The sequence below is a fragment of the Ictalurus punctatus genome, chromosome 10 (genome assembly GCF_001660625.3).
Source record: "Ictalurus punctatus breed USDA103 chromosome 10, Coco_2.0, whole genome shotgun sequence".
Classification (NCBI taxonomy): domain Eukaryota; kingdom Metazoa; phylum Chordata; class Actinopteri; order Siluriformes; family Ictaluridae; genus Ictalurus; species Ictalurus punctatus.
Genome location: NC_030425.2, coordinates 25,898,299 through 25,970,387, shown reverse-complemented (window position 1 = coordinate 25,970,387; position 72,089 = coordinate 25,898,299). Strand labels below are relative to the sequence as shown.

Genomic DNA, 72,089 nt, shown 5'->3' with positions numbered 1-72,089 from the left:
TTCATATTCAATATTCCTAAAAACACAATATTGTGCTTGAAGAATAAAGAATGATTTGAACAATTACTCTAAGTGGCTAAACAAAAGGGTGGTTTGACACATCGCAGAGGACACTACATAATAAGGTGTAATAAATTACAATGTCATATAATCAAGCATTTGAGAAAATGTGGGTTTGCAAAACTAGACACTCTTCCAATGTAGGTTTTTTTTTTTAGTATTTTTTAAATATATTTTGTCATTTTGTCATAAAATTACAAAACATCAAATATACAATATATACAATTTTCTCGGTTTATACTCCATTGTTTGTCTGGAGGAGCTGCACATTTGACATGTGTAGACAGTTTATTGAGGGGGGCCAGGGTCATATGTTAGAAATTTCCATGAGCTTTCTGTCCATGACTTGCCTGTCACTGTTCATTTTTAAAGGGATCTCTACTTCCAATCTCTTCTTTTTATGATGTTTTTGCCTCTTACAGCATATGTATGCAGTCAGTGACACCACTATAAGGAGAAGCCCCAGACAGGTGGTGCTAAGGGCAATAAGTAATAGCTTGCAGGGGAAGAGTTCGCTATACTCTGGCCCCTGGGCAAGCCTATTTGGTGGTCTGACCTCCTCAATCCCGATATCTGCCTCTCTGGTCAGGAGGCTCTGAATGTATGTCTCGTTGCTGATGGTCTCATTGACGAACAAGTTGACCAAAACAGTGGAGTGGAGTGGTTCAGGTTGGCCATGGTCACTGACTTTGACCAGCAGGCTGTACAGGCCGCGGTCACTCAAGACTTTCCTGAGGGTGATGTTTCCCGTATCTGGGTCTATGTCAAATGAGCCTGGTTCACCACCCCTACGCTTGATGATGCTGTACGCAATGACAGCGTTCATGCCAGTGTCCCGGTCCACGGCGTAGACCTCTGTAATGGATGTTCCTGGGAGTGTACTGGGAAGAACCAGCAAGTAAGACTGGTTTGATTGGGGAAACAGCACCACTGGTGGGTTGTCGTTGACGTCCAGGAGCAAAACAGTAACCATGGTGACAGAGGAGAGTGCAGGCTTACCTCCATCCACAGCTTCAACCCAGAGATAGTATGTTCCTTGTTGCTCCCTGTCCAGTGGGGTCTTCGCTCTCAAAGCCCCACGTCCTGTGTCGATGACAAATATGTCACTTCCATTGATGATTGACAGTGCCACCCAGCCATTTTCCCCAGCATCTGCATCTGTGACGGACAGCACGCCAATCTCCCCAAATCCTGGGAAGTTCTCTGGGATGAAGAAGGTGAAATCTTTGTTGATGAAACGAGGACTATTGTCGTTGCGATCCAGCACGGTGATTGAAACTGTGGCAATTGACTCCTTCCTTGGTGTGCCACAGTCAACTGCTCGGACTATAAAACGGTAGGTCTCTTTCTCCTCTCTGTCAAGAGATGTGGTCACGGTCAAGACCCCAGTCAACCGTTCAAGGTGGAAGATTGGGGGAACATCTGACCCAAGAAGATAGAGTACCTCACCCCTGTTACCGCTGTCCTCATCAGTGGCCTGGAGTTTAGTGAGAAATGTGTCAGGAGCGTTGTTCTCCTCAATTTTGATGTCAATAACTGACTGCTTAAATATGGGCGCGTTGTCATTATCATCCAACATTTGCACTTTCACCTGTTTCTCAACACCTACACCATCTGTGTTTCTGACCACCACAGTGAGTTCATAATATTTCTGTTTTTCATAATCCAACTGATCAGTAGTCTCCAGCAAGTACTCATTTTTCACATTTTTATATGGCAAAATCCTGAAGGGTCCAAACCCTTGCAAAAAGCACGTCACCTTCTTCTTTGGGTCTACATTCTTTATGGTGAAGAAAGCAATTGGTGTAAAGGGTGGCTCTGATTCACTCAGAGAAACCACACCATCTTTCTCTGAAGCAATGTAACGGGGTATGACAGCTGGTGGTCCCGAAACCTGTTTAACAACCTTCACAGTGACAGTAGCAATATCTGGTATGCAAGCTGGCCCATTAGCCAGCACAACCAGCTTGTACAACTTTCCAGTGTCAGAATCAATCTTTTCAGCTAGCTTGATGACCCCTGTGATTTCATCCAAATGAAACAGGTTCCTAGTTTCTCGGGTGACCCTTTTACTGAAAGCGTAAGCAATTTGAGCATTGGTACCCTGATCTGGGTCAAAGGCATAGAGACGGGCCAACTGTGAGCCCTTTGTGGTGTTTTCAGAAAGTGTCACATTCACCTGAGTCTCGATGAATTTGGGGCAATTGTCGTTTACATCTGCGATGATAATTCTAAGAGTGGCAGTGCCCAAAAATGGCGGGGAGCCTCCATCCTCAGCGATTAATTCAGTTAAATATTCCGCTTTCGTTTCCCTGTCCAGCGGCCCAGTAACGATCAGGAAAGGCGTCAACTCTCCCCCTTCATTTTGCTCAACGTCCAGTGTGAAAACTCCAAAGTCGTTAGCCAGCCAGTAAGTCTGAACCCCATAAATTCCTATATCTGGGTCTACAGCAGATTGCTCTACCACAAACCGAGCATTGACTGGTGCATTTTCCGGCACAGACACCCTGATCTCGTCCACTGGGAAATGTGGCGTGTTGTCATTAACATCTTCAATGACGATTTTGATCTTAACTAGCTGGAAGTACTGCTGTGGCAGAATGATCACATCCAGAGAGATAGTGCATCCTTGACCCTCATGGGAATCTGCGCATAGAGCCTCTCGGTCAATCTCCAAAGCAGACGTGTATAGCTCCCCGGCTGTATCACTTAGATTAACATACTGAGAGCCACTCTGCCTTAACTCCAGATGGAACAGCCGAGGGGGGTCGACAGAGAAATCCAACTTTAAATCTTCTCCAATAGACCCGATGAGAATCCCCTTGGGTAAGCCTTCCTTTATTTTATAAACAAGATGGCTGAACTTTGAAAAGCAGGAAAGAGGACTTGTGTACAGCAGGAGAATCCAAAAACCCTAAAACCAACAGAAAAAGGCACAATTTAAGAGGTTCACAAATAATATTAATAAAAAAGATGAGGTTTATATGAATTGTAAGAGGTGTATAGTCCAGAGGAGGTGCAGGACAAAAGGTAGTAGTAATAGTAAAACGTCCTACTCTCTTGACTGACAGGTAAACAACTCAGATATATAAGAAGTCACTCAGCTAGGTTGGCTATCCAATGCTTCTTAAAGTCATAAGGCTAAAAATGTACAGTCATGCATTTCTGTCACTGAGACTTAAAATAATGATTATACAGTAGGTACTATGATACGCACTGTAATAAACCGGCTGCTCAAGTTGTTAAAATACAATTAAAAGGATGTAGGCTACACCTCAGTGGTTCCACCCTGTACAAAAACCTAAAAGTGATAGGAAAGAATGACACATATGGAATATATGTAGAAAAGCATAATAACATTATAAAATTTAAATTAATAACAAAAATCAATGTAGACTTCAAATGATTTTTGCTTATGGGTAGAATCCCAAACCCTAAAATGCTGAATTCCTTGACAACTTTTTTGCATAACTATAGGCTACAAAAATCTTTGAAACCTGTTTAACAGACACGTGCCTGTTTTAGGTTCAAGTTCATTTCTAAATCATGCCACAAAGCATTCCTTTAGAAATAATAATAATAATAATAAAAAAACTTACCCAGAACTTTCCTTTCCTAACAAAGCAGGAACCTTTGCGTACGTTGCACATGTTTCCCGGCCAGTGGTTTAGTCCAGAGGGATTATTTTAACACCGTGGCGCATGTTGAGCGCAAAGGAGATCCGTCACCTTCAGCGCTTCACGCGCGTCTGAGCAGCCCCGGCCATTCATCTCGTTCACAGAACCGCGGAGAAGACACGCCCACTTGTATGTTAATCAGGCTCTGGCTCTGACCAATGAGGTCGCAATCCAGCCCTGCGTTTGCATATTTAAACGAGCCAATCAGGACGTTGTGCGCGCGCCAGTCGAGTGTAAAAACGTGCTAAGCTAACTCACTGAGGGAAGCAAGATGGAGATTATTATGCCGTTTGATATTATATTCACAAAAGATTTATTCTGAAAAGAGATATATTTAACATGTTTTATGACAGTTTTAATCAGTCATGGCAGGCTGTGATATTAGTTGGGAGGATAAATCTATTAAAGAAACTCAATAATGAAACTTCAGAGTTTCCCAAAAGTCTCATAGTGGAAATTAGCACTTTCCAAAATGTTTTCCAAAACATTTCACACGTAGTTCATATATTATATTATATTTTATATATATATATATATATATATATATATATATATATATATATATATATATATATATATATATATATATGTGTGTGTGTGTGTGTGTGTGTGTGTGTGTGTGTGTATGTATATATATATATATATATATATATATATATATATATATATATATATATATATATATATATATATATATGAACTAATGTGAAATTATGAGAGAAAAGTCCAGTGCACACACACATTTGCACCTTTGGGCAATTTAGCATAGCCAGTCCATCTACTGATATGTTCCTGGAGGAGACCCACATAGCCACATAGAGAACTTGTCAAACTCCATGTGCCAATGCTTCCTCCTGCACCATCGTGTTCCCTGTATACCAAAAGACGGAATACAGAAAAGTTGCAATCATTTCTGTCCTATTGGTAATGTGTACTTTGATTCGGACAGTGCGTGCTTTAGTCTGTCTACTTTTATTTTCTCCTTCTCTTCTAAAAGCATTTTGGGAATCTATAAGGATGAAAATGTAAATAATCCACCACTGTCATGTTCATTACACCCACAAATGTACTGCGTGTGCACCTTCTCAGTTGCTGCTGCTCATGTGTTGTGGAAGTGCATGAAAACTGTAGCCCTGCTAGCACATTTATACCTGTCATCTCTAGTTTTAATAATCTAGTATACTGTAAACTGGAAGAAACATCAGAATTTAGGAAATGTTCTAATTAGAAGTATTAATAGTCTAATATTTTGCTATTGCAAGCATAAATATATTGCTAAAATCAGATTTTGTTAATTGGACAGATTTGCCTGCAGTGTGAATGGAGTCATTGAGACACAGATACAGAGATACAGATTTTTAAAAAAGCATTGTGCATTCGCGACACATCACATGATGATCACAAGACCGACCTTATCGCTTATTCCACTTTTTTTTCCCTCAGATTTAATCCTTCATTCTTGCTTGTAAGTGACCTTTTATCTGTTATTTGTGTGAATGTCCTTCAACCCTGACACATGCCACATGTACACTATCATGGCACATGCATGACTTACATGGGGAATATTATGAACAACAGCAAACAACTTCATATTTGTGAGACAATCCATTATTGCACTAGTGATAACGTAATATTAATATAAAAAATTATGCCTAAAACACCGAAGATCATTTTCTCTGATTTGTTTGTCAGCTTGTCAGAATTTGGACGAGAAGAACATATTAGAACATATTAGATTAAGCTGTAACCAGAAAGATCAGGTTCCCTTGCAAAGGGAGCTCAATGTTGCGTGAGCTTCATGCTGTGAGAAGAGCCCTCATGCGTGACCGGTATCTGAAGTTTGTGTGAAATCACGCCTATTTATAGTCCAGCAGTGGTCAGATGATTTTGCATGTCATGTTATTATAAATATAATAAGGCACCGATGTTTCAGTGAGCACAGAATGGTGCATACTAAATGCAGAAGGTTTCCATGCCAGAACTGCAAGACGTACACCACTACTGACTGAAGGAAAAAAGAACACTCTGTCCACAGTCAAGCATGGTGGTGGCTCTGTGATGCTCTGGGACTGCGTTGCATCCTCTGGTATTGGAAACCTGTAGCGTGTTGAAGGCATGATGGATTCATTGACATATCAGGAAATCCTAGGAGAAAACGTCATACCGTCTGTGAGGAAGCTGAAGCTTGGGCGTCATTGAACCTTCCAACAGGATAATGATCCCAAGAATACCTCAAATTCCACGATGGCTTGGTTGCAGAAGAAGTCTTGGAAGATTCTACAGGGCCATCACAGTCACCTGACTTGAACCCCATAGAAAATCTCTGGTGCAATTTGAAGAAGGTGGTTACAACATGGATGCATGGATTGCATGGATGCCGCTCTGGCTCCCTTGCGACTCCAGGGCATCCGTGTACTAAACTACCTGGACTATTGGCTAATTCTAATCCGATCCAGGGAGTTGACGATTCAACATTGAGATGTCGTTCTCAACCACATGAGACATGAGTATGCTTTCTCCAGTGCAGAGGACAACTTTACTAGGGGTTATATGGGATTCTACTACAATACTACAATCTATCCTGAACATACGTAGGGTCAATCCTATCCAGATTGCGCAAGATAATGCTGGGTCTGGGCATCCTCTCCAGTCTCTATGAGAGACTGTTGGGGCTTATGGCAGCAGCAGCCAACATCATACCAGTGAGCCTATTGCACGAGACCATTTCAGTGGTCGCTGAAAAGTCGAGGGTTTCTTCCGAGGACCAAACCCCTGAGAGTAATCAGTGTCAGGCAGCGATGCCTACGTGCTCTGAGAATTTAAAGGTGTTCCCGGTTTCAAGCCTTGGGTCACACTCTCGGTGCTCCTCCTTATAACAAGACGGTAATGACAGATGCCTCCCTCACAGTCTGGGGTGCGGTCTTACACGGCCGTGCAGCTCACAGTCTCTGGAGCGTGCCTCATCTGGAGTGGCATATAAACATTGCAGCTTTATTAATGCAGTAGATTGTGGCTAAAGGACATCACTAAGTGTGAACAATGCTGAAGATCCACAGTCAGAGGTGTGGCGATTCAGTCAGTGAAGGGTCATCCACAGGTATATGATTCCTGGTATAATTACTGGCATCGATGCACTGCTCCAACTCAGGATTCATTTTATCAGCTTTTACACCTCAGCAGTTTTTGGAGAAGGGCTCTCTGGTAACCCTTAAAATCCAAGTCATCTGCCTTCCACCATGTTCTCATGGACATTTTCTCAGCATGTTGATGGAAAGTGTATGACCGTAAGCCTTATGAGCATAATCCTTATCAGTCTACCCCCAGGAAATTGTAGAAGTCTGTTATGATGTTAGTGAAATTTTGGGCTAGGCTTGAAAGTGAACTGCTGAAAAGTTGAGCTCCAGGTCCTTTTAGCCAGAGAAAAAAAAATCAGCTGTGATGAAAACCAAAGACAGACAGGATCAGGATCTTGTTTTGTGCTCAGCTTCACTCTAAATTTACAGCAAGTGAGTCATGTGGATTTATTTAATTTTGGGGGGGAAATGTAAGTTTTGTTGCAACAAGGATAATTTCTTAAAACAAAATGCATGTATTCCCTACTTGGGTGTTCTGTTTAATGGGAGATTTTCTTTTAATCAATAGAGTCAAATGTAGGAGTTTGGATCCTCCATGATGTTTGGATGGAAGATTCCAGAAAATGTTATACCAGAATTTAAATATTACTGTATCCTGACAAAAGAACAACATTCTCATGAGCCTCATGGTCTCTAGAGCTGATCTGAAAAGGCAGTGTACTGTATATAATGACATCTGGGAAAGTTTTGAAGGACAGAATGTCAACGTCAATGTCAAGTTTATTATATAGCACTATTAAAATCAGAAGCCGGAGCTGACAGGAGGAATGGGCAGTTGCAGGAAGTTGAATATTACAAAAGGGAAAATTAAAAATCAGCTCAGTGGATATGAGAAACATAACATGTCTTGTTTCTATAAATTAAATTTCTTTCTCTTCTCAGTTTCGTCCTAAGGATATGCAAACTCTTGCATTTGCTTTCAAATATTAGTGTTAAAAAGCACGAGTTAAACATTAATATTGTAATGGTGCCTTGTGGCAGTTGGACATGTGAGGTGTTTGTGTGTGTGTGTGTGTGTGTGTGTGTGTGTGTGTGTGTGTGTGTGTGTGTGTGTGTGTCAGGGGCAGGAAAAATACACTATATGGTCATAAATATGTGGACACTCGACCATTACACCCATATGTACTTATTGAACTTTCTGTTCAAAAACCATGGACATTAATATGGAGTTATTTCACCTTTGCTCTTATAATAAGCTCCACTCTTCCGGGGAAAAGATTGGCTATGCCCAATGTTTGTGCAATTCTTCTGATTGATTTTCCCTCTTTTCTCAGCTTCAAAATGGCTTGCCTTTCTTCCATAGACAGCTCCCTGATCTTCATGTTGGCTTATCCTTTTTCACAATGCAGACTTCATAGTTGAAAGTGTCAGTCACAAGTTCCAATATTTTTTGCTCGTCTACAAATTGGGTGGCCTGATACAAAATGATATGTTCTATGTCGTTAAATACATCTATATATACAGTGGATCTAAAAAGTCTACACACCCTTGTTCAACTGGCAGGTTTTTGTGATGTAAAAAAAAAAAATGAAACCAACATAAATCATGTCAGAACCTTTTCTACTTTTAGTGTAAAATTCTAATCTATTAATTAAAGTGAAAAACAATAAGAATCCTACAGGATTTTCCTTGGATCTTCTTGGTAACATCCAACTGGAAAAACCATTGGCTGCAAAGAGCTTATAAAGCAGGTCTCACTGTTGAAAAATATCAATCGGGGAGGATTACAATAAAATAAAAGAGAGGGGTGAGAGGAGGAGAGGAGGAGAGATGAGAGGAGAGAGGGATGACAGCAGAAAGAAGAGAGGGATGAGGGAGGAGAGGAGAGATGGGTGAGAGGGGTGAGAGGTTGAGCTCTCTGTATAACCTTCACTATATCAAAGTCCTTCTTAATCTCCATGCGTTTTAACCATGGCAGCTGCCAGCTGAGATTGGAACATATTGCCTATGTGATTTTCTGAGAGAAGTTGTTTGTGCCGACACACACACACACACACACACACACACACACACACACACACACACACACACACACACACACACACACTTACTGAGTGGCTGAGCCTGATTGAATTTGATACAGACCTTTGAAATCACAGTCCACAAGTCCTTCAATTACTCTTTGTAGCTTGTGCACTTTCTGCCATTATGACGTACACACAGCCAGTTTGTGTGTCTGTTTTTTCATCTGAAATCTCCATACATACATTTCATTTGTTTAAATGAGTCAAGGATGAAAGAAACAAAGAAAGAAAGAAAGTTGCACTCTTTGTGTCACTGCGTCAGTTTGTGCGCTTGTGCTGTTTGAAATCTTCATGTTCTTATGAATGTTTAAATGAGACAAGGAAAAGGGTAGGAAGAAAGAAAGACCAACAATGAAAGACTTTAAAGAAGAAAGGGAGAAGAAAGAATGAAACAAAGAAAAAAAGAAGTATTCTATGTCATTATCTCAAACATGAAGTCAGTTTGTGTGTTCATCTGAAATCCATCCAGCCATCCATTTTCTGTACCACTTATCCTACACAGGGTCACAGAGGAGCTTGGAGCCTATCCCAGGGAACTTGTGGGCACAAGGCAGGGTACACCCTGCATGGGGTTGCCAACCCATTGCAGGGCACAACTGCACACACATTCAGACATTACGGACAATTTTGAAATGCTGAACAGCCTACAACACATGTCTTTGGACTGGCTGAGGAAACCGGAGAACCTGGAGGAAACCCCCGAAGCATGTGGAGATGAGGCAATCTCCATGCACTCAGGGCGGAGGCAGGAATCAAACCCCCAACCCCAGAGGTGTTAAGCACACGTGCTAACCACTAAGCCACCATTCATTTGAAATCTTCATCTACAATACTTTTGTTTAAATGAGTCAAAAAAGAAAGAAAGTTGTACTCTTCGCGTCATTGTGTCATATATAAAGTCACTTTGTGCGTTTGTGTTTTCATTTGAAGTCTTCACCTGCATTTCATTTGTTCACTTGTTTTGTGCGTTCACTTTCACCCCGGATGATTAACTACATGTGTCATCTAATTACACACAGCATAATATCCTGCCTTTTGGCACAGATAGAGCAGCTATTCAGAATGGGTATGAACAATGAGCTGGAATAATCGTCACAGAAGGGAGTTAGTTCGAGCAAGTTTTGTAGTGAACGCTACGTGAACTCTGTATCCAGAGCCAAGGTTTATAGCTGGGTCTTAAAGTCCCTATGAAGTGCCTTGAAATGCACATCTACATTTCATTTATTTAAACGTGTAATAACGCCTCATTGGTTTTCTGTCAACGATTATCTGCTCCTGCGCTTTCTACATTCTTCTTCTCACCAAGAGCTGATAAGAGCAGCTTTAAAAGCTTCACATGACCATGACAGACACTCTGCTTACAGTTAAATGCATTTTTTTGTCCTACTAGAATTCCTGCCATATCAGTAGGCTGTCATGTGCTGACTTTTTGTTGGCCTTTCCTTTCTTTGATGATACATAAACAAACACACACACACGCACACACACACAGGCACACAGTGGCATTTCCAGTGGGGGCATATACACTCCCCTCCGAAATTATTGGAACGGCAAGGCCAATTAATTTTTTTCGCTGTAGACTGAAGGCATTTGGGTTTGGGATCAAAAGATGAATATGAGAAGAGAGTTTAGAATTTCAGCTTTTATTACCTGGTATTTATATGTAGGCGTGTTAGACAACATAGAACATAGCACATTTTGTATCAGACGACCTGATTTGTAGGTGAGCAGACATATTGGAACATGCAGCTAACAGGTGTTTCTTGTTAGATTGATTTTTTTAAACAATAAATATCCGTGAGCGTCTACTCTCGGTTTTAGCCTTCAGTTTCCTGCGAAGACCGCATTTGATGTTAAAAAGGATAAACCAACATGATGACCAGAGAGATGTCTATGGGAGCAAAGCACGCCATTTTGAATCTGAGAAAAGAGGGAAAATCAATCAGAGGTATTGCACAAACATTGGGCATAGCCAATACAACAGTTTAGAATGTGCATTCTGTGCCAGCCATGTAGCTGACAATTCAATGCAATTAATTTTTTGCAAAATCAAAATTAAGAGCTATGGTTTTATTAAAACGTTTGAAGTGGTAGATGAAACCTCTGGCTAAAGTGCACTAATTATCATGTCAGTGGTTATTAGCTCTTATAGTGAACAGACAGGTGCTTTTATAGGATGGATTTTAGCAGTAAATCATATCTACAGCCTGTCAATCAAACCTGTTGTGCCACCTCAAACTAATTTAAAGCCTAATCTCACGTGTGGCTAACTAATGGCATGATTCATGCATTTAATTTACACATTTATTTTTCAGAAATGCTGCATTTATATTACATTATATATGACATATTTTCCCATGTGGATAAATGTTTTAACGCATGTTTTTTCGGGTTTTTTTTTTTTTGCACGTGATTCATTTTCAGATTATTTTTGAGTGATTTTTTCCCCCTGCATGATTCATTTATTTTCGTGTCTTATTTTTCCATTTATTTTTACGTTTGTTTTTTAATCAAATGAATGAATTTAATTCTGCATCTGATTTTCCACAATTCAATTATTTGACATGATTTCCTTACTTTTACATCATGTTTTTACATGATTCCTTTATTTCTCATTATGATTCATGTATTTTTTCCATAAGGGAGGTTTCCCTTTCGTGATTTCCAAGCAATTTACAAAAGTATTATGTTGATAATGCAATTATGAGGCATGAGGCTTAATGAAACGCATTCTCAGTATCGCCCCATGATGTGTGTTTGTGTCTGTGACTTCAATAAGACTAAGACTATTTCCTGCACATGAATAGGGCACTCAGACATTGTCCTACACAAGTCTTAACCGAACTTCCTACCTTAGTCACATTCTTAAAAAAATTTAAAAAAGAAAAAGTATGTGAACCTTTTGGAATTTCATGGTTTTCTGTGTGATCTGATCTTCATCTAAGTCAAGGGTATTGATAAATATAATGTGCCTAAAATAATAACTAAAAATAAATTCTGATCCCTCATGTCTTTATTGAACACGTTCATTCAACATTCAAAATGGCAGTGGAAAAAGTAAGTGAACCCTTAGAATTAATAAGTGGTTGACCCCCCCTTGGCAGCAATAACCTCAACCAGGCGCTTCCTGTAGCTGTGGATCAGACCTGCACATCATTCAGGAGGAATTTTAGCCCATTCTTCCTGGCAGAACTGCTTTTGCTCTGTCATATTCTTTGGATGTCTCATGTGTATGGCTCTCTTCAAGTCATTCCATAGCATCTCTATTGGGCTGAGGTCTGGGTTCTGACTTGGCCCCTCCAAAAGGCGGATTTTGTTTTTCTGAAGCTATTCTGTTGTGGACTTCAACTGACGTATAGACATTCTCACATTATCCTGAAAAATTGTCTGATATAATTTGGTTATTCATCTTCCCCTCAATGATTGCAAGCTGGCCAGGCCCTGATGCAGCAAAGCAGGCCCAAATCATGATGTTTCCTCCACCATACTTCATGGTTGGGATGATGTTTTCATGATGATATGCCGTGCCCCTTCTATGCCAGATGTAGTTCTGTGTGGTTTTTCCAAATAGTTCAATGTTAGATTCATCAGTCCACAAAACATTTTGCCAATACCGCTGTGGATCGTCAGTTTGCTCTTTTGCAAACTTCAGGCGTGCAGCAATGTTCTTTTTAGTAACCAGTGGCTTCCTTCGTGGTGTCCTGCCGTAGATACCCTGCTTGTTCAATGTTCTATGTGTTGTAGACTCATGAACAGAGATGTTAGCCAGTTCCAATGATGCCTTCAAATCTTTGGCTGTCATTCAGGGTTGTTTCTTTACCTCATTGATGAGTCTTCGATGTGCTCTTGGTGTCATTTTGACTGAGCGCCCACTTCTTGGTAGAGTAGAAACAGTCCCAATGTGTCTCCATTTGTAGAATCTTTGCCTAACTGTAGACTGGTGAATTTCTAACGTCTTTGAAATCACTTTGTAACCCTTGCCAGTTTTATGTAAATTAACAATTCTTGATCGTAAATCTTCTGAAAGCTCATTTTGGTGAGACATGGCTCACATAAGCGTGTGCTTCTTGTGCAGAGCAAGCTCCAAAAGTTTGAGGGGTTCTTATCAGTCAAAGTAGCTGTAGTCCACACCTCCACCTCTTCATTTTCTTAACGAGACTCCAGGTGTGCAAAAAGAAGAAGAAAAAAAGAGAATCTTTTTTGAGGTCATTAACTCATGGGCACACATACTTTTTCCAGAAGCACTATGAGTTTTTTTTTTGGTTGTTTTCAATAAAGACATGAAAGATCAGAAATTTTTTTTTTGTGTTATTATTTTAGACACATTATATTTGTCAATACCCTTGACTTAGATGAAGACCAGATCACATTTCATGACATATTTATGCAGAAAACCATGACATTCCAAAAGGTTCACATACTTTTTCTTGCCACTGTATTATATTATCAGACGTGTATAATCTGCCATGCATACAAGCACATATTTTCCCTCAGGGCCTTCACAGTTCTATTCCACCTACTTCCTGTAGTACATAAAGAGACATGCCTGAGTGGAGCAGCACATTAGAGAAACAGGGCTATAGTTTAGGAATGCTAACACGCTGAAGTGGAACAGCTCGTTCGGACAGTATCGCACACTTCCTATGTATTTTTTCCCACCAGGTCTTGGCTGTATGCCCACTGTTTTCTAAGTACACAATCAAATACATAGTATTTTTTAATATGGAAGCATCAGTTAAACCTTATTCAAATGTATTCATATAATGCATTAAAAAATTTGAACCTAATAAGCCTTGTCACAAAAGGAGCTTTACAGAAACACACCAGAGGTCACAGTTGTTAAGAAAAACTAATTGAGACGACATGAAAAAGTAAGATTAAGAGGAAGCAAGTCAAAACACGTCCTCTTTCGGAAAATTGGGATTATAAGTGAAGTGTGTCACTTGACTGAAAATCAGCTTCTGTCTTTGGCTCATGAGTTGCTCAGTTCTGTTTTCCAAGTATGTTAAAGATGGTTGACCCAACCTGTGTATCTGATGGTTGTGGTTAGCCACATAGACACCATTTTACCATGAATCAAATGTATTGTTCAAAATCCATTAAGTACGAGATGGCACTTTGCTCTTATATCACAGCAATTTGCGACGATGACATTTTTTTTACATTTATTAATGAATAATGAACACATCATACTTTTTATCCGTTTATTGTTACAATTATTAATGAATGTTGTCAGTTAGTTGCTGTTATCCCTTATATTATAGCAGCTCTAAACAGTCGTTCCCTCACCAGTCTATTTTTTCTCTCTTTTGAAGTTAAAAAGACAAAAAAAAAAAATGCCCATAAAAAGCTGTCTTGAAGAATCTTTCTAAAAAAAAAAAAAAAAAAAAGCTACAGTTTTACCTCTGACTATTACAAAGTGCTAACAATAAATGGTAAATAAACATCTCTTCGCAGAACATATCATGTTTTTAAAAAAAAATCTGTTTATGTGGAGCATCTGGCATGTAAGTCCCTGGGGATGAGCTGTTACTATAGAAACGATAAGCCATTAGAATGAATGCATTAATATAAACCGCTGATCTGCTTTGTAGCTGACACTAGTGTCAGAGCTGGTGTAGCAGTGGCAAATCCCTCCACATCGAAGACTGGTAATTAATCAATTATAATTATTATAGCTAGATATTATTATAAAACTATCATTGTTTTAGATGGTGAATTGTATTGGAAGGACACATTTAAGTAGTTAACATTTATGGAAGGAGTCTCCAATGTCAGCACTGTGACCCTATAGTTGATGTTTTCCTATAAATGTACACCCAGTGTGTTTGGATTTAAGAGGAGTGTGGAATTTTCTTCTTCTTCTTCTTCTTTTTTTTTAAGGTTGGGATGTATCCACTGCTGCTAGGCAGCAGGAAAAGTGGGTTACTAATAAATAACCACAAGAGGAAATGACTGAATAAAAGTTTAAAATGTACTTGTGTCGGATGAATAATTTAAACGTGATCTTAGCAGATATGCTGCATGACGACCCACAGCCTCGACCCCCCTTACCCCCGCAGACCATCAGACTAATTAGATCACTGGGTTCAGGTAACAGGGAGACAGGGCAGAAAAGTCCTCCTCTCCTCCACCCCCCCTCCCCTCTCTCTCTCTCTCTCTCTCTCTCTCTCTCTCTCTCTCTCTCTCTCTCTCTCTCTCTCTCTCTCTCTGTGTCTCTCTGTACAGTGAATTTCAGCTTCATAATTTCAGTTTTTTGAAGCAGATCTTTTTCGAAGCCACTTTTTCATGCAAATCACAAAGGGTGGATAAAAGGATAGAACGTTCCCGATCAGTGTTTCTGGCATGTACAGTAACTGCACTCACATCTAATATGCTGAAAGAACCTACGTGTTTTGTATGGTATATGATTCTACAGGAATCTAAAATTAAAACTTGCTTTTTTTTCTTTTCTACTGTTAGTCCATGGTTCTGTCATATTGTGCATAATTTATCCACAAATTCTTGTTTTTTCCATAATATGATGAATTGTTATGATAAATAATGTAAAGTTATGGTCAAATCACTAGCTCATCTGACTATTAGCTTGCATTATAATCTGATTTCACCAAACACACCTGTGCCAGATCCATGATTCATGAATGGCAAAAGAAAGCCATATCAGCACTAGATAATAAAACCCCACAGCAGCTTCACGGTGAGATGGAGCCAGAAAACGGAGTTAGCTTGAATGCTAGTGGTTGCTGATTACAGTTTGAACAGGTGCTCTACAGCCACATATTTATTTGCGGAACTGTCTGGCTGTGTTTTGGGCTTTTCTCAGCTCTGTAGAAGGCGAGCTTGCTGCGAAGACGTGAGGAGAATTCATTATGTGGTAGCAATTTCACGACACTGGAGCCTGCAGTAATTTCACTGCACAGATCTGAGACCATATGTCCCATCACTCCGGGCAGAGGTTTTAATCAAAGGACCACTAAGCCATGATGAGAGCTGGACATGAGAGGGGAGTGTGTGAGGAGCATGAGGAACAAGAAAGAATAAGCAAAGAAAAGAAGAATGACTGGGTTTATTTATTTATTTATTTATTTTATTAAAGCAAGCAAAAACTGGCTAACGAGATTAAACTCAAAACTCACTAGATGGAAAAAAAAAAAGAGAGATGATTTGTCATATTTGCAAACTGTAGAGGCACTTTTCTCAAAGAAAAGCAGAGCTAGTGTGATGGTGATCTTCTAATTTTGTTGCAGTGGTGGAAATTATACCTAAAACAGGGGACGATCTAAAACAATTAAAGTAAAGAAAACAACATGGCTCAATGTACCAAATCAATGACAGGGCAACAAGCTCAGTGAAACCTGGCAGTTAATGATTAAAAAAAAAAAAAAGACCAGGCACTGTTTATCCAATCTTCAACTATCCAATTTTGGTGAACCTGTGCCCACTGTAGCTGACAGGAATGGAACCTGATGTGGTCTTCTATTGTTATAGCCCATCCTCCTCAAGGTTTTGCAAGTCGTGAGCTGCTTTTCTGCTCACCATAGTTGTAAAGAGTTTATATATTTGTAAGGTTACAATAACCTTCCTCTCTGCAAGAACCAGTCTTGATATTCTCGTTTGACCTGCCGTCAAGAGGCTGTTTTTTGTTGTTGTTGTTTGCACCATTCTGTGTAAACTCAAACCAGTGTGTCTGGCACCACCCACCATGACACGTTCAAAGTCACTCCGATCACATTTCCTACCACATTCTGATGTTTGTTTTGAACATTACCTGAAGCTCTTGACTTGTATTTTCGTGTTTTTATACGTTGTGCTTCTGCCACATGAGTGGCTGACTGGATACTTGCAGCGGCAACCCCTGTCTCAGATAATACTCATTCCTCCGAATCCATTAATAGCATTTATTAGGAATTAAGCTATAAGACAAATGTCAAACATTTACCAGCACTGTTTGGATAAATACTTCTGAGAAAAAACATTGACATGCTCACTCCTTCACACTCACACAATTCAAGTTTCTCTCTTTTTCTTTTTTCTTGTTCCAATAATTTCAGACACAGCTGTTCAGCTTGTACATTGACAAATATCAGAGCAGAAATTTCTGTTTGCTGAATAAATATCCCAGAAATCTTTCATGCATCTAAAGCAGGTAGAGGCAGGTGGGCGAGAAGCACTTGATCACCCCGGTCCTTGGAAACCGTGTTCCATATACACCTCTCTCAGCATTTTCACTTTGATTGGCCAGATGGGCCTTGAACTCTAAGCACAGGGTTAAGTAATGGATGGGAGTTTATTTACATTTTTATTTTCATAAATAAGGCTGCGTTGTTTTCGTGTAGAAAAATAGCCCAAATATAAGCATAATGTTGCTCCATGAAAGGAAAATTCCACCCTGAAACACATTAAATATGTTTATATTGAAATATGTTGTGATGTGATTCTGTTGCTAATTTATTGGTTGGTGCTGTACTTTCCATGAGACTTTAGCAGACGTGTGCTGCACTGATGCCGTTTAACAGGAGACAAAAAGGAAACATAAGGGATAGCGGTTAGGTTTAGTATTCAGGTTAGCTCCTAAAAAACAAAAGAGCAAGAGTTTCTTCAATCACACACCATTTTCCAGCAAAGTTCATCAGAACATTATTGAGAAATTTAAATAGTTGAGAAGTCAGAATCAGAATTATAATCAGTGGCAATCAGCACCACCTGTACCTGGGTCGATTTAATGAGAGATCTCCACCTACTCAATGCGCAGACTTGACGTATCCTTGCGATATGCTGGTTGTAATTCTCAGCCGGTAAGCTCTGGTAATGGTCTTCTGGGTACATCCTGGGAATTGCTCTGGGCTTGTGTCCATCACTGTCTCTGGAGAGGCCCACTGGGTTAAGTTCTTACCTCTTATCCCTGAAGACCAGGGATCAAACCCAGCATGTGGTGACCTTCTCATTATAGCAAGATTAAGCCAAAACATAGACCCAGCAGAGCTTGAGCAGTTAAAGTGCCCTAACTACTATGGGCATTATAGGCAGCCATGAGTGGTTCCTGCAGCAGATCCTGTTACAACAGCAGTTGCTTACAGAGGGAGGCAGAACCTACTCAGCCTGTTGCAGCCATGGCTGCAAAGCTGCCACAGCCTGCTGCCCTCAAGAACACAAATCAAGCATTTTCTTATTCATCTGTTCCTGAGGGATATGATGGGAGCCCTGGCTCCCTTTTGCAGTGCAAGGCAGCTGTCTTGTTCCCCATCAAATTGTGCCAAGTTAGCTTATATTATTTTTCTGCTCACTGGCTGAAAACATACCTGGGCCATTGTCTTGGAGTATCAGCCCAGAGAATGGCATATATCCAAAACTCCCAACATCTCAATCCTTGTCAGGCCAGATGGGCCCTTTTTTTTATTTTAACAGGTTCGATTTTATTCTTTTCTACCAGCCTGGATCCAAGAACTTAAAGCCTGATGCCCTCTCCAGACAGTGGGATCCTCCTATTCCTAAGTCAGAAGCCAAACTCATACTCCCAAGCTCCCAGGGTCTTGCAGTGTTCCAGAAGCCTGGATTTTTTTTGCTGCTGATTCTGTTGGCCAGGCATTGATCAGTACATGCACACTTGTTGCAGCCTGCCATGTTAGAGTCCAGATTAAAGATCCTAGGACACAATAAGGCTTGCTATAATCACTCCCTGTTCCCTCTTCCCCTGCATGGGCCCACCTATCCCTGGACATTGTGACAGGGTTGCCAGCCTCTCAGGGCAACACTGTAGTTCTGCTCAAGGTCAACCTTTGAAACCATTTGAGTGTCAGTTTGGGTTTGTTTAAGGAGAGATCTCCAATTACTCAGTGCTCAGTCTTGAGTCACCCTTTTAGAATAAATCTTGGCCCAGACTTTTAGTGGGCATGAACTTTTAATGAATCCTTGGGCTTGCTCTACAGTTGAGTCCTTTCCTGTCTCTGTTGGTGGCTTGCTGGGTAGAGTCCTTGTTTCTGATTTCTGGAGACCATGGTTCAAAGCCATCATGGGGTGACCTTCCATTACCATCTCGCAGAATGATGATAGTGTTGTATTTGCATAAAAGATGAAGTTATGTTTGAGCAGAGTGTACAAATGAGGCCAGTGCTTAAGTGCCACTGCCTCATGCTCTTTCGGTAGAGATGAAGCCAAGGATATATCCCACTGCACCACTGTCAACAGGTAGTCGAACAGTATTGTGGGTAGTATAGAACAACTTTCACCAAACTGAAACTAGGCCAGCATATCAATGAAAGAATTTCATCCATTAAAATATCATATCTTGATGAAAGATTTGCTCTGTAAACCATTCAGGGTGTGGTCCACCCTCCCCTTACCGTAACAGTACTAGAGAATGTGGAATGCTGGTAATTCCACACACAAGGGTTTGTACAGGATTGTTGAGTGTGGTGTAGTGTGGTGTGGTGTAATCCCCACTCTTTGTGCAGTGTATCACATGCCACTAGAACAGGATGTGATGGACATGTTCAAATTGACCTTCCATCTTTATTGTGTGAGCTTGTGCAGCAGCGAAATGTCACGCAAGGTTCAGTAGTTGCTTCTGTACATATGCACCTGCTGCTTCTGTGAACCTTTACACAGTGCTTTGGATTTGAGCCACATACCAAGTGATTATATTTAACATCTTGAATTCATATTGTTACCCTGTTTCACCTGCATGAAGTGGAAAAACCACTCCACTGATTTACAGAAAGTAATTGAGATGTTTCTCACGTGGGAGTTTTACACAATTTCTTTCTTTATTTCATTCTTCCACATGATTCACCCCCCACCCCCTATTGGATTCATTTATTTTTCGTGTGATTACTTCCACACTTTATTCTTTCTTTTTTCTCTCTCTCTTTTGTGATTTTTACATGATTAATATTTTCAAATGTGAATTTTCTCCCCATGATTCATTTCCACATGATTCCCCTCCCCATGATTCACTTATCGTCATGAACTTTTCACAAATGACTGATTTATATAAATTTTTTGGTGCACCTTCACGTGTAAAAAAAATAAATAAATAAAAAATAAAAAATTTAACCCGTTCACAGTCAAACGCAAATGTGAAAAGTCCAAGTATTAATTTGTAGTTACACTCAGTAAACTACATATGACAGGATGTAATAAAGGCTCCTAGTAAGTAAAGCTTATAAAAGGGAGACTTCCAGGGGAAGTCATCAAGGATGTGTTAAAAACAGAAATAAAACAGGCCCAAGACAAAATCCCGGTGATCAAATAAAGCTTTTTATATACACCTCCATCTACAGGTAGCACATGGAGCTGCACATATCTGCCTTTTTGACTGGCCTCTAATGCAATAAAACGACACATTATATGGTTTCGTAAATCTTTTTCATTTAATTGTATAATAAATATATATATTTTTTTGTTTCCGTTAATACCATTCACTCATCTATAACGTTAGAACATGACACAATGTCAAAATCATGCATTTTATAGCTTTCAGGTACATATAGCTCTATCTTGACATACAATACAAAAACATAGACACATTACAGATATTATTTTGGATATCTGTACACAAGAGACACATTTGCCATCACACCATTGGCTACGAACTGCGCATCGCAACACACACAACGTCGCTACACCAATTTCCTACTATGTTTGGAGTTTTTTGCTTTTTTTTTTTTGTTTGTTTGTTTTTAAATGACCAATCGAGTTGCATACTTCATACGTTAATACGTCCACACGTAAAAATAAATCTGATCTTTTAACAAAAATAGCACACGTCGAAAACATCTACAAATATTCTGTTACAGTGCTTATGCCATAACAGGCTCCTGAGTCCCAGAGGGGTTTTCTTTTCTTTTCTTTTCTTTTCTTTTCTTTTCTTTTCTTTATTTTATTTTTTGGATAAATATTACATAAGAGGAAGAGCTAGAGAGTGTAAGTAGATACAATAATGTACAAAATATTAAGTAAATTAAAAAAAATGAACAGTTTGCATAATGTGATGAAGTTTTACAGACCATTCAAAGCCCTAAAATCGAACATGTCCCATATAGCACCAGATATGCATCATTAAATCATGTAAGTGGGTGAAACTCAGCAACAGTGTGTTTAAGGCACTCGATGTCAAAAACAAAAAAATAATACATTTATCTATTTTAAATATTGGCATGATTATTCTGGTTTTTTTTTTCTAACTCCATGTTTATGAAAGTACATGAGCACGTAAACATTGCACTTTTTTAGATATATATATATATTTTGTTTTTTTTTCTTTACACAGAATGGTGACAAAACATTATTTCTGGTTCAGAACGACAGTGAGATCAGCTGAAGTTCCAGTCCGAGTTCATAATCTTCATCGATCAGATGCAGCATTAGAAGGTGTGCAGCATTATTTAGTAGAGGTACAGAGGAGGAGATGCTCTGGAAAAGTTTCCCCTCTGCTGTTGGTCAGATCTCATCACAGGCATCGCCATACAAACACACTGAGAAAGAGAGAGAGAGAGAGAGAGAGAGAGAGAGAGAGGAAAAACAGGTACAGAGAAACCAAAAAGCATAAAAAGTCCTCTGACACTGGAGACTCCTTCCATAAATGTTAAATAAATGCCTCCTTACAGAAAACTTCATTATATCTACAATTATACCGTTTTCCTTTGTTACATGAGTTTTCAAAATCCATTCATCATTAGCCTTAGATTATGTGGAGTCCCTTTGAATGAACTGTTACTGTAGAAATATGAGCACATTAACACATTACTATAGAATAATGCGCACATTAACATAAACCTGTGGTTTGACTAATGTCAGAGCTGCTGTGATAGAAAATTAATCAACACCTTCTGACTAATCAGAATCAGGAATTCAACAGCGTTATGGTATAAGATATACCATAATTGTATGAGGCTAATGTAGCAGATTTGGGGGCGTTTTCTGTTGTCTATTCACATTTGTTTTTGTTGTAAAGCAAGTTTGGGAATATTACAATTTCCTTTGCAATTACAAAGCCCTTGTCATTGTATACACATCAGACTTGGATAATAAATCGCTTACCCAATCCGTCTAGATCAGCTCCTTTCCTCATATTTTACTCCGCTTAATCGTACGCTATTATCTCATTTATGATAGAATTCATTTCTAGTTCTAGTACTAGTACTCGAGTCGCTGTAGTGACAGTTTGTGGATCAGACTCAGACTCGGTTAGCTTCAGCTCACCTGCAGTCGTTGCCTCCGACGCTTATCACGTATTTGTCGTCGTAGGAGAAGCGAATGTTGGTCACGTGAGCCGAGTGGCCAAAGTAGCGTTTGTGTTTGGCCTGGGAATCAAAGACAGAAAAGAATCAACAATAGTTTGTCGGTCCTGAGGTACACAGTGTTAATTAACGTTGTGTAACCTTTTTAGTGTAATGTATTTATTCACATGGTTACATTACACGATTAAATCACTGGCTCAAATAATTAGATAAGTTGAATAACTTTGTAAGCGTAATCATGTACAGAAGACACACACACGCACATATACTGTCTGTATATGTGTGTTTGTATATATATATATCAGAGATGCACCAATACTACATTTCTCAGCCAATACCGATAACCGATACCGATAGTTCTGCCTTTTATGCCTACTTTTAAATTAATAATGATTAATTCCACAATTCTGAAGGAAATGTAAAATAAAAACTTTCTCCATTTCAACACGTTGTTTGACAGTAACTGGTCTCATCAACAGAACACACATTACTCTAATGAACATGAACACATGAACTCAATTCTGAAGATTAAAGTAAGATTATTAACTTATTGAATGTTATTCATTCATATTAACATTGACTGAATTGTAAAAACCCTCCTGTTAGTCTCACATTCACTCTCCACAAACACAAGCATTTCTACTTCATCACTGAACATCACACTGGTCATATATAATATACACTTTTTATATATTAACATTAACTTGATATGAAATATGCTACTCTACAAATATATTTTTCTGTGCTATATATACTTTTTTGTCAACTCGTTTTCATTTAAATCTTTCAACGGTGTACTGGCGCTTTAATTCAGCGTGAACAGCTCGGCAAAAAAATTACAATTTAGACTTGCGCTTCACTGCGACTCACTTCCGGTGTAAATTTTTATCGGTGCAGAGCTTACAGAGATTACAAACTGCAGTTTAGTCCTCCTTCCACACAAGAGACATCATCTTTACACACAGCACGAAATCGATGTGTTTTCCCCACCCTCTTTTGATTGACAGGAGATTATCGGCCCTGATCATCGGATGTTTTTAAACTATCGGTCGATGACCCATAGCGTGAGAAATAGCCTTTACATCAGTGCATCTATATATATATATATATATATATATATATATATATATATATATATATATATATATATATATATATATGTGTGTGTGTGTGTAGTCTGGTCATAGTTCATCATTTTAATTTAATTACTATATTTAAACATGAGTATTACATGTGATTTGATTCCTGTTTTTATTCAGTTCACTTTATTCCGACCAGATTGTTATGTTCTTTTAATTGTGATTCATATTTTTTATTTAATTTAAATAAATGTTATTTACACGCTTGCTGTAACTTATTTATGCTTTATTTATTCTTACTAAATTATTACCTTTTTATTTCCGCATCTCGTGTCTAACATTAAATGAAAGTAAACAATGATATGATCTGTTCAGTGCTACAGCAGCAAAAGTCCCAGTGAGCCAAGCCACATTTTAATATAGCTGTACACACCAAGAATTAACAAATTGTGGAAAATGGAAAATTATTATTTTAAAATTATATATATATATATAATTTTGTATATATGTATATATTTAAGTACAAAATATTTAACTGGCCACTTTGATCTGAACAGGACAAAAGGTTTGTATCCATAATTGTACTTACAAATTTCTCGGAGCAGGGGAAGTCAAAGAGCTTGACGAGGCCGAAGTCGTCTCCGGTGACCACGTTGAGTCCAGCATGAGACACACTGGCACAGTTCACATCGGCCTTGTCAGCATTTCGTGGCCAAACACCCAACACCTCATCACCGAGAACACTGAGGGACAAACACGGTGAAGATCAAACAGCAGTTCATTTGGATACATCTAAATCTAAGGAAACACGGCCAGGCGTTCTTTTACACTGGCGTTGAGTTGCAAGAAAGACAGAGATCAAAACGTAATACGCGAATCCTCTGCTTACACTAGCAAGTGAGAATGTTTGTACCCCCTATGGTTTTTAAATAGAAAAAAAAAGGAAAAGGTACCTCTATTTTACAATTCACCCATCTACAACAAGATAACACAAAATGAAGGTGTCTTGAGTGTTGTATATTTCCCCAGCCAGAATGAATATGATACACACACCACACACAGTGTGTTCTGAGGAGTGTATTACCTGGTCCAGGTGGCCCAGGTGATTCTGTCAGCAATGGCCTGCTCGGTCACTATCTTCCCACTCGGGACCTCATGCACCTGACGCTTATAGCTTCCTGTAGAAACCTGGAAAGGAACAATAGCGCAGTTCAAATCAATCAATCAATTAATCAATCAAACATCATGCTGCATGACAGGGCAGCGTAACACACTTGGAGGAAAGTGCTATCTACCCTCTTCCGCATACATGACCTCACAGACCCCCATGATAGTCCAGTGTTGATGTAAATGACAGGGAAGAGACAGTAATGCCATTCCTCCCACTCAGAGATCACGGCTAATGACAAGGGCCACGGAAAGCTCAGGGTATTGCATCCTTGGCATTCGAACTAGCAATCTAACAAGGATATTTTCTTATGTGCCACTTGGGAAGCCCACGTTTATTAGTTCAGCTGCTGCCAACAAATTTACACATGCGGTACAGGACAAATAAAGAGTGCTTTAAACCACAAAGAAACGCTATTAAACAGAACACTGTCTAACGCCACATTTGAGACGTACATTAATAAGTTGGTGCCTCTTGAAAAGTTGAAGGTTAACATGCACCTCCACGGCAGTGGAATGAGGAAAGAAAACGGAGTGTGGATCCCAAGCATAACATCTATCGTTGTTGACGTTTGGCTGACAGCAATAGCAGAATAAAATGTCAAGTATCTAAACAGCTCAAGTTACCACACGCCTCAAAATTTCAGCTTGCACCATGATCATGACCCCTACCCTACTGTTATGCTCCTGTTGAGTGCAGAATTATGCATCACCATCATTTTTGAATGGAAAATGTGGGGAAAAAACTCTATCACTAAACTCTATTTACAAATTGAAATGAGCATAAATCCTATAACAAGGAGAAATGGTTCACCCAATAAAGATGGAAGTTCCATTAAAATTAAATGTGACATTTTGCAATTGAATCCCACTGTGTTTATTTTATTTTATTTATTTAAACTTTCTCTGAAACATGTAGCATTAATAACTGCAGGATCTGTTGGGTTTTTTTTTTTTTCTCATTTGAGTTAAACCACTGATTCAGATTAAAAACCTTCATCCTTCATGTCCTAATCTCCCACAGGATTATATAGGATCACGAGCTAACCCTAAAGTTATTTGACCTTTTCTCACTACTCAAGTGCTGTGTGCTCACAAAAATACGAATTTGTGTAAAGAAGGTTGACCTGGGGGAAAAAAAGAGCAATTAGGAATTATTATTAAGTTACGTAAGTTACACTGTCACGGACCGCTATGAACTTGCTGTCGGCGGAGAAGTCGAGCTGGATGACGAAGCCGGGGATGTCTTTGCAGTAGCCGATGCGGTTGAGGGCGGGGCCGAGCGTCAGGTCGTAGAAATCTACAGCGCTCTCCACAGAGCCCACAGCCAAGAGCCGGTTATCAGGACTGAATCTGCAAACACACACACAGGACATAAATTGGACCAAAACATGGAAAAGAACTAGAAAATGACTGACACTGATTATTTTCTTTCTTTCTCTGTTAGATTTTCCCTCTTTTCTTTTCTCAGCTTCAAAAATAATAGATTGCTTTTCTCCCGTAGACAGCTCTCCGGTCTTCATGTTGGTTTATCCTTTTTAACAGCAAATGCAGACGTCACAGGCAAAACCCAGGGCTCAAACCAAGCGTAGACATTTAAAGTTATTAATCATTTAAACAGTCATTCTAACAGGGCAGACTTTGGCTACAAGAAACACTTGTTTAGTCGTATGTTCCAATATTTTTGATCACTGGAAAAATGGTGGGGTTAATCCGAAGGTGACATGTTCTAAGGTTTTTTTTTAACCCATCTAGATGTAAATTTCAGGAAATTAAAACTGAAATTCTGATCTATTTTCTCATTTATCTTTAGATCTCAAACCTAAATGTCATCAGTGTATAGGAGAGAAAAAAAAAAAATAAAAATAATTGGCCTTGCTGTTCCAATACTTTTGTTCCCCTCACCAGCCTCTCTTTTTTCTCTGAAGTTAACAAGACCAAAAAAAACAAAAACAAACAAGAAGTTACTGAGAAACCAGGAAGTGAAAAATCCTAGATGGAAAATGTACAAAGCACTAACACTGGAGACTCCTTACATAAACATTGAATAAATACCTCCTTTTGGAGATGTACATATTGTGGTTTTGTGTGAGTGTGTGTGTCCTAACCGTATATCCTGAATGGCCACACTGCGGTCTCTTTTCTTGCCCCACACAGTGAGCGCGTTGACGAGCAGGACGATGAACTCGCCGTTCTCCATGCCGATGGACACCATCTCCCCGTTAGGACTGAACGCTGTGCACTTGGCCGGGTGACCCAGGCTCACCTTGTTCAGAAGTTTCTGGAAAAAAAATAGGTGTTGTCAGAAAAATTGTGCTTAATAGAAAAATCCCATATGTTCCCTGAGCTGCATTACCTTGTCTGCTAAATCCCAGATGCGGATAGTTCCGTCATCGCTGGCTGAGATGAAGAGATCTTTGCAGGGGTGTGTGGCCAGACCCCAGATGCGCCCCTGTGTGTGTCCGTTTATCAGTGTGTTGGACGCGGCGTTCTTCTCTCCCACCTCTATGATCTCTCCATCCTTTGTTCCTACCAAGATTTTCCCCTTTAAACAAAAATCAAGATCTAATTCTTCAACTTCAGAATGATACAAGCCTCGCTTTTAGTACATCTCTAAATGATTTCTTTGACTGTTTGGTTAAAAGAAAAAAGAAAAAGAAAAATACTCGCACCTTGGTTTAAAAAGATCCGAAATAAACAGCACTGTTGGGTAATAATAATTAACGTAAACGTGGGAAAAACTAAATGTAAATCAGCCTATATAAGCTGTGTGTTAAACTTTCTCGATAGCTGTGGCAGGTTCAGATCTAAATCCTGATGAATTTAACCTTAGACATTTTAGTTAAAGATACAAAAGTGTATCAATAAATGCACAAAAAAAGGACATGTTACAGAAAGATTCACGAGGACGTCGATGTTGCGAGAACACCACCGGGGACAGAACTGAGCAGGTTAGATGACGTAATTAGATGACGTAATAATAATTAGCATCTAATAAGATACATTTTATTATACTAGTTTACTCTAAAAATAAAAGCACTTACATGAGAACCACCTGACCACGAATAAAACATTTTTCTAATACATTTTCAGCTCCGCCCCTTCCCACATGCTCATCAGGAAATGTTTTTTTTTGGTTCGTTTAATTGTGCGAATGAACCAAAAAAAACATGAATTTTGCTATGACTAATAGGTGTGAAAGTGCAAAAAGCCATAACGACAAGAATGTCTGTCAAAACTTTGACCCAAAATAATGATAATGAGGTATCTCGACACATTTGTCATTTTAGTATCCATCACATTTGCGTAGTTGGACTTGAAGATGTAAACATATCTCAAATGTCTAATACGAAAGCCGCGTAATACTCAATAATAATTATGATAAACCTTCTCGTTGTTTAAACTTGAGTCGTAAATGCATAAGTTTGTCTTCAAATGGCGGAAACGGACTTCTGCAAATTTAATACTTGCTCTTCATTTATATATATATATATATATATATATATATATATATATATATATATATATATATATATATATATATTTAAACGAGATTTTTTTCTATTCTATTTCTATTAAATGTGTTTTCTTTCTAATCTGTTTTTTGTGTAATTGAGCTGCTGTAACGAGGGAATTTCCCCAGTGTGCGATCAATAAAGTTTTATCTTATCTTATCTTATCATGGATAGAAACGCCCCAAAAAGCACATTTGTCCTAAAAATGCTAATTTGACCTTATGAAAGACAAAAAATCAGCGCCTTAGGGTTTTAAGAGCGTTAATGAAATGTGTTCGAACAAAGAAGGTCTTTGCCTTCCGATTGTTCCCCAAGCGTGTCTCTCTCTCTCTCTCACTCTTTTTCCCCCTCTCTCTAACCTTTCCTCTGCAAACGGATCTGACGCTTTCGACAGGGAGACCCGTTTCCAGTTGAAATGCCCGACATCTCTTCATCTCCTGATCCCACAGCTTCACCGCTCCGCCCTCTTTAGTCCTGCAGAACACACACATTACCCCTCACCCATCAAACACACACAATTCCCAGTACATATCGATCTTGATTTACTTAGCACTAAATGCTCTATTAAGCCAGACTATTACTATAAAATAACAGTGAAATAAAGTAAACACGAATAAACAAACAGCAAGTGTTACTGTACGACAAATGATAGTTTTCCAAAATGATTCGATCTCAGTGAAATCATATCTCGGTCCTGATATAAAATACACACACACACACACACACACACACACACACACACACACACACGGTTGTACTCACGGTCTCTCCTTGCCCCCGGTGACTATAAGTCCATCTCTGAGGGTTGTGTACATGGTGAAGACGGGTCCAGTGTGAGCTTTGGCCACCACACGCACCAGGAAGTGATCCCTCCAGACATACACGTCGCCGTTGATGGCGCCAGTAAAGGTCAGGTTATTCTACATCACACACACACACACACACACACACACACGCACACACACATCCACTGTTTGTGTCATATCAATAAATCTTTCCGCATGCAAAAACTGATTCACTGCATCCCACAAATGTACTGAATCAGCTGAGACATGTTTGTTGTCTGAAATTTGATTGGTTAATGTACTAACGTTTACTGACGGCTCATAGCTACTAATACGGCATAGTGCCTACACAATGTGTGTGTGTGTCATTGATATGGTGAAGTTTTCTCTAAGGATATGGCTATTAAACATTTTTTGGAAGTAGTCTCCTTTTAGTTTTATGCAGACTTTAATTTACTTTAAGTTTTTCGTCCCGGGACGAAAGTCTTCAGGTCAGAGGATATTGTGTTTTTTGGAAAAGAGAACGCGACGGAATAGAATGGGGGGAAAAATCGAACTGAATTTAACATTAAATGCAACTAAAAATGGATAAAATGTATGACCTGACATCTTTTTAATAAACGATTTTTTTTATATTGCTGCCAATGACAGCAATAAGACAGCATAAGACGAATAAAACACTTCAGGATGTGCTGTTATCGGGACGTGATCCACTTCGGACTGGTAAAAGTAACTCGGCTTCATCACAACAGACCGTCGTTGATTTCCTATTTTCCTATAACGGACCACCATATTGTTCTTCTTTATTCCTTAATTTATTGGTCAAACTCGCTCTTCATTTAATGGTATTGTAGGTAATGTCTCCTTCACAGCGATTATTCTTCTGTAACGTGTGTGTCATCAGTGTTGCGTGTCACTCACAGCACCGAAAGCCACGGACAGCATCGTCTGCATCCTGCCCTCCTCCACTACTCCAATCACACCCTTCTTATACAGCAGCGAGCCTCCCACCAGCGTCCAGAACTTGATGTGTTTGATCCCGACAGACACAAATTGCGTGTCCGAATCTGGCCTGAACTCCACCACGAAGATGCGGTCCGAGTGTCCGGCCTTACTGCTCACTTTAGTTCCTGCAGGATCAGCAGAAAACACCGCGAATTCATCAGCAAACACATGCAAGTCAGGAGAAAACAGGAAGCTGTTTGCTAAACCCAACTGCTATACAGAGATACTGAGGGTTTAGTCCTGATGGTCTTATCTTCCATCTTTTTACTTCCACAACGTGAAAAGAACTCGACAATTACAAATACTCTTTTTATACTTCAAGGAAAAAATGATAATTCATTCTCTCCATATTGAATTATATATCAATCATCGAGAAACTTAAGCCCTATAATATAATACTGAATGTTCATTTTAAATGACATGATGATTAATGTTTAAATATTCAATGTTGTCTGCAAATCAGTTGATTACTGATTAGTCATGCAGTGAAATGAAAATTCTTCCTGAAACCGAAAGCAAAATTCAGGACACAAAGCTAATCTTATGTATTTTCTTCATTTATCTGAATAAAATTTTATTAAAAAAAAAAAAAAAAAAAAAAAACCTGAGAGAAATTTTAGGAAAAAACAGGACAAACTGAGCTGCCAATAAATAAATAAAACATGCTAAATAAACATTCTAGAATGATTACACTATGTAATACTAATCTACTAACATGACATTAATAGCATAGTTTCCATTACATTTCTCTTTTAAACAAAACCTTTTTAATCACTTTCTTATTTTCTTTACCATTAAAATGATTTGTAAACTGTTAAATTCGCCCCTTAGTTGTTTTTATTATTTAATTTTTCAAACTTTTTATTTATTTATTTATTTATTTATTTATTTTTTAAGTTGAAATATTTTGCCTTTTCATTTCGGACTGAAAACCAACAGGAGTCCAACAGAACGTGGCCAAAATTTTGGCGCCTCCCTGTTAGCGATCACTGACCTGTTTCCAAGTTTTCTCTTGCGTTCTAAAGAGGAACGGCAATATTTTTTCACCCTCTGGTTCATACTGTATGTCTTAAAGCCTAACTTTAGAATCGGGGTTTTTTTTTTTTAAATTAATATTCGGATTCATTTCAGATTAATTTTAAATGACAGTGCATCCATAAACCATGTAAAATAGACACTTTAATTCCATAACATCATCATTTTTTTTTTTTGATAAACTGTTATGTTAAAGTCTGAACATTGGGTTGTGACATCGCAAATAAAAAAAAATAGACAACAACACGAAGAAAAGTGAAACGTGAAATCCATTTGTTAAAAAAAAAAACAACAACTGAAAATGGAGGGAAAATAAAAGGAAAATGTATTCAAGTATACTTTCAGGTAAAATTCCAGTTAAGTTTCTCATTTGAGTAAAGAGGAAAAATATACTTCTTAATAAAAATGACGGCCAGTGATTTTTATGTCCTCTTGTCAGAATAATTTTTCATGCTTGTTTATATAATTTGCCAAATGCCGCTGCATTGGATGGCATTGAGATGAAATTATTGGTGTTTATTATTAGCGGGTCTTTCTACCTTCGATAAAGAGGATCGGTGTAAATTATGAACGTAATCCGGCGCCATCCAATGAGGTTTGTGTCCGCAGTTTTATACGGCTAATTACAGAAACTTGAAACGTGAAATGATGCGTGTTTAATCCGTATTCTTTCTTCTAGAGCACGTTTGATTTAGTTTACCCCTACGTGTTAATTAATACAATAAGTAACAAGTACTGACATGTACTGACATGTACTTCAGGTGGTCGTTATTGAGGCATGAATTCTCCCGTCGTAGTAAAGGTTAGTTTGTGATTAGTACGTGCCGTAACTCATCATTAGTTCATATTTAAGTACGTATTAATTAAAGTATTAGTGCATGATTATTCATGTACTGTTATTGTAAAGGGTTACCAAAATGTACTTTATTGTGTTGCTGTTATTGCAATATCACATAACAACCCAAACGCACACCCACACACACACACACACACACACACACACACACACCTTCCTGCCAACGCCACACAGTGATGGTGTGCTCTGGATCCACTCCTAGAGACAACAGCAGCTTGCCGGTGGCACTGAAGTTGACATAGCCGACTCCTTTAGCATGAGAGCAGCGGAGCACTGATAGGGTCTGTTTACTCATCGCATCCCACACGTGGATGGAGGGGGCTAGGCCTACACACACACACACACACACGCACACACACACAGGCACATACAGGAAAACATTATTTTCCTATATCGGCACAACCCCTAGTATTTGATTCCTTAATTATTTACTAATTAAAGTCCCTGTGAATTTCATAACGCTTCTTTGGAGGTACCTCAATCATGAGTTGAATGAGCTGTAAAAACAACATACAAATTACTCAGGAATGGATACAGGACAGTTAAGTTAGGTAAAAACTGAGCTATAGCACAAACGTGGAACACAGAACGACTCATTGCAGCGGGCTAAAAGATGAGACGATATAATCCCAGCCTGTTATGAACAGCTGGAAGACACATGACCTTCCCTTTGTTACAGTTTAGAAATACCAGCAGAGATTCCTGATCAAGATTAGAAAACAGATACAGCAGAGACAGGATGGACATACACAAGAAGCACAACGGTACACAAGGGAGCTTTTTTTTATTATTATGACGGACAGCTGTGGTGCATTATGGGAGCTGCACGTGCCAGTTCCAGTGCCTTACCTGCCAGATCAGTGATCTCGCCTGAGTGGTGAGGTGTAGGTGAGCGAATGAGAATGCGGCCAAAGAAAAAGAAAAGCAATGAGAACGTGCTTCAAGGATGAGGCAGGTCAAGTGATTAAACAAAATTAGCAAAAGTATAAAAGCATACTTGTGCACGCTTCAACGAAAGCGAATGACAGTGACTCAAACAGCAGCCATACGCATCCATGAGTGAGTTTTGTTTATGAATCTCGTTAAGACAAAACGTACCGATCTGGCCCGTGGCAATGACGTTTTGATATTTGGGGTGTTGATTGACAGTGAGGCACAGGATATCATCTGTGTGCTCGAGGTAAAAACTCTGCGTGCCTGTTGGAGAAGCAGGGAGAATGGAACATGGGTTATTAGCAAGATTTATAATGCTAATAATGCAATTTTACTGACAGTCATTCCTCACTCTAATTTCCTGTTAAGTTTGTTATAAGATTAGTCAGGACACTGTTGGGTTTCTGTGTGTAGAGTATCGTGACTCTTGTGCTTAGCTGCTGGTGAGCAGGGTGATGGGAAAGGTGGGGGAGGGGTGTGAGCCCCCTGCTGGGCACAGAGATACACTGGTGCTGAAATAAAACGTACAGCACAAACTAAAGCTTTTTCGGTAATAAAACACCGTATACACCGGCCACAATAAATTTATTACATTTAAACCAAGTAGACTAGATAATAAAAACAAATGGAATTAGTGTTCAATTTCCTGAGTGTTTAATATTATATGAGCTATTAACCACAGCTGTGGAGAGTGACATCACAAATAAATTCAATACCGAACACAGGCACCGCCAAAACTTCATTTTTTTGGCTTCTGGTAAAAAGAATGAATTAAATGAGTATTTAACCGTTGTTTACCTGCAGCTATTTGTGGAGGAATCTGGCAACCAACGGTGCAGTGTTCCAAAGAATATCAATTCAACTGAATTTTATTTGTACAGCGGTTTTTATAACGGACATTGTCTCAAAGCAGCTTTTTCAGAACCATATAAATACGGGATACAGATTTGAAGTGTGTTGATTTATCCCTAATGAACAAGCCGGTGGTGATGGTGGTGAGGAAAAAACGATGTTAAGAGAAAGAAACCTTGAGAGGAACCAGACTCAGAAGGGAACCCATCCTCATCTGGGTAACAACGGATAGTGTAAAAGTAAAGCAAAGTTCATTATGGTTTAATATGAAGTCTACTAAAGAGCGCTAACAAGCGCCCTCTTTGACCCATAATCCTTTACAATACTGCCTAAGAACAGGTTTGTTGATAGCAGACAGCAACAACAATCCAAATATTAAATATAAAAAAATGAGTTTGTCATTAATTAAACGTTGCAGAATAGCATTAAGGTCACAATCAGGGTTGGAAAAAGGATAAAAAGTCTTACTTAGCGAACGAGTTAAGGTTAAAACGCCTTCAGATGTAAATGTTTTTAACTAAAAGTAGAAGTTTTCTAATGATTTCTAATGATTAAAAAAAACAAATAAATCCAACCAGATTGTGGTCACTGAGATTAAGTAGACAGACTTTGAGCAATCTAGAATAAATCTGAGTCAATGTTTTAATTATAGTAAATAAATGCATCTACACAGAAACTGAAATAGCTATGAAAAGTCTAAGTATTTTGGTTGTAAGCTTAGATTTGTTAAGGAAATAATAATAATTTAAAAAGTGTAGGTTTTTATCTTCCATTGAAATGCATTTGTGTAAGAGTAATTGAACAACTATTATTTTCTCAACTTTACTCAGGTAAAGTACAAATGCCCTAGATGTTGCTTTAATAAGTGATTAGTAATAAAGTACTTAAGTAGTTCCCACCGCTGGTCACCTTTTTGTGAAACAAAAACCAGGTCACCGCTTTGTCATCATCAATAATGTATGAATTTGGAGGATGACCAGAAATGGCTGTAAATCAATCCTGCACTTTCCTGGAAATCCACCAGGGGTCAGCATGCTCCAGGGTTCATGAAAGCAGGTGAGGACAGTATCTACCCATCCAAACTGATATCATGCACATTATTAATACATGATAAACATACATTTTAATACGAAAATAATCCAATGTGAGGTGTTTTAGAGCTGTTACGACACATAACAATGTGAAAGTATTGCACAAACAGTTTTTTCTGTAGGGAAAAGAGAGGTTCAGTACCAGCAGAAAGGTTCTGGATCACAGCTGCAGCAGCTGTGTGAAAGACGATGTCAGCTCCGTCGTTGAGGTAGTGCAGATTGTTACGACAGTCAAAGCCTCGGTATCCAAAAACGTGGTCAAGCGCCAGCTCCTAGATGTTCACACACAAATACACAGAGCAAAACAATACATACTGAGACAGAAGAGTAGAATACTACATACAATATGTGGCCAATGCAGTCAAAATATTACAGGACGTTACACAATTTTTACCTTACGCAAAGTGTACTCGATCATGCAAGACATGTTTGAGGCCCAGTGGTTGGTTATTTAGTTCTGCACTTGAGCTATAAGGCTAATTTAACCGATAGTAAACATGTAACGATAACACAACTTTATTTTTTGACAACAAACCACACTGGAGGACTTGCTGGGGGGGGGGGGGGGGGGGGGGGGGTTGGTCATCTTGGAAATCTTCTCAGGTCAGTCCATGTTAGCTAGCTGACTGATGTTAGCAGTAAAGATTATAACCATTTATAAGATATAAGATTATAATCATTTAATGTTGACTAATATTTATGAATATGAGCAGATCCTCTCACGAATTGTGTCAGGATAGCCAGTGTTAATCAAAATACAACCGAACATCTACAATTCTCCAGCTGTGATCCTTGAAGATTTTTTTGGCCACTCGAACCGTCCTCTTCACAGTGCGTTGAGACGATATAGACACACGTCCTGTTCCAGGTTGATTCATAACATTTCCAGTTGACTGGAACTGCTTAATTATTGTCCTGATGGTGGAAATGGACATTTTCAATGCTTGTGCTATTTTCTTATAGACACTTCCCATTTTGTGAAGCTCAACAACCTTTTGCCGCACATCACAGCTATATTCCTTGCTCTTACCCATTGTTATGAATGACTAAGGGCATTTGGCCTATGTGTTACCCCATATTTATACCCCTGTCAAACGGGGGTTTGATTTCCTGTTCCTAGTCACCCAGGTGTACTAAAAAAAATTAACATATCAATTGGAATATACTTCAAATATATTTTTCTCATATGAATGAACAAAGATATTTTTTGGACCTGTGTTGTGTTTGTAATTGTTTGAGATCCATGAGAGCAGAGTATTTTTGTGAATTTTTTAAACCAAAGATCAAAAGGTAAAACAATAAAGGCAATTTTTCACAGCCTTCTTTGCTCGCATTTACCAAGGGTGCCAATATTAATGGAGGGCACTGTATGTATGAATATGCCTTTAAAATAAATTCAGAAATCATGTCAGGTTAACTTATTAACATTAAGGTTAGCGCTAAGATATAAGTCTCTCAGAAATGAAATTTTACGTTAGCTTGTGTTTTTGTAACTAGCTGGCTCATGTCAGCAGAAAAGCTTATGAACGTTTAAAATATGACTTCAACATCTCAGAAGTTGTCAGGTTATCTGAAATTTATGAATATGATTTATAAATAAATTCCTTTCAGATATCCTGTGAGGTTAGCTCCTTTGAGATTGCGTTAGCAGAAAATGTTATGCACTTTTATGAATAAGACTTTAAAGTCCCCTCGGAAATCCTGTCAGATTAGCTCACGTTACAAAGCTAGCTGACACGCATTTTGACAAGTGTGGATTCCAAAAGCTTTATTGGATAGGAAAAGGTCAGAAGGGACCACCTTGCTGAAAACAAGCCAATCGAAACCCTCATAGAATTTGTAATGGTTTTAATGGTTATAATGGGAATTGTTTAATGGAAACTGTAATGTTGCCTTCTATTGGTGGCATGTTATGTCTAGTGGATACCATTAAGGACCAGTAATAGTAATGCTTTTAATGGATAGCTGATGGTTTGTAATGGTATTTGTAGCAGAAACCATTAGGAATTTTGTGATGGTTTCTATAGTTTTTTTTTTTTCCAGCAGGGTAGTTTTTTTGTGGTCTTTAGGATTATCTCCTAATACAATAAATACATTTCTCCAAATAAGGTAATAAAAAATTCACACACCTCCACTACTTTCTTCTTCTTGGTGATGTTATTCTTTTGTAGTTTCTCTGGTAGCGGCGCTGCTCTGCTTACTGGCGGCCTACGGCACGGAGATTGAGAGAGCTCGTCAGCTCGTTCAGCTTAAATGAAGGCACTAATGGAGGTGATTGAATAAATGATCTGTGATTTATCTCTAAACATCACCTCTCATCCACTAGAATCTCCTTTTGCTGTTGGTGTGGCTTAACACCCGTCATCTCTCTGATGCTGATGGCGTAGATTTTCGTGGTGTAGTCCATGTTCTTTTCTCGGGCCACGTCGCTGTCATATCCTGCTCATACATGCAAAATCCAGTTTAATATCCATATAAAATAATTTATTCAGCCCACACGCATGCAAGCATACCTCCGTCTTCCTCTGCGTCGTCATCGGATTCCTCGCTGTCGACAGCTTTGCTCTCACGTGGTCCAATCCCCTCTCTTGCCCAGATCATCAGCGCCGTGTCAGCCCCGCCCACTGACAACAGCGTAGTGTCATCGTTTGACCACCGGACATTCGTCACATTGGCACTGTGCCCTACATACTTTTTAAACTTGGCAAACTGACCCTGAGGAAAAAGGAAACGGCAGTTTACTATCCAATGTGCAGTCGTGCATTTGTCAGCACGTTTTTGGATACCACCTCTAGACGTTTGTACTTTACCTTACAGGGAAAGCTGAACAGTTTGATGAAGCCGAAGTCGTCTCCCGTCGCCAGCAACTTCCTGTCTTTGGTTAGTGAAGAAGCGTTGACAAAGCTAAGTGTAGGCCAGATTCCATCACACGTGGCGCCTAGAACAGATGTCCACGTGGCCCATTCCACCTTCTCAAACTGTACAAACACACACGCAGGTTGTACATTGACTTTCCAATCCAGCTATTCGGGCGTATATACAGTATGTCATTTTTCTCTACCTCAGCAGTGGAGATGTTCTGTCTCCGTCCACGAGGAGCTTCAAAAAATAACTGCTCTTTGGCACCAGTGTTTACTTGCAGCAATTTACCTGCAGTCGGTTATAAAAATAACTGATTCATTCATTTATTTTATACCACAGTGCTGCTGAATTCTCAGATGAGACTGGTCCAAATGTTGCTTTACCACGAGTGTCCCAGTCGATGTGGGTGATGTAGCTGGTCGCTCCTTTACAGATACCAACTCGTTTACTGGTCAGTACATTGTAGATGTCCACAAATGAATCATGGGAGGCCACAGCTAGGTACTTTCCAGCATCTGATGAAAAGATGAAATGATATTTATTTCCATTGCATGGATTGTCTTCATATTTGGAAATGACATCGCACTAATTGGGCTACGACAGCAACATCTGTGGATGTTACCTTGAGAGAACTTGAGGTCAGAAATGATCTCCTTCCTGTGGTGAAAGGTCACCATGTCCTCCAGAGTGTCCGCATTCACTACCAGGAAGCTGCCGTCATTCAGACCCACTGCTAAGGCTTTCCCATCGGGGGAGAAGGCACAGCACCTACCACCTGAGCACACACACAGTGACTCGTTATGTTGTGTGAAAGCTTAAACGCACTGAAATACACCAAATGTAGACTATTAAAGGGGTTAAAGTTAGACAAAGAAGTGCACCTTTTTTGAGTTTGCGGACTGCCACCATTCGATGGTTAGCAGAAAGCTCCCAGATGCGCAGTGTTTTGTCTTCACTCACAGTGGCACATATAGGCAGCAAGGGGTGAGCAGCGAGACCCCATACCTCACCCTCCATATGGCCCTACGCACAGGGGAGCACACACACTTTTCAAAACAATTCATTTTAAACAATTTCAGTGATTTATTTAAGTCTTTATTAATATCTCATGCTGATATAAACTCATATTGTATACACTGTACCGACTTTGTTGGTATTTAATTGCAATTTTAATGACTTTTTGACTACCATTTACACATCAGTGAGTCTGTAATGATTTACTGCCATAGACAGAGCAAATATTAAAACAAGAAAATGAAACAAAGACAATAATAATTTAGTCATTGAGTCCAAATATGGAAATGTGGGGGTGTCAACAACTCAGACACGCCCTCCAGACTGCAGTCTGCAGAGTAACAAGCCATCGTGTTTTCCAGTCTGGTTTTTGTTCTTCAGCTTTGTCTGGTTTCCATCCTGGTCTAATTTACCTGTTGTTGCTGTTGTTTTCTTTTAAAATTAATAATAAATTACCTCACTCTCTTCTTGTTTGACTCTTGTGCGAGTTATGACTTTGTTTAAAATTTTCAAACTCACCCTAATAACAGATTTTTACCATTGAAAATACAGTAAAAATAAACAGCCTGAAAATAATAATAGTCTCATTGACCATTAAAAATTTACTCCGCTGTACACCCTCCTACCTGGACCAGTAGGGTCATAGGGCCGCTCTTGTCGATCTCCAGGATCTCTCCGTTCTTGGTGCCCACCAGGATGTGACCGTGACCCAGAGTGATGGCTCGGATTGAGGGGTTATCCTCTAGCAGCAGGCCTGCACGCACACGCACGCACACACACACACACACACACACACACACACACACACACACACACATAATTACTGCATTATGCATGGTTGTTTTCCAGTCAGTCTCCAGACACCCTTATGAGGATAACATTTTGAATTGTACTAAATGTGGCCCAGATCACAGAATGCAATGCACCACAATTTACCATGTGTTTTGTAATCTTGCTTTAAAATATTGAAGTATCTAAAAAAAGAAAAGTGCTCTTTTCTTTATGCTTCTTCAAAGGTCACTGGTGACAAGGTTTAAAAAAAAAAAAAAAGCATCCAGTCAGGAACGAATGGTAACTGTAATTGGTCTACTTTTAATTTTAATTGGACATTTTCCTTTTTTTAGGGCATCCGAAGTGACCAAAAAGGACACTACAAACACCTACAGACTTTTCCACTACAGGTTTGACAGACCACACTGTACTGTACATCATCCAGACTAAGTATAGTCATTTTATATTTGATCTTATTTGCTTAATTTATTGTCAACTCAGTTTTGGGAAGCAGTGTCACGCTGCTGTATTGAAAAGGACAGGGCTATTCAATGACCTTTTAGTCAATTAAGCATCAACTATTGCTTTATAAGCTTAAAAGCATACAAATAAATATTTAATAAATAAATAAAGTTTACAATTTATTCAAAGATACAAAAAAATAGAAAGCTAATTAATAATGATGTAAAAGTTCTGTTTTTTTTTTTTTTTTTTTTTTCTGGTTCCACTTTTTGGTCCATAGTACCCAGAATTTCAATTTCCATTACGCTTTAAATTTGGGTCCATCACTAGATGGCAGACCGATATAATTAAATTGAAACCCATAAGGGTCATTTATGGAAATACTGGTAATGTATTGTGTGCCACAAATCAAATCAAAACTGTAAGCGGATACGTTTAAAGTTTGGAAACTTGGCTTAAATGCAACCAACTCAACTGAATGGTTCCATCACGTTTCAGTTTTTGGCAGAACGTGGACCAATTATACATAGTGGTTCATCAAGACTGAGTTCGTACATTTGTGTCCAAAGGGTATACAAAGATTTGCATCTGAACATATATAACTTACATACTGCTAACAGAGATAAAAATAAGACATATTCAGTATTTTAAAATGTGATTGCTATCCAAGGGACATCGATTGCGCAACCGGACACACTATGGAGCTTAATTCCATTGTATAGATATGAACAGGACCTTTAGATGATGGCGAGAGCGCGGCCCTCTTGATGGCATAGGTCTTCAAACACCTCTCGAACATATCATCCCAAAGCTCCACGATCCCATCCTTCCCTCCTGTTACAAACCCCTTCAGAGAGAGTCATAATCACTTCAAATTTCATTTCACTAGAACATTTAGTTCTTTCTGGAAGCTTACAATGTGTGTAATATCAGTAAACATGGATCTGTACCTTGTCCAGCGAGCACATGGCGAACACAGGGCCGTCATGAGCTTTCAGAGTTTTGATCAGTGTCGTGTCTTTCCAGATGTAAACGTCGCCCGTGGTGGCCCCTGAAAACACCAGGTCCTCGGAGCGCCCGTAGCACGCCGACATCATGGTCTCCTGCTTGCCCAGGTTGCCAAATATACCTCTCCTAAATGTCAGTCCACCACCTACAGGTAGATAAGGGAAGTTGTCATGTTTAAGCCTGCGTCATTTATACGAGTCTGTCCATGTTAATGCTACAGTAAATTACAACAAGGTGTTATGATCAGCGTTCTCGGTAATATCAAATCAATTTCATATATAAAAGGATTCTATTTTAAAAGTAGCACTATGCAAAGGGGTGCTTTCAACCTTGCTGTGTTTTTTCCCCACAAGCATTAGCAGCCACTTTTTTTTTTTTTTTTTAGCTTTTTTTAGCTTCTCAAAGCTTTTAGAAAAGCGTAGATTGAAGTCAAGTACGATGTCACTCTGTTTGTTTATTACCTCCTGACCAATCAGGCTGCAACATGGGGGACAATCGAGATAAACAAACACAAATGCTGGTGCTGAAATTAGTTTCAGTATATAGTGGGCAAACATAAGGAGATTTACAACATCAAATCGAGAATATTTCATTGCTAATTTTCCAGTGTTTCAACAGAACTAGTACATATTTTTGCCACATTCAGCAGTACGTGATGTCACGTCCTACTTTAGCTGCTGCTGCATACGGTCAAGTCACACGAGCAGCTTCAATTCACGGCGAATTAATTGTCTTTTTATTGTGTCGTACGTCACTTGAATTGAATTTAGCAAGCAGTACTCACAGTACTTGTAATTAGAAGTCATTTCTATTACCACATACTTATCAAATATAAGTATTTAAGTCTATCTGAATAAAAAGTGCTATCGACTGTATATTTCAATTAAGTACTATCGCACATGCAGCAGTGCTGTTTCACTGAATATCAGCTGGGATTCGGCTGTAGCGATATTCACAGGTAATCACAGCCGTGCTGATATTAAGTACAAGAGTGTTGTTAGTTCCCAAGGAAGCCACAGCTGGATAGAGCACAGACGGAAATGTACCAGTGCTATTCTCCAATCAAATTAGTAGAACTAACTGTTGTATAAATGGCATTATATGGCATATTATCCATGTAATTAGCAGCTCTGAAAGGAAAACAACTATAAAACTAATGCACTTAAAAACTTTACTCTGTGAAAACATGACTTTAAATAAGATGGATGTAAATGTATCAGAGGGAAGATGCCCTTTAGCATGAGACGGGATAATCAGTACCTGTGTGCTGCCAGAACTTTATATGCTTCACGCCAACTGTGACCAGCTTGTCCATACGGAACGGGTTGCCTTTCACTACAAAGATCTTGTCTTTATGTCCCCTACAGAAAGGTAACACACACACACGGCACATTGTTGTCATCGTTTTATACTTTTATTTTGTGTTAATTAGTATTGAATAGTGCTCAGAGGTTCCTACTTTCCCTTGGCAAGTTTCTCGCCCTTCTTCCAGTCCCATATCACTATACAGTGACCTTCATCGATGCCGACAGACACCAGGCTCTTTCCATCCGCTGAACTCGGCAAAAAAAAAACAATCTCCGTAACGCCGAATCACAGTAAATGCTTTGTTTAGTGTGTATTATGGGAGAGTTGCCTCACCTGTGAACTCCAGAGCACACACTCCTCTCTGGTGCTGCCCTCTCAACAAGGACAAACACTTCAGCGTCTGAACATCCCAAACATGGATGGCTGGGTCTCGGCCCACCTGGGCAGTTATACACACACACACATACACAACGTGGTTAGGACTTAATTTGAAGTGAATTAAACTCAAACTGCTCTCAGAGTTGTAGTCAGCTGTGACGTACCTGCCCTGTGGCTACATAATCCTTCAGTGGATGTGCGGTGATACTGAGGATGTCGTCGTCATGACCGAGGTAAAAGCGCTGGCTGTGCTGCTGTCTGTTATAGACCACGGCTACAGCGGCTACGTGATACACCACCTCCCCGGCCTGCGTGTAGAAAAGATTATTCCTGCAGTCGCAGCCCCTGTACCTGCACATGAGAGAGAGAGAGAGAATAAAGTCTATAAGACAATCAATAAGAAAGTGTTAAAACACTTCCGTACATGCTGTTATAGGAAAATAATCAACAACAGGGTAGGGTGATGAAGTGGAGTTTACCACAATTACCACCTGAATACCACGTTATAGTATCTGTGAACAGTCGTTCCCTCACCACCCTTTCTTTTTTTCTCTCTCTCGAACTTAAGTTTCTTTGTTACATAACGACGTTTCATGAAAATCCGTTTATTATTCTTCCATTATGTGGAGTGAAAAGACCTTGTGTGATCTGTTACTATAGAGACGATAACGTATACAAACAAGTAAAATTAAACCCGTGATTTGAATTAAAGCCGGCACTAATATCAGATCTGCTGTTATAGAAAATTAGTCAACAACAACAACCAATCAGATTCGAGAATTCACCAGCGTTGTCGTACAAGCACAACGTAACAATTTATACCTGCTTCGAGGCTCTGGTGGAGTATATAGTTTTGATATATTCTTTAATATTTAGCAGGCGCTTTTATCAAAATTTCCTTACGTGAAGCATTAATGTAATTGACATACTGTCACGGGTTCCCTCTTTGCTTTGTGGTTTCCATGGTGACAAGCGCTTATCCCATGTGCTTGTTTTTTTTTTTTCTTGGAGGGGCTTTTCTTCTACTTCTGTCAATGCTTTGTTATCTGATTGTGTACACCTGTTTTGTGTTAGTACTTGATCTGTTTGTATATTTATACCCTGTTGTGTTTGAGTATCCCAGGCAGACGAAGAAACCAGTACACAAGTGCGGATCTCGAGTGAGGATACTCGGCTATTCATTGCGTTTGTTGCCATGAGAACCGCTATGTAAAGGTGGAATCCATTAGAGTTACAGAGCTGAGCTGATTTACATAGTTTTATGTTTTTATGTGCTCATGTTCTTTCCAAATAATAAAAGAAAACAAAAACAAATTTGTGTTTTACCCATGGACAAACTGCAGCCGTAGCCCTTCATCCGGAGCTTTCTGCCTTTTCAGAGAGCCCACCAGTTTCTTCTTGAGCTGAGGCAGATCCTCCTTATACACCTGAGGGTAAACAGTAAGTGTGAGCTGGGGGATGATCAGCCAGTCAGCTGTAAAAATAACGAGTGCTAAAGGCTTTAGCCACTGAAGCACAAAACAGCCACTGGCACTGAGAGGGAATAACATAATCGGTTCAGTGTGTAAGGCTGATGAAAATGTTGTGTCTGAATGTGCAGTGCAGTGGAAGGGAGGCTCCGAGTCTTACCTGACGTTCATAGTTCATCTGAGCTTCCTGTTCGATGTCCGAGTCCAGCTCGGGAACATCAGAGAGGTCCGAGTCCGAGTCACCGCTGTTGGAGTCGGCGTAGCCCTCTGTGGAGAGACAAGACGCGTGTGTAATGCAGCAGTGAAATTAAAACGTATTAACTGCTTGCTCTCAGATGAACTGAACTCTTGGCCTGCATTATTTTATGCATTGAACAGCTGCCACACGATTGGCTGATTGAATGAGCAAGTGTTCCTATTAAAGTGGCTGACGAGTATATGTCTATTTCGTTCATTGGCAGTTATCATAAGTGTTCTGTTTATTTAGTCCTACGAGACAGAGGGTCATGATGAACCATCACGGTGAGGTTTTCACCTTGTAGAAGTGGCTCCAGCACGCCGTTCATCACACCCTCGGGCAGAAACCTCCACTGGAACACGGAGTGGTCGGCTCCGCCCGTGCTCACCACCCATTGCAGGTCGTGTGACCAGCGCACGTTGGTGACATGGGCGGAATGACCGATGTACTTCTTAAATTTGGCGGCTGCAAATTGACAGAGAGCATGTTTATGGGGCGCTTTAATTTTATTTCCTATTCAATTCCTTATTATTAATAATTAGACACCTTTTTTAAGACACGGGAATCGGAAGAGCTTGACAAGGCCGAAGTCGTCGCCGGTCGCCAGCACGGCGTTGCTGTAGTTGGCATCAACGGAGTTGATATCGTTAACGTTGGAGTACTTGGGCCAGATCCCATTGACCTCTGGCCCTAAGACACTGGTCCAGGTCATCCAGTGAATCCCTTTGGCCTCTTCTTTAGGAAGGAATTTTCCGGCTATGGAGGCAAAAGAACACCAAGCCTGAAGAGTTATCTCAAGACAACAACACAGAACCCTGCTTGTTTTCTTCCTTCTTCACATAATCTCTTTATTATTAGCCAACAAACATCAAAAGTATGGTTAGAATAACTGACAGGACTCCGAAAATTGGTGCGTTTAAGGGTGGGAGTTAAAGATTGCGAATGAATGTCAAACTGTAAAAGGAAGAAAGCTCCAGAGTAAAGGAAGCACAAAACTATAGAATTAGAACGGGGAACGCTGCTTAACGTCTTTGTAGAGTTGTGGTTTCATGCGACACCAACAAAAACCGAGGTGGTTCTGAGACCAAGAATGAAAAGTGAAGCATCTTAGATGGCTTTATCCATTGCTCATGTACCTGGCATCCTGTAGAACAATCGCTCCCCTGCACCGTCGTTGGTCTGCAGGAAGCGGCTGTCTACAGACCAGTCCAGATGGGTGATGAAGCAAGAGGATTTGTTGCACTCGCCCACTTTTTTATAGCGCTGTGCGACGGCGTAGATGTCCACCAGGCCGTCGTTAGACCCCACAGCCAGGTAGGAGCCATCCGGAGAGAACTTCAGCTCGTGAATCACCTCCTTCCTGTCCTTGATGTGGACCACTTCCGTCATGTCCCTGAGAAGAACGAGGAATAGATGTGTGACGATATAAGGGCGTATGAATTGCTGCATAATCATTAGCACCTTTTAAAGCCCCTGGCAACATGATTTCAAATCGTACAGATTTCAAATCATATTCTCATCAACTAAAACAGCGTATATATAACTTGCTTTTGAACTTGATACTGTTTTGCTCAGGAACGAAGAGGCCGAGTGAGCAGGAAAGAAGCCACTTTAGTTTCTATACTTGGGGTAAATTAGCAGATGGCTAATTCTGATTAGTACTTTGGTAGGCTTCGAATCACCCTTTACCAATTATAGTCCCGTCCAGCTCAAATCAGCCAGATGAAAATGGCAGAAAAAAAAAGATCCACAAACCTCTTAAGCAACGTTGTTCTTTCTTTTCTAATTATGAAAATAAGGTGAAAGGAGCTTTAGGTCAAGATTAGACATGAACATTACACAAAATCACTCACATTTTCCACTCAAACACCTGGAAAAACTTCTGTGGTCCAACAAATATTGAATCACAATAGTAAATTCTCTCAAAAACAATATTACTTCTAAAATCTATATTGTGTACATATTACATGTTTGCAGAAAACAAAAGAGATCATAAAAAGAAAAGTCTTCATGTTAGATTTTACTCAGAAGCAAAGAATAAAACTGTTGATAATGATAACGATTGCTTTCAGAGCAGATCCTGCTGTTTGCTTGTTGAGCCCGGAAAATCCATAATGGTGGACAATCAGATCAAAATATTCCATATCAAAGTGCATTGTGGGTATTCTGTCATTTCTGTACTCTTTGACATTCAATTTAAACAGTACATTGTGTTTTCTGTACTTGATGTACTGTATATGTACACATACTAGGTTTTTACACACGGCCACAAAATGCCATAACTGACTGTTTGGAGAATCGTGTTCAATTTTTTGACACATGAATTAATCCCAGGTTTAAGGTTTTAAGTGCTGATTTGTTAAAGCGCACCTATTATGGTTTTGAAATGTGTCTAATTTTGTTTTAAAGGTCTCATACGATAGATTCACACGCTTCCGAGATCAAAAAACACTTTAACGTGCTCATAATTTAAACTGCAGCATTAACTTTTTTCCTCCATTGTCATAAACGACTCGTTAAATGATCCGTTCTAAAGGATTCGTTCTAAACTCCTCCTTTCAGAGAGCATTCTCTGCTCTGATTGGTCAGATGTGCCAGTCTGTTGTGATTGGTCTACTGCTGTCAGCGTGTTTCAAAAAGGAAACGCCCACTACCATAACGAGTTTCAAACCTATGTAGGTTAGTACAGGAAGTAAAGTCTGGAATCACTAACGACTCGTTTCAGCTGTTCAGAATCGATTCCTTCTTTCAGGAGTCGATAACTCCGTTTGTCGTGCGTTTTGATTTTTGCAGACGTTTTGACATTCACAAACAGCTACATATATAACACACTACATGAAAGTTAACATTTGAAAAAACATAATAGGTGCACTTTAAGCAAAGATAAAGAAAATCATTGATTTAATTGTATCAAAGAAAATCCTTGATTAATGCTTAAAAAGTGTTTAATCTAATCCTGTTCGGCACGCTTACCTGACTCTCAGCACGGTGAACGAGCCGTCCTTCATGCCCAGCGCGAGCTGAGAGCCGTCGTTGTTGAAGCACACGCTGCGAACAGCTTCCTCCATGTTACACCGAGCGATGAGGGTGTGATCAGCCAGGCTCCAGAGCCTACGTCAGGGACAAGGACAGGTCAGAAATGGCACACGCTGTGACATCCTTAACACATCATCTAGACATTACATTAAAATATTGTTTCTACAGGTGCTTTCACATATGCAGCAGCCATCTGAATTGAACCCTGGTGTGTGTTTTCCCCCTCGGTGTGGTTCGATTATGCAGGAGCAAATCCGGCGATTGCTGTGAGGTGAGTGCTCTGTCCACTTCTGTGCGAACTCTAGCGCGCTATGATCGCAATGAGAAAGAGATTCGACTTTGAGTTGACCTTTACACATTGTTTAATTCATATAGGGCGTTTCGATTTCTTGGCGACATTACAAGCTGCGTTTTGTTGTCTATTTATTTATAGCTATATGCGTATAGCTATAACGTAAGTGAGAACAGGAACTCACTTGTTTGCAGATGTAAATAAATAAAAATGTAATAGTTGGTAAAGTGCTGTGGTATAAAAAGAATAAAACACTTAAGAAGGTGCCATTATAGGAAAATGATCAACACCGTGGTAACAGTAACTCAGTAATTCACACCAAGCTGTCATTGATTATTTTCCAATAAGAGCATTCCTTACGTGGCTGACACAATGCGACGAGGCAGAGAGAATATGTCTGAAATCTAAAAGGCATCATGGCATCGATCGCTTTCAGGGAAACATATTGACCGAAAGAAATGAAGACACTGACCGGACGGATCGATCGTCGCTGCCGGTCACTGCGATCGGCTGTTTGGGATGAAGATCCAGAGCCCAGAGCTCGCCCTCAGAGTGACCCTGCATGACCAGAAGAGGTTTATCCCTGTCTCGCACCATCACCTCAAAAATCTCACTGTCCTGCGTACCGGCTAGGATACGGTCAGCCTTCCAGCATACGCTCCGGATAGACAGACCTGTGGGACATTGACAAAAAAAAAAAAAGAGGAGTGCACACTAGAGAAACTCCAGAGCATTAAAGGGCAGCGAAGCGTGACGCGACCATAACAACCTCGAGTGCAAATTAACAGCTTGCAATGTGCAGTTTAAAAATATGGCAGTGCAAGAGCACAGAAATTAAAGCATGCGAAAGCAAATCTAAGTACGTGTGAAATGCAGCTGCTCTATCTGTACCTATAAATTACACATATCTGTCGACAAACAATGACTCAGTAATCACAGGGTAAAGTCATCACTGGTTCTGACCCAAGCGTTCATCCTATCTGCATATGACACTTCTGTGCATTAAAACTGTACCTTTCTTATTAGATTTAGAAGTGAAGAGCAGGTTTGCTGGAGGTGCAGGACTTTTTTTTTCTGCAATTCCATTAAAGCTTTAAAGGATTAATGAGATTAAATATGGACATGAAGGGTTCAGGGTGTTTTCTTGGCTCAGTGCTATCATTTCCTGAAGTAGTAAATTTAGCAGTGCTTACTCTAAGCACACTCATTATACACCAGTTTGCTGGTATATCCTGTATCCTGTAAAAAAAATAAAAATAAATCATGCTTCTGCATTTTTAAAATGTGGGGTTAACAAGAAATGACAGGAAAGTGACGTGTGAGTGACGTGTGAGCAACCATCTGTCCAATTTACACTGATCGGTAAGTGCCACAGGCACAGAAAAACAACACCGGCCTTTTCTTCTTTCAATGCTGTTAAATCCGTTTTGGCATTAATAGCTCAGTAAACATACATCATCCAGTTTTGTTAGCAGAGACACCTCGAACTTTCATTTCCTGCTCATGATCCCCTGCTTATTTTGTGAGACATTTACTAAGCAAAATGGCAGATTTGATCAATTAAAAAAAAAAAAAATCAGGTATCAACAATTACAAACAAACAAACAAAAAACCGTTTATAAAAGAATTAAACCAGACTTCATTTTATAAGAAATACTTCATAAGGAAGTCTTTTTTTTTTCATCGTCCCGTTTGTTTAACTGTGTTCAATACAGCTGGTGTGTTTCTCCTTGTCACAGAAGAGTTAATCTCATTAACCAGGGTTACCAGGTTTCAGTAAAACTCTCCATCCCAAATACATCGCACAAACCACACAAAAGGCCCAAAAAGGCAATCTGGGTATTGGAAAAGGGGGACACATTTACAGTAGACACACTATGCATTTGCACTTTGTTTGCAGAAATTAGATTGAATTCTGATTATTTTGCTATCAAACAAGACCTTAGAGGTGGAATGTTTTTTTTTCAAACTAATACAATCTGGCAACCTCTTAAGCTGTCCTATCTTCAACTTCTTTTCCAAGCATGGGGCAGCATGATTCATGCCCCAATGGACTTCTAAAACTTGTTGCAGTTCTCATTTTTTGCCCCATTTAACCATCTAAGCTAAATGGGGCAACATCTAAAAAGTCAAATGGGTTTCTATTGTCATTCCTCTATATAGCTGGTGGACATTGGAATGAAAAGTTATTTCTCCAGGGCCATGGTGCAACACATAGCAGTTAAGTAGTACCCTGCACAAGACTACATAAAGTGCAAATTTACACAACAGTGTGAGACGAGTGTAGGACAATAAATACACAGAACAGTAACGGTTTTTAAATAGTTTGCCACACTAAAGAGGTAATTAGTATTTCAGTGTAAAATGCATTGAGTTGTGAATGAGGGCTTTAAGATTAACATTTGTTGAACATCTGATATAAATGGTGTGGCTCTACCGATATGGACAAGACACATGCAGCTTTTATGTCAGAGTTTGCTGACTTCCTGTCAACGTTGAGAATGAAGCTTGACAGAATTCTAATTGTGGGAGATTTTAACATTCATGTGGACCGGAGTGACTCTGTGGCGGCTAAGGAACTTCTGTCGCTAATTGATTAGCTTTTAACTTCACACAGTTTGTAACTGACCCGACTCATAACAAGGGCCGTACCCTGGATCTCGTGATTGCAAATGGCTCGTTTGTATCGCAGTTTTCATCTGTTGACATTGGACTGTCTGATCATTCAGCTGTCTTTTTTAATCTGGAACTGTATCATCCAAGTGAGCCTAACATCCCAACAGTAACCTTCCAGAAGTGGAAGTCTATTGATCCGACAGTTTTCTCCAATTCGGTTGTTTCCACTTTAAGCGATCTGCATCCCTCATCGCTCGTGGAGAAAGTTCTGCAGTTAAATTCTGCTCTTGCTACTAACCTAGACTCTTTTGCTTCCCTAAGGTCACGTAAAGTCACATTCACCCGCTCTGTTCCCTGGTATAATGACAATCTGCGCTCTAGACAGGCTGCTTGTCGGAAAATCGAGCGCAAATGGCGCCTTACCGGACTGATTGTCCACTATCAAGCATGGAAGGATCTTCTGGGTGATTATCGAGCACTAATGGAGACTGAAAGATCCTGTTACTTCTCTCAGGCTATTGTAAACAATCAAAATAATCCCAGACACTTGTTCCAAACCATAAACAGATTGCTTCAAGTTACTGCTGTTACCACCTTGTTTCTCAGCAGCTATGTAATTCTTCAGTTTTTTAAATTCTAAGATTGATAATGTTTGCAAAGAAATTTCTGTTAAACCTGACTCTGCCACTTCACTCCTTCGTTCATCTGGGTTCACTGGTGTTTCTTTCACTCATTTCTCACTGCTTGATTCTGAGGCTCTCACAAGAGAGGTATCCAGCATGAAATCAACCCCTTGCTTGCTGGATCCTATTCCCACAAACCTATTTAAGTCGTGCTTCGATGTTTGGCGCCCTACTATCCTCAGCATTATAAATGAACCAGTGGAGACTGGGGTCGTTCCAGCAGTACTAAAGACTGCTGCTGTTACAGCTGTGCCAAAGAAAGAAAATGTTGCTGTGGATGATTTTAACAATTTTCGTCCCATCTCAAATCTTCCGTTTTTGTCAAAAATGCTTGAGCATGTTGTTGCCTATCAACTATGTAAGAATCTTACAATTAATAACCTCTTTGAACCCCTTCAGTCAGGTTTTCGTAAATTTCACAGCACTGAAACGGCGTTGGTCAAAGTTACCAATGACTTGTTGATGGCCTCTGATTCTGGCGCTACATCCATTCTTATTCTTCTTGATCTTAGAGCTGCTTTCGATACTGTGGATCTTGTTTACAGGTTTACGTGTTTACAGGTCTGACACTAGCTCTGTACTCACTGGTGTTCCTCAGGGTTCAGTTTTAGGCCCTTTACTTTTCAATATTTATCTATCTCCGCTTGGGCATCTGCTGCGATCGCTCGGCCTCCGTTATCACTTCTATGCTGACGATACCCAAATCTACATTCACTCAAAACCTGGTGAAAACCTTGATATTTGTTTTCTTTCTGAATGTATTTCTGAGATAAAAACGTGGATGAACAATAACTTTCTGTGCTTGAATAGCGGGAAAACCAAAGTTATGCTTATAGGTTCCCGTCATTAAATTCTCAAAGCTGGTCCACTGTCTCTTTTTTTCGATGGCTCTGTTCTAGAGACTCAAAGTAAAATGAAGAACCTTGAATCTTTTCGGTACCAGCCTTACATTTGATTCTTTTGTTCAGAGCATTGTTAAAGCATCCTTTTTTCACCTCAGAAATATAGCTAGACTGCGCCCTATGCTAAACTTCTCTGTGGCTGAAAAGCCGATTAACTCATTTGTTGTCACTCGGCTGGATTACTGTAACGCCGTTTTGGCCAGAGTTTCTAAATCCACAATCAACAAATTGCAATATGCTCAAAACTCTGCCGCCAGGATCCTGACAGGAACCAGGAAATGTGAATATATTACTCCTGTTTTGGAGTCCTTGCACTGGCTCCCTTTCAGGTTCCGTGTCGATTTTAAGATCATGATGTTGACATACAAGACATTACATGGCTTGGCTCCTCAGTACTTATCTAGTTTATTAATCCCTTACACCCCAAATCGCAGACTGCGCTCCTCATCTGTTAACTATTCCACAAACACGATTAAAATCTATGGGTGACAGGGCTTTTTCTGTCTATGCTCCTTCACTTTGGACCTCTCTTCCTCCTGAACACAGGGAAGCTCAGACTTTTGGCATTTTTAAAGCTCAACTTAAGACACACTTTTTTAAACTTGCATTTGACTGCTGATGTCTTCTTTTATTATTATTATTATTATTATTATTATTATTATTATTAACATTGTTGTTATTAACTTTTATATGTTTTATTTTTCTGTGTACTGTTTATTTTGTGTACAGAGCTTTGAGAAGCCGCTTTTAAAGGCGCTTTATCAAGGCGCTTTATTATTATTATAAAAGGAACATAAAACAGAGTGAAGCTAATGTCAGATCTACCCTTATATCCTTGCTCAGCCTCCCTGAGGTCAATCTTAGTGATGGGTTTAAAGTCCACGTCCCAGAGTCTCACGCAGCCGTCGCGTCCCCCGGTGGCAAAACCTTCCTCACACGAGTGCATGCTGAAGATCCCGGCCTACGGGGGGAAAACAAAACAAAACAGTCTAACAGAAATCCTTTCTATTCTATATAGATATGGTAGCCATGCAGACACACAAATCCCATCGTGCAAGAACAAATCATGGAAACATGCGAGAAGTAATGCAGCCGTTATATCTGTTCCTAGCAATTACTCATATTAGTAGACATCCGGGTGCACATCGACAGTGACTCGATAATCACAGGCTCGAGCAACTCATCGCTGCTCCTAAGATGCAACCATAACCGTGAATCAACACATTATCTGCATACAAGGCTCTCTGCTGAACATTAAGGCCTAGGTTTTATTCTGACATCCAGGTTACTGTTGAGACTTTCAGCTGGCAGTTCAGTCGGAGCTTTGAAGGATTAATGAGATTAAAAGCATTGGGGAGGTGGAGAGGAAGCGTTCAGGGATTTCTGCACTGTGCTGCTGGATCAGTAATATATGCAAAAGCTTTCGAATTTATTGGAGAAATCTGGCAGACAGTGCTCACTTTAAGCACTCTATATGATGCTCTGTGTTCGGATCCATGCTGTAAAAACAACCACCGTATAGTTTAGTTATAATCAGGGCTGTAGAGGTTTATATTTGTTGAGGACATGCTGGATTTGACCAAATTCACATCTAACACGAGACATTAACGGCATGTGAGCAACCTTCTGTCCAATTTACACCGCTCTGTGAACATGCTGGAAAATATCCCCGTGCAATCCTGCTTAAAAAGGATTTTAAACGAACGATGAAATACTTGCCTTTTACTATCCTGTTATTTGCTATTTAACCCTCCTGTTATGTTATGGGTCAATCTGACCCATCTCCACATTTGAGACGTCTGAAATAATCTTAATATTCTTACTAATCTGGTTAATCTCTCTTTTTCTCTTTTACATTTTTTGACTTTTCCCTCATTTAGGGTCATGAACTTATATGCAAATATTTCTTCTTATGGCTTGTCTCGGACAAGAACATAAGCTGTTCTTTGCTGTTTTTTGGGTGTACCGTGGAAGTCATTCTGACCCATAACATAACGGATGTAACCCCCCCCCCCCCCCCCCCCCCCCCCGGCATGATATGAGGGTTAATTAAAGAGGCTACTTTTGAATCTTGTGTAGTTTATTAAGTAAGGAATTAAACATCTGAGGGTGTGCTGTAACAGAAAAATTATTATCTCTCACACCACAGCAATTTACCAACAATTATTTGATTATTTATTCATTAAAGAATGACTGCCATACTTTTTTTATTTTATCCATTTATAGCTACATTTAATGTTGTGAAATGGCTGTGAAACAAGTTAGATTCTGTTCTCACTTGTGTTACAGCAGCTGTAAACGGTCATTCGCTGATCCATTCCTAGTCACTGTTTCACCAAGCCGGATTCGGTGGCTACCCAGGTAAGTTTGAGTTTAGTTTGAGTAAACCCGGGTTTTTCGGGCTCAACAAGGTGAACTGGTTTTTAGCGGGTTTCACCTCCATGGTAACTTACGGTACACAGCTAACCTGCTCCAGAACAAGTTTTATTCTTGGTAAGAGAACTCAAACCCAACTTGGACCAATCAGCTGTGAGCAAAGTGATATAAATCTGACGCATCAAAGTGGTTGTAGAGGTGGCTTCACCATTTATGGTGTTCGGCGCACAAATAATAAAGACACTTCGAAGGAAAATACCTATTAGGGATAGACATAATCCCCTGGCTTTTCCTAATGACCATCAGTACGAAAGATGTGCATTTTCGGCAGATGGCTTCTTGAGCCGAACATTGAAAATCTGACACAGTAAAGTGCTTTTACTGTACTACAAACTGTATATATTGCTCGTATTGCTTTGTGGTTCTTTGCAAGTGGTACAGATTTGCGGTGGCATTATTCCATTATTCCTAACATATTGTCACAAATTGATTTTAATATTATTAATATGTAATTAAAATAATTTACATTTACATTCAATAAAATTACATGAAAGATGTTGGGGTTATACATTTCCAATCCGCTTATTCTCAATGTTTTAAATGATACATTTCCTTTATTAAATAATATGTTTATTGGGCTTAAATTATGTAGATCTTCCACCACACTTGAGAATGAGCTGTTACTATAGAAACACTAATGTATTAAAACCTTCTGAACAATCAGATTAGAGAATTTAGGAGGGTAAGTATGTGGGTGAGGTAAGGTAATGACAAAAAAAAAAGACAAAATTATACAAATTGGGAAAATAAACAAAGCTAGATTTTTTGTAACCGTTGTTGTGCATGTCATTCGATGTTTAGTATGAATAAATAAATTTGTTACAGTTTGGGGCCCTTAGAGGACACACAAAAGGTTTCATGCTCCAGTTTTAAGGAATGTACCACATAGGTATAGAAAGAACTCTGTTAGGGTTTTTTTAGGCCCAGCATAATATTAAGGATGCAACTAATTGAGTATTGATCATCGTAGAATACCTTCACACCAGTTTCAGAAACAAAAACCAGTAATCCACTCACCCCATGAGCCGCCTGCACGGTCCGCACCAGGTTTAGTCCCTTCCACACGTAGATGTCTCCGTTCAACGCGCCCGAGTATGTCACCTCATCCTTCGCCGTCGCCAAACACAGTATAGTCTGCAGGTCTCCCGTCTTCCCAAAGATCCCCCTTTTTGGTGTCAGTGCGTTGCCACATAATGTCCAGAACTAGGACAGAGAACAAAAACAAGAAGACACAATAACACACTATATTTAACAGAAACTTACAAAGAATTTCATTCAAATTCTAATAGGGCGAAAGTTATCAGCTCTAAAAAATGTGCTGTTGAAACTGGTGGTCTGACACGTTTACAAATCCTTATCTAAAGCGGACAGGCGTGACAATTCAATTAGTTCAATTCGACTTTATCTGTCAGCTTTTCTCAGCAGTAATTGCTTTCTCTTGGAGAGAGACAGAACAAACACCAAGCCTGAGGCGAGGATAGGAATTATACAGAAGACGATATACAGTAAGTAGACACTAAGGCATGCTGAATTTCCTGCCATATATTTCTATGTGGCTTTTCAAACCTTTTTAGTGTGTGTCAGGGGGAAAAGGAGCGAACGTTTCACTCACTTTAATGTGCTTCACGCCGCAGCTCACCAGCCTGTGTGCCAGGAAAGGATCCCATGAAATATCAAAGATCTAAAAAAAAAAAACACAGGAAATGGCTCTGGTTAGACAGACTGTCCCATCAGACATTACCAAGATCATATCTGAGCTTTTCCTTAAAAGACCACCATCTTTTTACTCCCATCTGAGAGATCCCAGTGCCTAAGGGACAAAGACTCAACTGATGTTGGTCTGATCTGTTTTTAGTGATATGGTTTTCTTTTTGTGCAAGATGAAAAACTGAGAAATACACAAGGAGAGAGAGAGAGAGAGAGAGAGAAACACAGAGAAGTAGATGAAAAGAAGAAATACATATACACCGATCAGCCATAACATTAAAACCACTGACAGGTCAGGTGAATAACATTGATTATTTGACAAGGGCCAAATTGTGATGACTGGGTCAGAGCATCTCCAAAACGGCAGGTCCTGTGGGGTGTTCCTTTATGCAGTGGTTAGTACCAACGCAGACCGGTCAGATTGCCCATGTTGAGCCCTGTCCACCACCAAAAGCGCCTACAATGGGCACGTGAGCATCAGAACTGGACCATGGAGCAATCGAAGAAGGTGGCCTGGTCTGATGAATCACATTTTCTTTTACATCATGTGGACGGCCGGGTGCGTGTCTGTGCGTCACTTACCCGAGGTAGAGATGGCACCAGGATACACTTATGGGAAGAACGCAAGCTGGCGGAGGCAGTGTGATGCTCTGGGTAATGTTCTGCTGGGAAACTTTAGGTCCTGGCATTCATGTGGATGTTACTTTAACACGTACCACCTACCTAAACATTGTTGCAGACCAAGTGCAATCCTTCATGGCAACGGTATTCCCTAATGTCAGTGGACTCTTTCAGCAGGATAATGCTCCCTGACACGCTGCAAATATTGTTCAGGAATGGTTTGAGGATGGTTTTGAACATTTCGGAGTTCAAGGTGTTGACTCGGCCTCCAGATTCCCCAGATCTCAATACGATCGAGCATCTGTGGGATGTGCTGGACAAAGAAGTCCGATCTATGGAGGCCCCATCTCGCAACTTACAGGACTTAAAGGATGTGCTGCTAACGTCTTGGTGCCAGATACCACAGCGTAGAGGTCTTGTGGCGTCACAAGGGGACCTACACAATATTTGTCAGGTGGTTTTAATGTTATAGCTGTTACGTTATGGCTATATATTCAGGTCCATAAATATTTGGACAGTGACATAATTCTCATAATCAAGATGTAATTGAAGTGTAGACGGTCAGCTTTAATTGAAGGGGTTAACAAAAAATATTTTATTAACAGTTTAGTAATTACAGCCATTTTTTTTTTTTTACAAAGTCACTCCATTCTCACAGGCTCAAAAGTAATTGGACAACTGACTAATAAGCAGAAAATTGTCACTGTCCAAATACTTATAGACCTGACTGTATTTAGTAAGCGGATTTAGCTATATGGTAAACTTACTTACTTAAGATCACTTAAGTTACAGATCACTGTTGCACCATTGAAGCAACATCTACAGTGTTTATACAAAAATAAGCGTACGTTATTTTCTTCCTGACAGTGTACTGGGCTTCCTGTCTGACAGGACTTACCCTATCAGAATGACCCGTGGCGGTGGCCAGGACACGCCCTTTTTTCCAGTCCCATACACACACTGTGTTTTTGGCATCGAGGCCAACAGACACCAATCGCTACATACAAAAGATAGACATACAATCTGTTAGAACAAGAGCTGAATTATTCCCAGATCCATTATTGACCAGTTGACCAGGCTTTAAATGGTTGCCAGGATAAAAAATAGACCAATATTTTGACACGAGCACCACTACAATCAGTTAAAATCTCTAAAAACCCTGCATGCTCACCTGTCCATCAGCGTCAAAAGCCAAACAGGCCACACCGTGTGTGTGCACATCTCTCAGGATGGATACGGTGGTCAACGTGTACGAATCCCACACACAGATGTACGGATCTTTTCCGACCTGACCCGTGGCCACCTGGATCTTATCAGGGTGCAGAGCAAGACTGCAGTAGAAGACGCACAAAAAAAAAACTTTTTTTAGACACAGCTGTTTTTAGTGAAGACATTTTGTATCAGGCTATCAGGGGAAATCAAGAAAAAAGTGCTTATTACAAACTAAATTGGTTTACCTACAATGTAGATTCTTTACCTTATTAATGTTGGTTATGATCGAGGTAAATGTTCTCCTGGTGTTATATAGAAGTGCAGACTTTTCATTGCTAATGCGGTGTGTCAAAGTGAATATTATCCCAAACGCCTACCGAACATAATAATAACCAGACATTTAACAAATAATCATTTGAGTTGTAAATCCTGGTAGACTGTAAATATTTGATTAAGTTGCATCAGTTAGGCTACAGTTTTTTGCATCCACCAGGGGAAATCTCGTAGTGTGAAATTGCATTTTCAAAGCAATTTCGTAAAATTTTCAAAAAGCTTATATATTAAGGAGAAACTAAAAAAAAAAAACATATAAAACCGCATTACAGCAATGCTGCTGGATGCATTTTGTAAAGTGTACAGTGGAAGCGCACGTCACTGCTATGTGGCAAAACAAGACCAAACAAAAAAGTGTAAAGGAAAAGAAAGGAAAGAAAGAAAGCAAACTGAACAGGAAAATAAAAATATCAAGTGAAAGTTACCCAACCAAAGGAAAGTTAAAAGTAAACCAGAAAGTAAAAGCTAACCTAACCTTGTAAACAAAGTAAACAAGACCTAGCAAATAAAAGACCTCAGTGAAAGTAAGCAAAATAGTCAAATTAAACTAAGTAGCTAGAGAACTAGCAAGAGAAATCTAACAAAGCAGATGGTAAACTAGCAAGCAAATGTATAGAAATAGCTAACTGGTAAGTGAAAGCTTACATACAGACAGAAAGCTAATACAGTGAGTGACCTTGCAAGGGAAACTAACCTACTGTAGCAAGTAAATGCTTACTAGCAAGGTTAAACTACCCCAGTAGGTAAAAAATAACCTAGCAAAACAAAGGACTCGGTGACAAGACAGGAAAAGTATACCCACATTTTTTAAAAAAGAAAACTGAAGACAAAAGCAAATTAGCGAGCTAAATCTATTGTAGCAAGTAAAACTAAACTAGCAAACCAAAGAATTCAGTCAAAGTAAACAAAAAAGTGAAAGCTAAAAAGTTAGATATAGCTAAAGCAGGTGGAAAGTAGCTAACAAAGTAGGTAGTAAACTAGCAAGCAAATGCAAACTACAGGGCAAAAGCAAACAAGTTAATGAAGGCTAACCTAGAGTGAGTGAAAGCTAACTAGTACTTGGTCATCTTTGATAAAATATTTTCAGATGGTCACACAGTGTTCAGTTTGTTTTTTACCCCCAAACTTGGATGCAAAATATAACATAAACTTTATAAACTTTTCCATCACATTGAGAGGGAGGAAACACAATGTATTAGTCAGAAAGGAAAGCGGGGAAACAAAGCCCAGTGAGTCGGCAGAAAGGCAGAAAAACAATGCTGTTATTGTTATCAATTCACCAGGCGAACTGTGGTGGATTGATACGTAGCTTCTCTGTTTTCCCTGACAGTGCGCTGTATTAAAGCCTTTCATCATGCTGCATCTCTATGGAAGTAGTCACTGAAAGCTTTATCAGCCTCCACATAACAGACGCTCTACCATAGAGACATGCTGTGGAGGCTCGCTGCTCAAGGACAGCATTGCACAAGCACTAACAAACCTCAACACACTGAAGAAAACGGCACTCTGACTGTGTGGGTTTGAAATATGCACCCCATTAGCCAAGGTCTCTCAAAAATGTATTAATAACAGCTCCTCGCTGCTTGTTTTAAAATGGCTGAGGTTAGTGTGCTAATTAACTACTACCTAACAGATGCATCTAGTCTGTCTCCAGAGAAAACCCCAATGGTAATCTAACTGCATGAGTGGTTGAAGCCGTCACTTCCTCTACTGGAAAGTGTGATATCCAGTCAGGCAACCACAAAGATCCTCATTAATGTCTATTCACAGTGTAGAAAACAGACAAAAGCTAAACAAACAGACTAATGGCCAAAAGCCAAACTGGAAAGTGAAAGCAAACTAACAAGCAACAGCAAACTAGTGGACAAAAGCTAAACTAGGCAGCTAAAGCAAACTACTGAGAGAAAGATAAACTAATAAGCCAAAGCAAACGAGTCATCAAAAGCAAAAGTAAAATAGCAAGCAAAGGCAAATTAACAAGCAGAAGCAAAAAATAATAATCCCTAATAAGGGAAAGCTAAACTAGCAACTTAAAGCAAACTAAAAAAGCTTTCAGGCAAAAGTTAAACTAGAAAGAAAAAGAAAAATAGTGAGCAAAAGCTAAATTAACAAGTGAAATAAAACTAGCGAGTGAAAACAGAACTAGCAAGCCAAAGCAAACTAGTATGCAAAAACTAAACTAGCAAGTGAAAGCAAAATAGTTGGTGAAAACTAAACTAACAAGTGAATGTAAGCTAACAAGCAAAAGCAAACTAATGGTCGGGAGCTATGGCAGGAGAAAGCAAACTAACAAGTGAAAGCAAACTAGTGGACAAAAGCTAAACTAGCAAGTGAAAGAAAACTAACCAGCAAAAGCAAACGAATGGTCGGAAGCTATAGCAAGAGAAAGCAAACTAACAAGTGAAAGCAAACTAGTGGACAAAAGCTAATTAGCTAGAAAATAAAACTAGCGGGTGAAAGCTAAACTAGCAAGCCAAAACAAACTAATAAGCAAACACTAAACTAGCAAGTGAAAGAAACCTAGCGGGTGAAAGCTAAACTAGCAAACCAAAGCAAACTATCAAGCTAAAGAGAATGAATGTGAATATGAAAACAAAAACTAGCACATGAATGCGATCTGGCAGGTGAAAGCTAACCTAGAAAACAAAAACAAACTAGTGGGTGAAAGCTAAACTAGCAAACAAAAGCAAACTAGTGGACAAAAGCTAAACTAGGCAGCTAAAGCAAACTACTGAGAGAAAGATAAACTAATAAGCCAAAGCAAACGAGTCATCAAAAGCAAAAGTAAAATAGCAAGCAAAGGCAAATTAACAAGCAGAAGCAAAAAATAATAATCCTTAATAAGGGAAAGCTAAACTAGCAACTTAAAGCAAACTAAAAAAGCTTTCAGGCAAAAGTTAAACTAGAAAGAAAAAGCAAAATAGTGAGCAAAAGCTAAACTAACAAGTGAAATAAAACTAGCGAGTGAAAATAGAACTAGCAAGCCAAAGCAAACTAGTGATCAAAAGCCAAACTAGCAGGTGAAAGCAAACTAGTGGGTGAAAAAGCTAAATAAGCAAGGATAAACTAAAGAGCAAAAAAAAAAAAACGAGTAAGTGAAAGCTACAGTAACAAGCAAACGCCAATCTGTAGGCGAAAAACTAACCTAGCAAACAAAACTAAACTAGCAAAAAAAAAAAAAAAAAAAGCATCACACCACCATTGATTATTTTCTTTTAACATCACAACTCCCAAGTGTTTTATTCTTTACTTATTAACATTAACGTGTGACCCACAGTCAGCTGTGTTTATGTCCATTTGTAATTATTAAAAGGTATTGTGACAGATTTCTAAGCCAAGATCACCTTCATGAGCTATGCATGTGATGGACAGAGACAGCGAGGGAGGCTATAGATCGAAGAGTAAGAGAAACAGTAGAAAGGAAGAAACAGAGAGAGAGAGAGAGAGAGAGAGAGAGAGAGAGAGAGAGAGTTGTTGAGCTTGTAGAAATCAGATCAGTGTCCACTAGTATAAAACCCAAGCCTAAATCTCTGGGTTGCTGTGTCAGTACAGATGTCAGACAACTGCTTCAGCATGTAGAAATGTGCGTGTGTGTGTGTGTGTGTGTGGTGAAAAAGTAGAATAGACGTGTACCACAAGTGACACACGCACACTTGTACAAGAAAATGCATACATATTCATCTTACATACATAGTCTGGGCCACAGTGAAGCAAAAAGTCACGATGTGTTTATATGTGCGCAGAATGTCTGTGTGTCCACATTAATCAGGGGGAGTGTTTGTGTATGTGTATGTGTGTGTGTGTGTGTGTGTGTGTGTTTGTGTGTGTGGGCAGTTTACCCATGGCCCCTGTAGCTCTAGGCTTAATGTGCTTTAGATATATGCATACACACCACACAACCCTCCAGTCCATAATCCACATATGCACCAGCGGTTTGAAAGAGAGAGCGAGAGAGAGCGAGAGAGAGAGAATGAGAGAGAGAAAAATAGTGAGAGATAGACACAGAAAGAGAGAGAAAAACATGCAGAGATGGAAAGAGACAGAGAGAATGACAGATAAACAGAAAGAGATACAACCAGAGAGAGAACAGGAGACAGAAACAAAGAGAGACAGTGAGAGAATGAGAGAGCGAGACAGACACAAACACAAAGAGAGACACAGACAGAAAGACAGAGAGAGTGAGAGAGGAACAAAGACAGAAAAAGAGTGGCAAACCGATAGAGAGAGATAGAAAGAGAGGAGACAGAGACAGTTATAAAGAGAGGCAGACAGACAGAAAGCGAGATGGAGAGACAGAGACATAGAGAGACAGATATACTCAATTTAAATTCACACCCCTAATACTGCTGTCTCTCAGCAAACCTGACAAACCTCCTGTTTCCTTACGAAATCAAGGAGAACAGTTATTTAAAAAATATATATTTTTTATTTAACTTCCGAAGTGGTGAGTACCACAAGAGGGGACTGAAGATTTATTCTGAGATCTTCTCTTAAACACGGTGAGCACACGTCCACGTCTGAACGTGTGACAACAGGAAATGGGACAGGATGAAAGAGAGGAATACTGTATAAGAGAAACTGAGAGAGATGAGAAGAAGGAGGAAAGGGAAAGCAGCGGTGTGCTGTTTTAAAAAAAGCTCGAGGCGCTGTGCAGTGAAGTGGGAATTTCCACATCGTGGCACAACTGCAGAGATCTGGCAAAAAAACAACAACAACAACCAAACAAAAAAACACCTCGTTGTCTTCCAGCCATTCTCACACAGCTCACAGGAAGTTTAACGCTGTGAAACAACAGCACGATAAATCATCCAAATGCTCACAACTTTACGGTTTAACGTCATACATAAAACAGTCATTAGAAACATCTATACACCTTTAAACTCATTAAAAATGCAAGAATCTATGAATATGCATGACCACACGCTTAAGACACACCACGTGTGTTTAGGACACACCCATTTACATAGGGTCCGCATTTGGGGCCCTAAGCAACAAAACTAATAATAACATTATACAGTATATAGAAGAAAGAACAAAATGAATACATAATTATCTTAGATGAATCAACAGGCTACTGTTTTCATAGCTACTGTTGTAATAGTAACAAGCTAGGAACTTAACATGTGTTAGCTTAATACTTTTTACTCTAGCTACTGTCATGTAAATAGAGAAGGAACTCTGAGCTACAGTTCCCAGCAGCCACTGCATCACAGTCACATGACCACCTGCACCCGAATCGTTCCTGTTAATTGAGCACTCGTGTATATAGCCACAGTTTGCACTGCACTCTTTGTCTCACGTTTGTCTTTCTTTGCCTTTATCTCTCTTGCCGTGTTTTGTTCTTTGGTGTTTGTTTAGTCTTTGCCACAGTGTTTGGCCACAATGCCATAGCGTCTTTTTGTATTTTTGTTTAGTTCTTTATTAAACTTTAAAAATCTGCACTTGCATCCGTCTCAACCTCCATATCGTGACAGCTACTAACTAGCTAGCTAGTGAGCCGCTAACTTTTTTCAATTTTTTAATTTCAATTTCATGAACAAGTGAAGCCAAGAAAGCGGACAAACTGACTAAATCCAGTTAGTTAGAATTCATTTCTGATCTGTGTTTTGCGTCCGTTTCTCCACTTCTGATTTTTTTCTTTTCGCGTCCCCGTTTTCCGCCCCAGATACGTACAAACGCTTCACGATCGCCACTTCTTCGCGATCCTCTGACGTTATTTATGTTACTAAGTTAATTATTTATGTTTCATTATTTATGCCTGACACACACAACTTCTCTGCCAAGTGATAGCGAAGTGCGCTTTTTTTGCGTATCTATTTTAAAATTCACGGGACCCCCCCCCGGTGTCCCGGGCTTCCTAAGCGACCGCATATCCTGCCCTGTGTTTACATGGTGAAAATAACAGCGAGATAACAGCTGCTAAACGAATCCCCTTTCACTAAAAATAATAAACTAGCGAGGTATGTTCTAAAAAGATTAATAATTCATGGCCTCTTTAGACTCACTAATCGTCCTGGTCTTCTTTTTTCTTTATCATATTAAACAATAAGTAATTCTAATGCCGCTGTGTGTGCATTTATGATGGTTTTAACCTGTTTGGACATAAAAACAAAGACGAATGCTGTGGAGTGGTGGAATATGAATTATTCATCAGGTCATTTCTACTATGCATGCATCTCCACCATGAGGCCTGTGATGTTTTACTGTTAATGAGCACTCAGCTGTGCTCATATGAGTCGATGATGGATAATGGCTGGATAATGGCTTTAAACGCCACAGTACAGAATCGTGGACTGGAAACCTAGAGAAGAAGCAACTCAAGGCCTGCTTAGGTATCTGGAGGTTGGAGGTCAGCTGTAAAGATGAAGCTCAACAGGTCTGTGGTTAAGAACGGAAAGCGGACCCCATTCCTGCCTCCTGGCAGCACTCAGATGCAGAGCTATGGATTATCTTACAGGTTCCAGGTTTGGTTTCCTAAATCACTGAAACTCCAATTGTACTTGTAATTTAAGACAATCTAAACACAGTCATGTGCTATGGTCTGACTTCCACTCCTTATAGCAAGAACCACACCACACCATGCATCCTATGGTGTGTACACGCTTATTTAAAAAAAAAAAAAAAAAAAGGTTCCTGAAGGCTTTGGATAGTTAAAGGTTTGAGTTTTGGGTAGTTTGTGGGTTCTTCCTGCAAGTTTTTATGAAAGGGTGTCCCTCTGTTTTACTATTATATTACAGCTGAAATCACCTAATGAATTATTCATATCCAGGTGGTAGCAACCAGAATGGTATCTAATAGGAACCTTTTCTAAAAGATAAAACGCTCTGTTGACTGCTAGATGGAACCTGATTTAACAACATACCAACATCTTTTAAGAACATGCAGTATCTCAATGTTAACCCTCATTAACGAACCACTACATGAAGGCTTCCACATGGGTTCTTTAGCTTTTCGATATTTTAGGGGATCTACTTGGAATCGTTTCTCAGAGGGAATCCTTCTATTTTCTAATTTTGACTCATTACACTCTTAGAAGAAGGGTTTCTCAAAGGATCTTTCAATACGTCTAGCTCTGGCTTGTTTAGTAACTCTACTCTGGACCTTTTCTGAAATCCCTCTGGTGTACTATTCTTCATGAAACCTTTAAAGAACCTTCCTAAAAAATTCTACATACAACCTTTCTGGGGCAAGGTTCTATCTTTCTAAGCATTCTAGCTTCTCAAGGATCTACTTGGAACCTTAAAAAAAAAGACACTGTTGTAGGCTTCTATGTAGACCCTTTCATGGTTCTTCCAAAAGGACAAACTGCTAGCTGGCACCTGTTTTAACCTGTTTTTTTTAATAATGGAGCACATACAGTACCTCATTTCCAACCCCCATTCAATACCATGTACTCTCTCAGAAAAAAAATGGTTCTGCAAGGGTTCTTTATATAGTTAAGGGTTCTTGTTGAGGGTAGATAAGTAATTCTACATGTGTTCTTTTCATGAAATTTTTGAAATCCTTCTGTTATAGTATTTACTCAATTTATTTACTCAATTTATTTGACAAACAACACCCTTACCCGTGATAAAATGACCATAATGCTAATTTCTTCATTTATAAGCAAATTAAACTCTCAACATGATGCAAGATGTTTTTATATATATATATATATATATATATATATATATATATATATATATATATATATATATATATATATATATATATACACCTTATTACATTGCAATACGCATATGTGTTTAAACAAATATATAATTGGAACAAGACCGTTTGTGTATTACACAAGTTATTATTTTTAAAAAAATGAGTCACACCGGTGTGTTAAATTTTTTAAATACGCATTTGCTTTGAATATTTTATAGAATGTTTAAAAACCCTTCTCATGATTGGGGATCCTGGTGTGTGTGTGTGTGTGTGTGTGTGTGTAGGTAGGGAGTGTAAAAATGTGATACTGATCAACATTTGCTTTACTATTTGGTTTATATCGTTTCTCTGGATCCAGCAGATATAATCTGTGAAGAAGTATAGAGAAGAAGTTCAAGAGAGAAATTGAGACACGCACAGAAGTGTTGGCACTTCCACTTCATCTTCTTTAAAAAAAAAAAAAAAAATCTCAAATAAGAAGAATGAGACATGAGTTAAACAAGGCTATGAGTTGTTCTTCAGCATGGATGAGGTATCTCTTCTACATTTGTCGTACACTGAGCAACAGGCATTACTCATCTACATCTACAACTTTTTAATGGGGCCGTTATAAAGCTCACCTCGCCGCTAGCTACAGGATAAACTGGGTTAATACACTTTCTCCTGAGACTGCCGATGTGTGTGTGTGTTTGTGCGATGGTACACACCGTCCTACACAGTCCAGTGTGTATTAAATGACTGATGATTGACTATAAATATCTCTCTTCTTTTTTTTTTTTGGCTGGTGAACCTAATTTAAATATCCATAAATACCTAAATTCAAATATCTGGGTGGACTGGGATCGTGCGTCCCACTGTGGCTTTTAACAGTCAGGAGACGTACTTGTAAATGGACACCTTAGATATGACGTACACTGATATTCCACTGATATACACACTGATAGTGTGATTCTGAGCCTTTTTTTATTATAAAAGATCCATTTTAAATGGCTAAACTCTTCTTGAATGGCTTGACATTCTGTTTATATACTGTTGATTAGCTTTTGGACAAATTTGTTAATTCAGACTTGAGCTCAATTTGCGATGTCGCTATATAAGCTCTAAAGCTATGGGCCAATCACGTCCGAGATTAGAGGATGGCACGGCTGTTTTAACCACGTATCTGTGTCTTAACCTAGTTAGCATCGCTAATATTGTTAATGGATAAAACTGTGTGATGTATAATCGCAATGTTATATGCTGTATTAATCATTTTGGCTGCTGTTTGATCAACCTGTAACCAATGCAAGTTAGTTTACTAGCAGTTTGCTAACTAAGCTCGCTAAGGTTTGTGATATTAAGGATACAGTGATACTGGATAAATGCTAGGCTGTTTGGGATGGTATGGGGACATTGTTATGTTCCCAACCGATTAGTGTACTGTATACATGGCTTTAGCAGTCCCGCTAGGATTTCCTGTGATCGCAGGAATCGAGGATATATTCGGAGGAGCTTGCGGTTTTTCTGCAGATTTGGGCCAAGACGCGGCATGTGATGTAATCACAACCCGCCATGTGACATCATCACAATGCGCATTCTGTCAAAGCCTCCTTCGATTCACATGCATCGAACATGAGTACAGCTAAAAGCTAAAAGCAAAACAATTTAGTGTGATTATGATTACGCCAATTCAAGTAGTTTTCTGTAAAAAAAATAATAATAATAAAGCACGGAAAACATCTTTTTTTAAAAAAAACTAATTTTGAAAATCAAGCATTTTTGGCTGCAACAATAACAAAAAAAAACAAACCTCCTGTATGGACTGCTTTAGAGGAGTGGTCTGGTACTCATCTAGTGAGAGGAATGAAACACCACTCTTACTGGAAAATACATTTTTGGGTTGTAAGAGTAACCAGGGTTGCCAGAAAACACACCCAAAGATCAGAAACCAGCTCCAAAGGTTCAAAAGGAAAAGGCAGTGTGGAAGTTCACTGGGGTGTGCACGCATTTTTGATTTGCAGTATCTGTAATACGCCATTTTATCATCACCTGACACAGACATTGTCCACTCTTCCAACCTTTGCAATATATCTCAAAATAGAAATGGTTCTCTACATCATAAATACACTGTCTGCACTTACACTTTCCCTTTGTTTGCCATAGCCTATTTTATTTTTTATTTATTTCTGATTATTTGCTTTTAAACACAACCTTTGTGGCCAGAGAATATTTTTAAATGACACCCTGCCTACTCTGACTGTAACTCTGCTTCATTACCCACCCCGTCATTGATTATTTTCCCATAACAGTATGTCCTGATGTGTTTTACAGCTGGACTTTGGTGCAGATTTCTCATATATGGTGTACTAAGCACTGAATTGGTATTCCTTAGCAGCAGTTGCTAAGGGTGCTTATTTGAAAGCTTTCCCAGCTGGCTGTACCCTCAGCTTGACCTAAGACGCCAAATCTGTTTGTGTTCATTCATAAATATTAACGAGTATTCAGTAAAAGAGGGAGGAAGGAAGTGAAGTGCAAGCGTGAGAAAGGAGCTGCGAGAGAGAGATGAGGCGCCTGCGGGTTAGGGTGTAATTCTGTCTTTGTATACTATACAAAGCTTAGATTTCTAATTTCCTTTACAATGGACCAAACCAGATTGGACATCCAGCATGAGTGTCGTCGTGTTTTTTTTTTTTTTTTTTTAGTATCCCAAGTTCATCTAGAGGTGAAGACTGTTATTTCCCGTTCTATTTGTCTCATCACGTCATCATTTGTTCAGGCCAAACAAAATGATCTTTAATGAAAAGGCTCTAAATGCTGCCAACACATGCTGCATCACCTCTGCTGATGTTATCTCGTTGTTTTTCATTCATTCATGTTCAGTAACCGCTTTATCTTTATTGGTGGATCCAGAGCCTATCCTGGGAATACTAGGAGTGTTATGCTAGGGAATACACCCTGGATGGAGTGCAGATTCATTGCATGCCATCTTTCGCACACACTCGTTCACACACTCGTTCACACCTTGGGGTAATTTACAGTAGCTAACAAGCCTACTGGCAAGTTTTTGTAACGTGGGAGAAAAGCAGAGGACCTGATTAACACTTGATCAGTCTGTACAGGATTTCCCAGATTTTTTTTTTTTTTGTGATTGTTGTGGCCAAAAATGTTTCATTTTGCTGCGGCTTTTTTTCAATATTTGCGATGCAATACTTCGAAGTTCTTTTATGCCTTTTTTTTTTTGAGGAAAACTACTTGAATTGGCGAAATTGCAGTTGCACGAAATAGTTTTGCACGCTCGTTCACAGTGATGTTTGTTAGTTAGTTATAGTTACATTTATATAGCACTTTACATAGTATGTGGGGGGTCTCCTCAACCATCACTAGTGTGTAGCCTCCACCTGGATGATGCGACGGCAGCCATAGTGCACCGGAATGCCCACCACACACCAGATATTAGTGGAGAGGAGAGAGCGATGTAGCCAATTCAGGGATTGGGATTATTAAGGGGGCCATGCTAGAGAAGGGCCAATGGGGGAATTTCGCCAGGACACCGGGGTTATACCCCTACTCTTTACGAGTCAGGACCTCGGTTTAACGTCTCATCTGAAAGACTGTGCCATTTTTACAGTATAGTGTCCCCGTCACTATACTGGGGCATTAAGCCCCACACAGACCACAGGGTGAGCGCCCCCTGCTGGCCTCACTAATACCACTTCCAGCAGCAACCTTAGTTTTCCCCAGGAGGTCTCCCATCCAGGTACTGACCAGGCTCAACCCTAGCTTCAGTGAGAAACCAGGCAAGGACTGCAGGGAGATATGGCTCTGTTAGTAAATGGGACCTTTTAGCTGTACTCATGTTCCACGCATGTGAACCAAAGAAGGCTTTGGCTGAATGCCCGTTGTGATGACGTCACATGATGCATCTCGGCCCAAATCTGCAGAAAATCTCCAGGATAAATTGTAAGCTTCTCCGAATATTGCAGTGTTTTCTTAATTTTGCGTTAATTTCTGCGATCGCAAAATCGCCAAATCCTGGAGGAACTGCTTGATCTCTTTCTTCTGAAATACAACACAAAATGTAGCATTTCGTGGCACAAACAAGCAGTGGCATGTTTCTTAGACAGAACTCTTAAACCCTACAACAGGAGGTTTCCTCATCTGAGAGGTTTTTAAGTAGAACCTGTTTAGCAAGCGTATATAACTAGCTGTTCGAAACGCTTAATGAACCTTTTAAAAAACCCCAATCTAGATAGTTAGCTTGATGAAAGCAGATGCAGACCACTTGAGTAAATATCTGAAGCATGACTAAGCTCCATGGGTTCGATCTTGTCTAAATGTCTTTGTGGAGGTGTTCTCATTGTGTCTGCATGGGTTTCATTTGGGTTCTCAGGTTTCCTTCCAATTCTCAACAATATGCTGTTATGCTAAATGTATCTCTAGGTGTTAATGAGTGTGTGTGCATGGTGCAGTGTGATGGAATGGTATGGTAGTATTCCCACCTCGCGCCTGGTTTCACCGTGACCCTGACCAGGATGGAGCAGTCATTGATGTTGAATGAATGGATGAATTCATTTATCACACGTTTGCCTCACACCTCCAGGGTTGGGGGGGTTCGAATTCCTCCTAAGCCCTGCGTGCGCGGAATTTGCACGTTCTCCCCATGCTTTGGGTGTTTCCTCCGGGTACTCCGGTTTTCTCCGCCAGTCCAAAGACATGCGTTGTAGGCTGACTGGCATTTCCAAATTGTCTGTAGGGCATGAATGTGTCCTGTGATGACTTGTCACCCTGTCTAAAGTGTCCCCTGGATAGGCTCCAAGCTCCCCTGCAAACCTGTGTAGGATAAGCGGTATGGGAAATGGATGGATGGATGGATGGATGGATGGATGTTCCAACACTATAACCTGTGTCCTTACCTAATGATGTCATCATTGTGTCCCAGGTAAAACTTCTGCGTGTGCTCCCTGGTGTTGTACACCACGCCAACCCCAGCCACGAAGTACACGATCTCCTTCCCCGCCGTGTAGTAGAGGTTGTTGCGGCACTGGTGGCCCCGGTAACCGTGAACCCACTCGAGCCGGAGCTGGCAGCGTGGTGCAGTCTTATCAGCCATACTCGCGCTCTTTTCAGCGCCACCGTCTGGCTCACACGGGCAGCATCGGAGTACAGGTACAACTCCCTATTCTCCTTAATACCTAGAAGGGTGTCCGATCTCGGGTATATATATAAATACGTATTAAATATATTTATTAAATAATAAATATATATTATATATATATATATAAAATGTGTGTGTGTGTGTGTGTGTGTGTGTGTGTGTGTATACCTGGAATATAAAATGTAGGGGGCGTGTAGTCTATGGAGGAGCGGCGTCTTGGATATTTTTGGTTTCAGAAATCACAGCAGAATAAAAACGAGCGCTTTGAGTATAAACAGACTGAGATTAGAAATAAAGCTTCAAATCAGAAACAGTAGAAATCTAGTGCTAATATGAACGTTAGGAAGGAAAAACGTCTCGGTGGCGCGTGGGATTAAATGTCGGGATTGATCCCGAACTCAGCACGAAGTGTAACAGCCGAGAGATTCAGATCAGACGTGATCAGACAGTGAGATTCAATTATTCACCTACAAATTCACATCAGATCTACAGCACGATTAATGCACAGCTTCCGGATCGCCGCTCCCCGACCAGATGCTCGTTTTTTCCTTCCACCGTCCTGCATCTCCGCGCGCTCCGACCCGAACCGTCCGGCAAAAATAAATCAGAAACGTCTTTAAATGTCATTCACGAGCCGATCTGACACAAAACCCGACCTGTTTTCTGTGGGTAATCCCTTCTTCTTCTTCTTCTAAAAAAAAAAAAAAAAAAAAAGCGACCTCAGCGCAGCGGCTAGTGATTGAACTCTGCGTTACGCACGAGCCTTGGCGTAGCGGTGTTCGGGAATACGGGCTGCGGTTTGGAGTTACCGAGTGCTCTTGGTTACTACGACGCCTCGCGGCCACGTTCCCTGTCAGGATGACGCGTCGCACCGCGCGCAGCCTCGTGGATGCTGGAGTCCTTACCGTGGTCTGAGCCGGTGAGAATGAGAAGCGCGCGCGCAGGACGAAGGACTACAAATACCGGCCGCGTCTCGCGCTGTCCGAGGTGCTGAAAGTACGCGTGATAGGAGCACGGGCTCCGCGAAAGACATCACCAGATGTAGCCTCCTGAATAGTACAGCGTTTTATTATCATTAACGCAAGAAATAATATTGCGATGAAGTAACAAAATCTTCAGGATATGACGTTATCAAGCAGTCGAGGGCGTTTCCGTTAAACTGTCGGAAACCATTTTATTAACCCCTGTTTAACCTTCAGGTGCATTTGGTTTGATTAACACATTAATTCTTCTTCTTCTTCTTCTTCTTCTTCTTCTTCTTCTTCTTCTTCTTCTTCTTCTTCTTTTTCTTCTTCTTCTTCTTTTTCTTCTTCTTCTCCTTCTTCTTCTTCCGCTTCTTTTTCTTCTTCTTCTCCTTCTTCTTCTTCTTCTTCTTCTTCTTCCTCTTATTATTATTATTATTAGTAGTAATCGTATTAGTAGTAGTAGTAGTAGTAGTAGTAATAGTATTATTATTATTATTATTATTAGTAGTAGTAGTAGTAATAGTATTAGCAGTAGTAGTAG

At 39.6% G+C, this 72,089-nt stretch overlaps 2 protein-coding genes across 4 annotated transcripts in view; both read right to left on the bottom strand.

Annotated features, from left to right (window-relative positions):
• LOC108271382 (protocadherin-20) overlaps positions 1–3,815 on the bottom strand; it is a 4,734-nt gene extending 919 nt beyond the window's left edge. Inside the window, exons 1-2 of the mRNA XM_017478957.2 lie at positions 3,660–3,815; positions 1–2,974 (exon numbers count right to left, since the gene is read on the bottom strand). The exon at positions 1–2,974 is cut by the window's left edge and continues 919 nt beyond it. Of these exons, the coding sequence (XP_017334446.1) occupies positions 368–2,974; positions 3,660–3,710 (2,658 nt within the window). The 5' untranslated portion in view covers positions 3,711–3,815 and the 3' untranslated portion in view covers positions 1–367. The remainder of the gene's footprint in view (positions 2,975–3,659) is intronic.
• Positions 3,816–20,224: 16,409 nt separating this feature from the next.
• eml6 (EMAP like 6) lies at positions 20,225–71,821 on the bottom strand. Of its 3 annotated transcripts, XM_017477954.3 has the most exons (43): positions 70,752–71,810; positions 70,342–70,637; positions 57,426–57,585; positions 57,153–57,251; positions 55,539–55,607; positions 54,944–55,129; positions 52,316–52,451; positions 47,762–47,963; positions 46,935–47,072; positions 45,098–45,354; positions 44,508–44,717; positions 44,259–44,426; positions 43,884–43,990; positions 43,581–43,681; positions 42,419–42,605; positions 42,210–42,315; positions 42,028–42,121; positions 41,829–41,929; positions 40,511–40,713; positions 40,296–40,407; positions 38,954–39,081; positions 38,195–38,336; positions 37,936–38,088; positions 37,697–37,828; positions 37,513–37,601; positions 37,262–37,429; positions 36,965–37,166; positions 36,764–36,890; positions 36,581–36,659; positions 34,594–34,723; positions 32,674–32,772; positions 32,425–32,445; positions 31,729–31,902; positions 29,601–29,809; positions 28,657–28,814; positions 28,254–28,368; positions 26,736–26,924; positions 26,488–26,660; positions 25,570–25,732; positions 24,297–24,400; positions 23,802–23,955; positions 22,096–22,196; positions 20,225–21,368 (listed from the first exon to the last, which is right to left on the bottom strand). In XM_017477954.3, exons 2-43 carry the CDS (start codon positions 70,536–70,538, stop codon positions 21,344–21,346), a joined length of 5,868 nt encoding a protein of 1,955 aa, XP_017333443.1. In that variant the 5' UTR covers positions 70,539–70,637; positions 70,752–71,810; the 3' UTR covers positions 20,225–21,343. The 3 variants fall into 3 exon arrangements, with proteins under 3 accessions (XP_017333443.1, XP_017333444.1, XP_053539322.1); XM_017477955.3 differs by lacking the exon at positions 32,425–32,445; XM_053683347.1 differs by lacking the exons at positions 20,225–21,368; positions 22,096–22,196; positions 23,802–23,955; ... (1 more) ...; positions 25,570–25,732; positions 26,488–26,660 and having other exon boundaries at positions 26,764–26,908; positions 70,752–71,821.
• Positions 71,822–72,089: the final 268 nt, after the last annotated feature.

What these genes read in the sequence shown, in the direction of transcription:
- eml6 (XM_017477954.3), bottom strand. Translation starts at nt 70,538, where the DNA reads ATGGCTGATAAGACTGCACCACGCTGCCAGCTCCGGCTCGAGTGGGTT. An exon ending in ATTCCCGTGTCTTAAAAAAG is followed by an intron (nt 44,427 to 44,507) that starts GTGTCTAATTAT and finishes GTCAATTTGCAG; the next exon opens with CCGCCAAATTTAAGAAGTAC. An exon ending in CCATGTGCTCGCTGGACAAG is followed by an intron (nt 40,408 to 40,510) that starts GTACAGATCCAT and finishes CTCTCTCTGAAG; the next exon opens with GGGTTTGTAACAGGAGGGAA.